The 71,535-nt window shown below is 40.8% G+C and overlaps 5 protein-coding genes across 8 annotated transcripts; 2 read left to right on the forward strand and 3 right to left on the reverse strand.

The window, feature by feature from the left end:
* Positions 1-21,766: 21,766 nt before the first annotated feature.
* On the reverse strand, positions 21,767-25,084 carry LOC122019033 (glutamate receptor 2.9-like). The gene is made up of 5 exons (XM_042576542.1): positions 24,993-25,084; positions 24,726-24,891; positions 23,388-24,646; positions 22,597-23,298; positions 21,767-22,504 (listed from the first exon to the last, which is right to left on the reverse strand). The coding sequence occupies exons 2-5, from the start codon at positions 24,829-24,831 to the stop codon at positions 22,079-22,081; spliced, it is 2,493 nt and encodes an 830-aa protein (XP_042432476.1). The 5' UTR covers positions 24,832-24,891; positions 24,993-25,084; the 3' UTR covers positions 21,767-22,078.
* Positions 25,085-26,830: 1,746 nt separating this feature from the next.
* On the reverse strand, positions 26,831-31,324 carry LOC122018844 (NAC domain-containing protein 82-like). 2 transcript variants are annotated; one of them, XM_042576283.1, is made up of 6 exons: positions 31,267-31,324; positions 29,807-30,274; positions 29,402-29,679; positions 28,040-28,345; positions 27,648-27,956; positions 26,831-27,523 (listed from the first exon to the last, which is right to left on the reverse strand). In XM_042576283.1, exons 2-6 carry the CDS (start codon positions 29,961-29,963, stop codon positions 27,482-27,484), a joined length of 1,092 nt encoding a protein of 363 aa, XP_042432217.1. In that variant the 5' UTR covers positions 29,964-30,274; positions 31,267-31,324; the 3' UTR covers positions 26,831-27,481. The 2 variants fall into 2 exon arrangements, with proteins under 2 accessions (XP_042432217.1, XP_042432218.1); XM_042576284.1 differs by having other exon boundaries at positions 29,807-29,988; positions 31,267-31,281.
* Positions 31,325-32,887: 1,563 nt separating this feature from the next.
* LOC122018842 (probable pectinesterase/pectinesterase inhibitor 51) lies at positions 32,888-35,102 on the forward strand. Its single transcript, XM_042576278.1, has 2 exons — positions 32,888-34,182; positions 34,279-35,102. Exons 1-2 carry the CDS (start codon positions 33,201-33,203, stop codon positions 34,950-34,952), a joined length of 1,656 nt encoding a protein of 551 aa, XP_042432212.1. The 5' UTR covers positions 32,888-33,200; the 3' UTR covers positions 34,953-35,102.
* Positions 35,103-35,107: 5 nt separating this feature from the next.
* LOC122018843 (snRNA-activating protein complex subunit-like) lies at positions 35,108-46,222 on the reverse strand. 3 transcript variants are annotated; one of them, XM_042576280.1, is made up of 12 exons: positions 45,828-46,222; positions 45,684-45,739; positions 45,533-45,599; positions 45,398-45,450; positions 44,390-44,423; positions 44,216-44,284; positions 39,542-39,630; positions 38,743-38,833; positions 37,924-38,019; positions 37,541-37,666; positions 37,195-37,458; positions 35,108-35,408 (listed from the first exon to the last, which is right to left on the reverse strand). In XM_042576280.1, exons 1-12 carry the CDS (start codon positions 45,972-45,974, stop codon positions 35,127-35,129), a joined length of 1,374 nt encoding a protein of 457 aa, XP_042432214.1. In that variant the 5' UTR covers positions 45,975-46,222; the 3' UTR covers positions 35,108-35,126. The 3 variants fall into 3 exon arrangements, with proteins under 3 accessions (XP_042432214.1, XP_042432213.1, XP_042432216.1); XM_042576279.1 differs by having other exon boundaries at positions 44,216-44,423; XM_042576282.1 differs by having other exon boundaries at positions 35,334-35,469; positions 44,216-44,423.
* A 1,620-nt stretch (positions 46,223-47,842) lies between these two features.
* LOC122019034 (uncharacterized protein At2g29880-like) lies at positions 47,843-48,726 on the forward strand. The gene is made up of 3 exons (XM_042576544.1): positions 47,843-47,875; positions 47,959-48,096; positions 48,181-48,726. Exons 1-3 carry the CDS (start codon positions 47,843-47,845, stop codon positions 48,724-48,726), a joined length of 717 nt encoding a protein of 238 aa, XP_042432478.1.
* Positions 48,727-71,535: the final 22,809 nt, after the last annotated feature.

The raw sequence follows: 71,535 nt of genomic DNA on the forward strand, positions 1-71,535 counted from the left end.
GGCTCGTGCTTGTAGGGTGATCCTGTCTGAAATCTACGAAGATGTACGCTAGTTCCGATGAACGTCGATCCCTGATGAAGAGAACCTCCTGTAGATCTAGAAGAAGCTCTCCACGATCCTACGCACCGTGAAATAAATCAACAAAGCGTTAGTGACCTAAGACTGGGGTGGAGATCCCTGGCTAGGCCCTCCGACACTCAAGTCAGTTTCTCTCTCAAAAAGGTGGAAGAAAGGAAGAAGAACAGTAACTAAAGTGAAACAGAGTTTGGATGCTAGAACTTGCGTACTTTGCCAACAGAGAGGATCCCCCTTTTTATACTACCTCACGCGACCTCCGTAGTCATGAAGTGGTCCCCGGTTCATTAGGGTCTACTAGGAGATGAAGTCATCTTCTATATTTCGTGCAATAATCCTTTAAGGAATCTTTTCTGTACCCCAGATGTACCCTTTTTGTTGTTTATGACTTGTATTTATAATGGGGACATGTCACTATGACTGAAGAAACTTCTAGAAGATATTTCTCACCAAATATCATGTTGGACATGTCTTGGTCGATCGTTCAAGTTGGTTGCATATGCTGTTAAGAATACCCCCTGTTGAATATGTCTCGGTCGGTCATATATTAGAAATACCTTCTATTGAATATGTCTCGATTGGTCGTTCAAACTGGTCATATATTAGGAATACCTTCTATTGAATATGTCTTTATGCTCGGGCGGGCTCTTCCTAGCCGAGCATATATGGGCACGTGAGCGCTCGCTCGGCCTGCAGTCGACCGGTGATATGCTGTGAATCATATATAAGACTAAATGTCTTTATACTTGGGCGAGCTTTGGCTAGCGGGGCGTATATGAGCACGTGGGCACTCGCTCGCCTACGATCGGCCGGTAACATGTTGAGAATCATTTATAAGGATAAACGCCTTTATGCTCGGGTAGGCTTTGCCTAGCAGAGCGTATATGAGCACGTGGGCGCTTGCTCGACCTACAGTCGACCAGTAACATGTTGAGAATCATTTATAAGGCTAAAAACCATTATGTTCGGGCGGGCTTTGTCCGACCGAGTGTATATGAGCATGTGGGTGCTCGTTCGTCCTTCGGTTGGTCGGTAACATGTTGAGAATCATTTATAATGTTAAACGCCCTTATGCTCAGACGGGCTTTGCTCGGCCGAGTGTATATGAGCATGTGGGTGGTCGCTCAGCCTTCAATCGGCTGATAACATGTTGAGAATCATTTATAAGGCTAAACGTCATTATGCTTGGGTAGGCTTTACTCAGTTGAGCGTATCTAAGCACGTGAGCGCTCTCTTGGCCTGCGGTCGGCCGGTAATATGCTAAAAGTCATATATAAGGCTAAATGGCTTTATGCTCGGGTGGGCTTTGCCTAACTGAGTGTATATGAGCACGTGGGCGCTTGCTCGACCTGCGGTCGACCGGTAATATACTAGAAGTCATACATCAGGCTAAATGTCTTTATGCTCGGGCGGGCTTTGCCCAACCGAGCATGTATAAGCATGTGGGTGCTCGTTCGGCCTTCGGTCGACCGGTAATATGCTAGAAGTCATACATAAGGCTAAATGCCTTTATGCTTGGGTGGGCTTTGCCCAGCCGAGCATATATAAGTATGTGGGTGCTTGTTAGAACTTCGGTCGGCCGGTAATATGCTAGAAGTTATACATAAGGTCGAATACTTTTATGCTCGGGCGGACTTTGCTTGGCCAAGCGTATATGAGCGTGTGGACGCTCGTTCGGCCTGCGGTCGGTCGATAATATGCTAGAAGTCATACATCTGGCTAAATGCCTTTATGCTCCGCCGACTTTGCCCGGCCGAGTATATATAAGTATGTGGGTGCTCATTCAGCCTTCGGTCGGCCGGTAATATGCTAGAAGTCATACATAAGGCAAAATGTCTTTATGCTCAGGCGGGCTTTGCTCGGTCGAGCATATATAAGCATATGGGTGCTCGCTCGATCTTTGGTCATCCGGTAATATTGTAAAAGTCATACATCAGGCTAAATGTTTTTATGCTCAGGCGAGTTTTGCCCGACCGAGCGTATATGATCGTGTGGGCACTCGATCAGCCTACGGTTGATCGGTTATATACCTTTCCTACCTTTCTCAACCTAGACGTCCCCTTCACTCGACAGGTCGATCCATCATAACCCATATCATAGGGCATTGATATTATATGTAGTATAGTTGTATATTTGTGAGGGTATATATATTAGTGAGATGGTGCTAACCTATACTTAGTGGGAATCACTCCCTAGCAAGGGGGTAGCGTATTCCACTAGGCTTTTCCTTTCAGATCAAACTTTAGAATTACTTGATCTTGACCTTGTTGTTTATTATATATGTGATGATACCATGAAATTAGTTGAGATATTAATACAAAATGACTAGTATTCTTTTGATGAGATTGGTTGACTAATATGTTGAGAACCTGATTATCTATTTTCTGCCTATATATTAGTAGGATTATATCGTATTATAGGATACTAAATATCCAAGTAGACTCTTACTTGTTATATAGGCTCATGCCTATACATTAGTAAGATAATACCACGGTGTAGTATTTCGAGTATCCTACTAGACCCTTGGTTAGTATATCCTACCGGCTCAGAGGTCCTAGTTGCCAGTCCCGCTCGAATTGGATTTATTTTGAGTTGCTTCATTTTATTATTTTCGTTGCTTATAGTTATAGTTCTCTCTGTTCTGGATTTTTTAGTGTTTCACATGTATATGCATACATACACGCATTATCATTTGTGACTTGGTATTGTTATCCTTCATCAGTATTTTTATATGGGCTTGAATTGGTTCAATATCGTATTTCCTATATTGTCACTAGGGGGTACCGTCTGATTTGGCGGATAAGTATATCCTCGGGGCATGATAATTTTATTAGTATTAGAGCATGGTTCGAGTTCAACTGCTAGGTTTTGTATTTTTGGAATTTTGATCTCGTTTCAATTTATGATTTTTCGAGTTTAAGACAAAGCAAGCCGAAGGATATCTCTAAGCTATAGAAAGTAAGGTATACCTCTAATAATTATCTTATCTTTTGTGTTCACTTGTTGGTGTAAGTTATTGTTAGATAAGTTAAATGTCATAGAAATTGAGGTATGGTTGGTTAGACTCTCTTCCATTAAGTTGGATTATGTAACTGTTTTTATACCTTCTATTGGGTATTCACTTATTTAGTTTAACCTGATGACTCTTAGAGAAACAGCGCTATTTGTAATCGTGGTCGAGGTTGACCATGGGCACGATCAGTTAACACTTAGGACCCGAACTTGATGTTGAGGATGTAGATTCTTCTGCGGCACCAACTAAAGCCAGGTTGGAAGGCATGGGTCATGTCCATCAACAATCTATTGGAGATCAAGGAGTACAGTCTTGAGAAATATCAATGATCCCGTCCGGAAGCTGAGTCGGATGGAGGCGAGCCTTGGTGTACTGGAAGTTGACGGAAAGTCGTCGAGGCGTCGGATCTACCTGGTACCCCCTGGAAACGTTTGCACGGGCGGCTGACGAAGGAAGATGACCAAGACGATGATGCTGCTACTCTGCGCACACTCAGACGAACCCACGAGTCGTTAGAGATCATAAACCAGGGAAAAAGTCCCCGGCTCCGGCCCTCCGACGCTCAAGTCAGGTACTTTTTCCACAGAAAACACAGAGAAAGGACGAAAAGTAAAGACTGGTGAGAAATGATGAGTGAACGTACCTGCATAAGGGACAAAGCATCCCTTTTTATACTGCAACTGATACTTCTAGGACCTGGCAGGTGTCAGGGAATGTCGGCTGTCAGGCTTTGTCTAGCGATGAATGACACGTGGCTTCTCCTGATAGGCTGACGACAGAACCAAAGTGGGAATGAGCACCGACTGTTAGTATATTCCCTGACACACTGATGATTCTTTGACATTCTCTGACATTTTCTGACGAGCAGTTGCGATTCCTTGGCTTTTTTGTCTGATAGTGCCTGGACTCTAGGTCTGCATCCTGACCTGCTTCGATCCACTGCTATCCATGGCTTGTACGTTCCGACTTGCCCGACCGGTCTGTTTCCCTACCTACTTTCGTCTACTTATCCATGGTTTGCACGTTCCGACCTGCCCGACCGGTCTGTTTCACGACCTGCTTTCGTCTACTGTTATCTTTGACTTGTATGTCCCGACCTGTACGCCAAGTCTGTTTCCTGACCTGCTTCTGTTTACTGTTATCCTTGGCTTGTATGTCCCAACCTGTACGCTAGGTCTGTGTCCAGACCTGTTTATTGTTTACTGTTATCCATGGCTTGCATGTCCCGACCTATACGCCAGGTCTGTTTCCTGACCTACTTCTGTTTTCTATTATCTTTGGCTTGTATGCCCCGACTTGTACGCTAGGTCTGTGTCCAGACATATTTATTGTTTACTGTTATCCATGGCTTGCACGCCCTGACCTGTACGCCAGATCTGTGTCCAGACCTGTTTACTGTTTACTGTTATCCATGACCTACACGTTCTAACCTGTACGCCAGGTCTGTTTTTCGAGCTACTTCTGTTTACTATTATCCACGGCCTGTACGTCCCAGCCTGTACATCCAGTTTATTCTGCGCCAAGGGCCTTCTTTCCTTTACCTTTACTTGACTTGTGGGCTCAGTCCTCAGCTGTACCTGGCCCGTGGGCTCTGTCCTTGACCGCTATCAGGGCTGGCTCTTGTCTAACTTATACTCCCATCTTTTGACCATCCCATCAGCTGAGACATGGACCTTGACCATGTAAGCTTGACTTCTGACCAGTTATGGAGGCTGGACTTATGACCTCCACGTAAGCCTAACTTCTTACCTCCACGTAAGCTTGACTTATATGATCATCGTGTGGTTTTGACTCCTAACTACATCATCTCACTGACCCCACGAACATACACCATATCAATCAACAACAGATATAGATGTCTTTGCCACTACAAATTGGATAATAGACCAGGCACGCATTCCAATATTGGTCTAGTTAATAGAGGATTGATGTTCTCTACTCCATGGAAGATTTTCAGCGTAGGTAATGATATCCAACCAAGGTTACATTTGGACCTTGGTAGTCGTACCTTCACTACTCAGTGATAAGTTTTGGAAAAATGATGGAATTTAACATCATTATTCTGGCATGGACTGCTATTTCTAACGGGATCTGTTGTACCTTGTGGTCTCAAGGTGATATATTTTCATTGTGCATATGGTAAATGCTCCCATTTCTTCTGCAATTAGGTTGTCTAGTTAACCTTTGATTCTTGCTTTGTATCACGAGAAAGTTTTGATATGGTAGCTAGGTTTAGGTTCGCTGCAGCTTGTAGCTGAAATGCTTTTCTAAATGAGAGGAATCATTAGAGTTCTTGGATCATAAATGTTTGATATAGGGACTTGTGATCTAAGACCACGATGTTTATGCAAGACAAGGAAATTGACAGTAAATGTAATACTTTGTGGAGTAAAGAAAATAGAGCATTTAGACGCTCAGATATGGTAGAGAAGGGTTGGTAAAACTCAGAAGAAAAGGGACATGATTGAGGCCCCTTAGTTGCGTTCATAAACATAGTTGAGGTCCCTTAGTTGATGACAGGAAGTAGCGAACGAGTGTGCATTTTCTTTTTTATGAATGTGTTTCCGAGAGAATGCGTTGTCATACAAGTAGTGATTGCAAACTTCACATCGGCCTGCCACCTGATCTATGCTTTGGAATTCTTCTTAGTAATACTGAGAAGCTTGTTGAAATTATTGTGATGGTTATGTACCATCCTTACATTGAAGAAATTAGAGTGACATGTTGAAAATTAACATTTATTGACTTATGATTAACCAATATAATATGCATGGTTATCATTATGTTGCCCTGCCATAACTGAAAGAGAGTTAATCACATTGTAAACTTAAGAGGTGCCATCATACAAATCTCAAGCATGTGTTCAGGTCTTCTAGTAAGAATAGAAATTAATAATGAAATGTTTCTCACGAGATTGAATCAAAAGACCTTTAGTTGTTCATCAATTTATGCCTTGAACCTCTGGTGCACGCTTGGCCCAGGAACCACACTTGAATCACTAGCAGACTGAGCATAAATTTTCCCATTTAGCTTCTTAGATGTAATTATTCTGGTATCGAGGGGAATCTGATTTGTTTTAAATTAAATTAAAATACTCAACTCTGTGACACTATAATAGGTTGAACATGCTCTAACAAGTAAGCAAATCAAACTGATCACCATCCGTTTGTCATCTGGTATCTTGACATTTGGTGTATCAACCAGTGAAGGCAGTGAAGGCAGAACATCAAAGTGAAGTAGCGGAAGCATAATGAACCCATAACCCACAGGAAAGATCAGAAATCAGTAGGATTACTTTAGAAGATTCAGATACCGGAATGGGAATGAGAATATTACGATGGACTTTGTTGTGGGGTTACCTAGAATATAAAAGGGAATGATTCGATTTGGGTGATCATTGATCGATTAATCAAATTCGTCCGTCTTCCCACTGACTCACTAGACTAACTCTTTGGACCACTAGGCAGAGTTTCCAATGAGTCATGTGTACAAAACTTCATTTTGTACAATTTTAGGCAGACATAAATAAAAAAAAGCACATCATTTAGACACTAGAAAACTTGCTTACAGCATGAGGGATAGACTTTGACAATAGCTGGAAAGATCAGCTATGTCTAGTGGATTCACCAACAGCAATGGATCATATTAGTAGCATAACGGAAGTATAATGGATTCATAACCCACAGAACACTAATTATCTACTTTAGAGATAGATCATGTTGTGTATAAGGGATTCCAAATTGTTATTGATTCTTTGAGATATTATAATGGCCTAGTATATGGGTATGCTATTTAGGGGTTACCCTTAAATGAGAATCCCTTGGTTTGAGCAATAAATTTGTGGATCAATTTTTATTAGTGAAAGAGAATGTAATATACCAAAAATATAGCTAAGGATTTAAAAATAATTAAAATTTGATATAATTAAATTATTTGAATGAAAATAAATATATTTTAGTGGATAATTTATCAAGACATAAATTTATATGAATTTTTAGAATTTATTGGAATTTTTTATAGATTTTATACGAGTCATTTTACATTTTATGGGATAAACGGGTAGAATATAAACCCCCCATTTAAGTTGGGAGTTAATATAATATCAATTAACCTAAGTTTATATTCAAAAACATAAGTACATTCCCTCGTCTCTCATCCTCCGTTCACAACAACGCTACCACTGCTCATCGCGTGGGTATCTGCTATTTCCACCGCCGTCGTCGCCTCCTTAGCCACCGAAGAACATCGAAGATATCCATGTTTGTGTTTCGAGGCAATAACTGCGAGCAAATGACACAAGTGACAAGTACTCTGGTGGTCGTCACTTTCCTCGCCGCGAGCATTCGTCGGCCTTCCTCCTTCCCGCGTACGTGACTTGAGCAAGCTCGGTCCACTGTTCGATCGTTGCTCCTTCCTTCATTGAGATGGCACCACTAGCTTTGCTCTGGCCTCAACCGGCACTGTCGGCTTGATACCTAACTACCAATCGACGCCTGCCCTCCCCTCCATCGTGGGTCGCCGAAGACTGCTCGGTTTCCATTGCAAGCAAGTCAGCCGACACTGCCCTCCTTTCCCCACCTAATGAGGTCACCTATGCCGCCACTCCTTAGCCATTGTTGTTGTCTCCAGCCGTCGTGCCTTCCCTGGTATGAGTCACCACCGGAGATCCATTGCTATTAGGGATTCGGGCTCCATTTGACCTTCAGACTTGAAGACGAGTATAACACTCTACATTTGAGGTGGGTAGATCCTGCTTATCTTCTTGATAACTTTGATTATAGTGCATGATTGTTTACTACTACGTTTGATGAGGTTACAGTTACTCACCTACCTTAAATCTGTCCTATATTACTCTTGAGTTGATATCTTATTGGTTGTCCTTATATGTTGATTTATTGTTGATAGCTATGCAAATATATTTAATAATCATTATTGTGTTTATGGATATGCATGATATTACCATATCGTAGTGTATGACATTGGATATTCTGCTAAACCCCTTAGTAGATGATTTGACTCCGTGTTTATTATTAGGATGATCATACCGTAGTATAAAATATTAAGCATCTTGCTAAATCTTTATTTATTATTTCATACTGTAATGTAGGATATTGAGTATCATAATAGACTCTTGTTGTTATTTAAGTCTATAACTTATGTTCGTGAATTTATATTATAATATAGTTATATACTTAGGCTCATACTTGTAGGCATTGATATTATATATAGTATAGTTGTATTCTTGTGAGAGCATATATATTAGTGAGATGGTGCTAACCTATACTTGGTGGGAATCACTCCCTAGCAGAGGGGTAGCGTATTCCACTAGGCTTTTCCTTTTGGATCAAACTCTAGAATTACTTGATCTTGACCCTATTGTTTATTATATATGTGATGATACTATGGAATTAGTTGAGATATTATTACTAGATGACTAGTATTCTTTTGATGGGATTGGTTGACTAGTATGTTGAGGACCTGATTATCTATTTTCTGCCTATATATTAGTAGGATTATATCGTATTATAGGATACCAAGTATCCAAGTAGACTCTTACTTATTGATCCGGTGATAAGGACGGGGGACCCTCGTTGGTGGAAAGTCAACGACACGTGGAGGTCAAAGGTCAAGAGATGCAACCCTGAGACCCGACCGACCGGACTGAGAGGACCGACCAGCATCGACCGACCGCAATGAGATGGCTGACCGGCGGGAATCCCCCGAGCGAAATGAAAGACAACCCGACTAGGGGTCGAGTTTCCGATGCTCAAGGTAGAAAGGTTTCAGGGCCGAGCGGGATGTCCGTTCGGCCGGGGCATAAGGCAACAAAGAGTCAGGAGCAATCTCATCCGAGCATACGACCGAGGCAGAGTGATATGCCTGCCGAGCGGCCGAACCACTCGGCCCAGAACAGACAAGAAGCGCAAGAAGACAAAGGAGACAAGGGATAACATCATCCTCGAGACGTCTGCCGCCGACAAACAGCAGAGTTGGCGGCCGAGCCGTACATAGGATCATACGGTGGAAGCTTCCACCATCACATCCTGGATATGCTCGGACGATTGCGGAATGGCGCCAGAGGTACTTTTCTGACAGAGGCTCGTTAAGGTATGTTTGGGGAAGCGTGCACACATAGAGAAGCGTGCCCATGCCTCCCCGGGGTCTTATATAAGGACCTCAGACGTCGACAAAGGTATGCGGAAATCTCTACTGTAGTCACAGTTACGCTGCCTCTCTCGTTGCCTGATTTGAGCGTCGGAGGGCCATCGCCGTGAAACCCCTCCCGACTCGGCTTCTTTGCAGGTTCGCCGGAGACCTACATCACCAGTCAGAGACAGCGGAACGTGCCACGTCCCCAGCGTCCGTCGACTCAGCGCTCGGACAGGATCAAATTGGCGCCGTCTGTGGGAACGCACCTGAATCCAAGCCTAGAAGATGGAAGAAGCTGGACGTCAACTTCTGGTAACGCTCTCTCCCGAGGAGCTCGAAGCACTCGTCCAAGCGCGAGCAGCAAAAATGGTGGAGCAGCAGCAGAAAGCTCAAGCCAAGCAGGCAGCGCAGCAGGCGACATCAGCCTCGGGGGGCCGAGTGCCACCCGAAGACATGCAGGAGCAGCTCTCAATATGGGGGCAGAATAAGGGACCGGCCGGCACCCAGAAGGGGGCGCTGCCCGTCCCGATACCTTTTCATCGGGCTCTGTTCCAGACGCCCTCGGAGGTAGCGCAAGTTAATCAAGACAAGGGATCTTCATCGGACGAAGCACCCGTCCGGGACATCAGAAAAGGAAAAGCGCCCCGAATGGACGCGCCACCCGAGCAGATCAATCGACAATTTTCAGATGTCATCCTGCGTGATCCACTGCCGAAGCATTATGCGCCCCCTACGATCGGGGAATACAATGGAACAACCGACCCAGACGACCATCTGGGTAAGTTCGACAGCACTGCCACTCTGCATCAATACACAGATGGTGTGAAATGCCGAGTGTTCCTCACCACGCTTTCGGGATCGGCATCGGTGGTTTCGGAGACTGTCGGACGGATCTATCACAAGTTTCAGGGAATTCTGAACGGCGTTCCTCCATCATTTTGCAAGCAGCAGGCGCCACCAGAAGACAAGCGTCAACCTGTTTGCCATCAAGCAAGGCGCGAGGGAGTCACTCCGAGCGTACATTTAGCGCTTCAACCAGGTGGTCATGGACATTCCAACGGTCACCTCGAAAACAATGATGAACGCGTTCACTCAAGGGCTCGTGGACGGTGACTTCTTCCGCTCGCTCATCCGGAAGCCGCCTCGGGACTACGACCACATGCTGCACAAGGCCAACGAATACATCAATGTGGAGGAAGCCCAGGCGGCGAGAAGGAAAGAAGCCCTGAGTGACCAACCAGCTTCCGCCGAGCGGAAGCAGCCCGTCAGTCACCAGCCACCCAGAGGACCGAGAGCCGAAGTCGCCCGTCCTCATCAGCACACTCGGCCGCACGCCGTCCAACAAGTCGCGGCTGATCGGCCCAAGCCCAAGGGGAAGGTATGGACCCCCGATGTTTTGTTCACTCTATCAGTCGGCTACTCACAACACCCGCGACTGTTGGAGCCTCCCCCCCATCGCTCATCCTGCGCCAAGGAGCTACCGCCGCCGATCGCCTTCACCAGACCGGCGACATCGACAACGGAGCCCCGTTCAAAGGATAAAAAGGAGATCCCCCGAGCGGCAGCATCGTCAGCAGCACGGAGACCACCATCGGACGTCGCATGAACGACCTCGACCATTCGCTCGGAAGGAGGAGAATAGGGGCAACGTATCTCGGGGCGAGATCAACATCATTGCTGGAGGCTCGACCGGAGGAGACTCCAATAGAGCCAGGAAGGCACACGCAAGGCAGCTGAGGATACATGCAGTCGGTTGCATCCAGGAGAGGGCGAGCGGACCTGAGATCAGCTTCGGACCCAGGGACCTCGAAGGAGTCGAAGTCCCACATGATGACGTCCTGATCATTTGAGCGGTAATAGCTAACTATACTATTCACCGCATTTTCATTGACACAGACAGCTCGGTGAACATAATATTCAAGAAGGCCTTCGACCAGCTGCAAAAGACCGAGCTGAACTCCTGCCAATGACGACCCCCCTCTATGGGTTCACTGGGAACGAAGTCTTGCCGGTCGGCCAGGTCCGGCTAGCTATCTCGTTGGGCGAGGAGCCGCTCAGAAGGACAAGGACCACCACCTTCATCGTGGTTGATGCTCCTTCGGCGTACAACGTTATCTTGGGACGACCGGCTCTCAATGAGTTCCGGGCGGTCGTCTCTACCTTCTGCCAGAAGATCAAGTTCCCGGTGGAAGATCAAGTAGGGGCAGTGCGGGGAGATCAACTGGCCGCTCGAAGATGCTATGTGGAGATGGTTCGAACCGAGGCCAAGTCCGCTCGGAAAGTACCGCGGGTCGAGGTAAATACTATAACCGAGAAACCACTTTCTTTGGTTTATGAAGAAAAGGAGGAGGTGCAGATTGATTCTTCCCGACCGGAGGCCACCACCTTTATAGCATCCGACCTGGAGGCGAGGCGGTCATCCCAGTCGAAGTCGGGATAGAGTCCGTCCGGATCCAGAATTACGACGAAAATAATTCCGAGCGGAGACAACTAGAATTGGACTTGATCGACGAGGAGTGAGTCAAAGCGTCAGTTCGGCTGATGGCCTCCAGGCAGAGAATGAAGCAGAACTACAACCGTCGCGTGATTCCCCGAGCATTCTAGGTGGGTGACTTGGTCTGGAAGAAAGTGAAGCCGGTCGGGGACGTAAGCAAGCTGGAGGCTCCCTAGGCAAGACCCTTCAAGGTCGTCGAGAAGCTCCGATCGGGAGCCTACTACTTGGAGGATGAAGATGGACGGCGGTTGGATAGGCCATGGAGTGCAAACCACCTCCAGCCCTATCGGGCCGGATGAAAGGTGCGCCGATGTAATATATTTCATAAATATTCCGTTCGGATGTATCCTTTGGTTGCAGGAATGAAAGTTATAAGAACAAAGCAAAGACATGAGCATTGTGCGCCCATTGGATAGCTGTATGAAGGCATGGTGAAGACCCCGTGCCGTTCGGCTGGGCGTATATTATCCAAGTCATAGGCTCGATGGCGAAGACCCCGTGCCGTTTGGCCGGGCGTATATTATCCGAGCTGTAAGCTCATTATTGAAGGTCGTCGAGCAGCGACGTTAAATCTTAGAGTCGAACCGGCGACTATAAACCCTCCTGCCTAAAGACCGTCGAGCAGCGACGTTAAATCTTAGAGTCGAACCGGCGACTATAAACCCTCCGGCCTGAAGACCGTCGAGCAGCGACGTTAAATCTTAGAGTCGGACTGGCGACTATAAACCCTCCGGCCTGAAGACCGTCGAGCAGCGACGTTAAATCTTAGAGTCGAACCGGCGACTATAAACCCTCTGGCCTGAAGACCGTCGAGCAGCGACGTTAAATCTAAGAGTCGAACCGACGACTATAAACCCTCCAGCCTGAAAACCGTCGAGCAGCGACGTTAAATCTTAGAGTCGGACCGGCGACTATAAACACCTCGGCCGGAAGACCGTCGAACAGCGACGTTCAATCTTAGAGTCGGACCGGCGACTATAAACCCCCCGGCTTGAAGACCGTCGAGCAGCGACGTTAAATCTTAGAGTCGAACCGGCAACTATAAACCCTCCGGCCTGAAGACCGTCGAGCAGCGACGTTAAATCTTAGAGTCGAACCGGCGACTATAAACCCTCCGGCCTGAAGACCGTCGAGTAGCGACGTTAAATCTTAGAGTCGAACCAGCGACTATAAACCCTCCCGCCTGAAGACCGTCGAGCAGCGACGTTAAATCTTAGAGTCGAACCGGCGACTATAAACCCTCCAGAAGCAGCGACGTTAAATCTTAGAGTCGAACCAGCGACTATAAACCCCCCGGCCGGAAGACCGTCGAGCTCCGACATTAAACCCTAGAGTCGAACCGGCGACTATAAACCCCCCGGCTTGAAGACCGTCGAGCAGCGACGTTAAATCTTAGAGTCGAACCGACGACTATAAACCCTCCGGCCTGAAGACCGTCGAGCAACGACGTTAAATCTTAGAGTCAAACTGGCGACTATAAACCCTCCGACCTGAAGATCGTCGAGCAGCGACGTTGAATCTTAGAGTCGAACCGGCGACTATAAACCCCCCGGCAGGAAGACCGTCGAGCAATGACGTTAAATCTCAGAGTCGAACCGGCGACTATAAACCCCCCGGCAGGAAGACCGTCGAGCAATGACGTTAAATCTCAGAGTCGAACCGGCGACTATAAACCCCCCGGTCGGAAGACCGTCGAGCACCGATGTTAAACCCTAGAGTCGATCCGGCGACTATAAACCCCCCGACTTGAAGACCGTCGAGCAGCGACGTTAAATCTTAGAGTCGAACCGGCGACTATAAACCTTCCAGCCTGAAGACCGTCAAGCAACGACGTTAAATCTTAGAGTCAAACCGGCAACTATAAACCCTCCGGCCTGAAGACCGTCGAGTAGCGACGTTAAATCTTAGAGTCGAACCGATGACTATAAACCCTCCGGCCTGAAGACCGTCGAGTAGCGACGTTAAATCTTATTGTCGAACCAGCGACTATAAACCCTCCGGCCTGAAGACTGTCGGGCAGCGACGTTAAATCTTAGAGTAGAACCGGCGACTATAAACCCCCCGGCCGGAAGACCGTCGAGCAGCGACGTTAAATCTTAGAGTCGAACCAGCGACTATAAACCCCCCGGCCGGAAGACCGTCGAGCTCCGACGTTAAACCCTAAAGTCGAACCAGTGACTATAAACCCCCCGGCTTGAAAACCGTCGAGCAGCGACATTAAATCTTAGAGTCGAACCGGTGACTATAAACCCTCCGGCCTGAAGACCGTCGAGCAACGACGTTAAATCTTAGAGTCAAACTGGCGACTATAAACCCTCCGACCTGAAGATCGTCGATCAGCGACGTTGAATCTTAGAGTCGAACCGGCGACTATAAACCCCCCGGCAGGAAGACCGTCGAGCAATAACGTTAAATCTCAGAGTCGAACCGGCGACTATAAACCCCCCGGTCGGAAGACTGTCGAGCACCGATGTTAAACCCTAGAGTCGATCCGGCGACTATAAACCCCCCGGCTTGAAGACCGTCGAGCAACGACGTTGAATCTTAGAGTCGAACCGACGACTATAAACCCCCCGGCAGGAAGACCGTCGAGCAATGACGTTAAATCTCAGAGTCGAACCGGCGACTATAAACCCCCCGGTCGGAAGACCGTCGAGCACCGATGTTAAACCCTAGAGTCGATCCGGCGACTAAAACCCCCCCCCCCCCCCCCCCCCCCCCGTCGAGACAGCGCCTCGCAAGAGCACTTCAACGAGTTGCTAGCGGAAATTCCATGTAAAATGGAAAGTCGTTAGACCGGGCGATGAAGTTGAGAAGTTAAGAGAGACCAGGCATAGTAAGAAGTCGTTCGACCGAGGTAAGAAATTCCATACGGGAAAAAGGTTAACTGGATGACGTAGTCACAAGGAGCACCAAAAGAAAGGCTAACAGAGCAAAAGTTGGCATTCCAAGTTACATTCAACTGTTCGCCGACCGGGAGCACACTAATGAATGTTGCCCGGAAAGTATGGGCTCAAACAGTAGCAACAAAAATAAGTTTTTGATATTGATTAATTATCTAGAAGTGCAAAAAACAAAGCAGATAACAGTAACACGCCGAACGGTAGGTAGACGAAGAAGACCTTGAAACAGACAAAGAACAAAGGAACTCCTCACTCCAGGGGCTCGAAGATGGACTTCGGAACAGCTTCCAGCAGGCCGGCCATGTCTCGAGGAGGAATAGAGGTATCCTCAGGGAGATGGCCCTTGGCCTTCAGGTAGACAGTTGTCGCCCGGATGGCCTCTTCGAAGGACAGAACTAGCCAATCGCTAAACTTGTCACCAAATGTGTCCGATCGAAGGTAGTTCTGTTTCAACACCTTGAAGCGGTCAGGTTCTCCGTCCTGGTATTCCTTTAGCGCCGCTCGGGAGGCGTCGAGAGCTCCTTGGAGATCTTTCTTATCTGCCTGAAGTTTAGCTTCAGTGGTAGATCGGCTCTCTTGCTCAGCAGATAGCAGGTCGGTCAATTCTGTAACACGCTGCTCCAGCGCTCAGACCTGCACCTTCATCGCGTCCAGATCGGCAACGGCCCTATTTTTTCTGTTGGTGGCCACAGTGATCTGGTGGTCATGGGACTTGACTTGGACTTCGAGTCCAGCTACCCTGGTTTCCAGGCCAGAAGACTTGTGCCGCTCGGTCGCTAGCAGTTTTTCTGTCTTGGTCAGCTCGAACCTAAGCGTAGCATACGAGGGCCCCTCAGTCGGCGCCCCTCCGGAAATTTGGAGTTTCTTCAACTCCTCCTCCAGTGCGGCTCGACGATTGCTGACCGCAATGTTCTCCACCCATTGCTGCGTTTGGATGGGATAATGTCAGGAACCTGGTGAAGTCGTCATAATAGCGTGTTAAGAAACATACCCCGGTGGCTTGCTGCATATGGCTGTCCGCTAGCTGACCGGGAGTGATCAGGGCAACTCGAGCCCTCGCATCTTCCCACGTCTTGGCAAGCGGCCCTCGGATGGTAACTTGATGCTCGGGAGCAGTAGGCTGATCCGCCGCCAAAAGGAACTCCTCGGTAGGAAGATGGAGGACAAACTTGATCACTCGACGACCGCTCGGATTGGATTGGGAAGAGACGGCTCGGCTGGGTGACTCGCCAAGTGGCGCAGAAATAATGTCCGAGCGTCTGAGCTGAAGGCGAACCCGGGGCAAAGAACTAACGGGTTGCGCCCCAATTGAAGCTGCTGGCTGGTTGAGCTGGGAGGGAGTCCGATCAGACGAGATGGCCTCATGTGCGGCGGGTAGCGGGTTGATTGCCTCTAAGGGGGCGTCGACTGGCCCAATCACCGGCTCCGCATGCGTAATGGTCGTCCGGCGTCGCTTGCGTATTATCAATGGGGAATCGCCTGCCGACCGCTCCGCGTCCTTTGACGTAGGCTGCTGACCGGCCGAAGAGATAGCATCCCCGGCCGCTCCAGTTGTAGGGACCTGAGCGGCAGACTCTCGGGCCTCAGTTGGAGTTCCTCCGCTTTCGCCCTTATGCAAGTCGACCAGCTCGAAGCCTCGATCGGCCATCTCATTGGCCACCACCGCTTCCATTTTGACAGCTTTCAACTTCAGCCGATCATCAACCTTGGCACGCCACATGATGTCAGCTGCATAACAGAAGAATAAATCAGTTAGACCAAAAGGAAAAAGGACAAGGAAAGTGCTTACCCATGCTGCTCGGAAGCTTCGTTTGGATCGGGCTCAAGCCGAATATGTACAACACCCCCTCGTGAAGTAGATTGTTGATGTTGAACCTCTGGTCGGCTAATAGATTGGCTGTATGAAGATAATCCGGCTAGCTCTTGTATCTACCGAGGTCCGGCGGGCTCGGCACAGTGGTCTGCCATTGGGTGCGAAAGGATGATAGTTCGGGAAAGCGAAGGTAAAAATAACTTTCCTTCCAGTGCTTGTTCGAGGTCGGCATCTTATCGAAGAAGACGAGGCCGATCTGCGATTGGAAGAGGAAAGTACCCCACTCGGACTGTTTGGGATAGTAGAAGTAATGGAAAATTCTGGGGACTAAGGGAATGTCATGCAGCTTGAAAAGGATTACTACGCCGCACAACAACCTAAAAGAGTTGGAGACAAGTTGGCCGAGCGGGATGCGGAAATAATTACAAACCTCACCGATAAAGGGATGTAGAGGGAAGCGCAGACCGGCTACAAATTGATCACGAAAGAAGCAAACGGTGTCGGTCGGCGGATTGTGGGGCCGATCGGAAGAGGTGGCCAAAGCTAGTCTATGGTCAGGAGGAAGTTCGAATTCGTTAAGGAAACGTCCCACGTCAGTCTCATCAAACCGTCTTACCATGGTCATATACCATAGGCCGGGAGAGGGATCCGAAGGCTGCGAGGTGCTAGCCATCGCCGGAACAGTACCAAGGAAGAAAGGACCGAGGAAAGAAGAATGAAAAGGTTGACGAAGGAGATCGAAACTATATTGAATGGATGCAAAGACCACCAGAAGGGAGAAAACGGAAGAAAGTAGAGATGGGAGAAGGCTTACTAGGAACAAAACGTGAAGGAGGAGGTCGAAAGTTCGTCGGAGCACCGAGACAAGCGAGCGTCGGGAAGCTGGGCACGAGAGGAAGCACCAAAAGCACGAAGGCAGGAACGATGGAAGGAAAATCTGCGTCGGCGCTTCATAAACCCCGAGCTCAGTCCACCACAACCGTCCGATCTAGGTCATCGAAACAAACATTAGCATCGGACCGTCAGATTTGAACTGACGCCTATCCAATCGAAGCTGATGCCCTCGCCGTACGATGACGGCGGACTTGCCAAGTGGCGATCAGCGATTGGGCGGCATTTAATGAACGTCATTACTCGCGCGTGGGCAGCTTAATGAGGATTGGCAGGAATTTCGAGGAGACCCAACGACTCCGACCGCCCCCAAAACAGTAGCGCAACAAGCAGCGAATGGAAACTAAAACTACAAGGCCTAGTCATCAACTCGCTGGTCGGCCAAGCGAAGATATACTTCCGGGAGTGGCAAAGCGGTGTTACCCCAGCCGACCGGGTGTCCAGTCAGTCGGACTTAGCGCCTCCTTCGACTAGACTTGAGGGGGAGGCATGTGATCCGGTGATAAGGACGGGGGACCCTCGTTGGCGGAAAGTCAACGACACGTGGAGGTCAAAGGTCAAGAGATGCAACCCTGAGACCCGACCGATCGGACTGAGAGGGTCGACCGACATCGACCGACCACAATGAGATGGTCGACCGGCGGGAATCCCCCGAGCGAAATGAAAGACAACCCGACTAGGGGTCGGGTTTCAGATGCTCAAGGTAGAAAGGTTTCAGGGCCGAGCGGGATGTCCGTTCGGCCGGGGCATAAGGCAACAAAGAGTTAGGAGCAATCTCATCCGAGCATACGACCGAGGCAGAGTGATATGCTTGCCGAGCGGCCGAACCGCTCTGCCCGGAACAGACAAGAAGCGCAAGAGGACAAAGGAGATAGGGGATAATATCATCCTCGAGACGTCTACCGCCGACAAACAGCAGAGTTGGCGGTCGAGTCGTACACAGGATCATACGGTGGAAGCTTCCACCGTCACATCCGGGATATGCTCGGACGATTGCGGAATGACGCCAGAGGTACTTTTCTGACAGGGACTCGTTAAGGTATGTTTGGGGAAGCATGCACGCATAGAGAAGCGTGCCCACGCCTCCCCGAGGTCTTATATAAGGACCCCAGACGTCGACAAAGGTATGCGCAAATCTCTACTGTAGCCATAGTTACGCTGCCTCTCTCGTTACCTGACTTGAGCGTCGGAGGGCCATCGCCCGGAAACCCCTCCCGGCTCGACTTCTTTGCAAATTCGCCGGAGATCTACATCACCAGTCAGAGACAGCGGAGCGTGCCATGCCCCCAGCGTCCGTCGACTCAACGCTCGGACTGGATCACTTATTATACAGGCTCATGCCTATACATTAGTAAGATAACACCACAGTGTAGTATTTTGAGTATCCTACTAGACCCTTGGTTAGTATATCCTGTCGGTTATTGTCTCCCATTCGTGGTTAAGAGAGTCGTTAGTGAAAGTTAACTCCATGTGAAAGTCGACTATTTCAGGCACTGGCAGGAGAATTGATTATTGCCTGGTCAGCCAAGCTATGAGGTAGGAAAACAAAGAAAATAATACTTAGCTTTCCAATTCCTACCCTGAAGAGTCATTTTATCGAAAAAAGGTTGCCCTAGGGTGAGGTTAAAAATAAAAAATCCCATCGGTTTGGCACTGAGGAACAAAGAAGTAGTGGAACACGTAAGGGCTCAGGGGAATTTCATACAAGCGGAATAGAATGGTGATGCCACATAGAATGTGAATGGAGTTGGCGACAAACTAGCAAAAGGGAATATGGAAATACTAACTCACGTCGAGAAAAAATTAGGGATGGGAAAGCGAAGACCTGCTAGGATTTGGTCCTTGAAAAGTGTCGCATAACCAGCAGGTGGCCTGTGAGGACGGTCATTTTCAGTTGGCAAAATTACATGGAGGGAATAGGGGTCATTGTAAGTAAAGCGAAAGACATCTAATTCTACTCTAGTGAAGTCCGAGATTAGTAGGGTATACCACAAAGCGGAAGCATCCATTGCGGATTGAAAAAAGAGGTTGATTCAAGAAGAGGGAACTCAGGAATAGGGGAAGAATAACGGGAAAACCAGGGACAAAAGAGAACGAAGAAGTTGTTACCAAGGTCACCAGAGAAGAAAATGTAGAAGCACGATGAAGATGAAGTGTAGGTATGTGCAAGAAGCCATTAGGTCATTTTACAAGGGGATAATGTGAAAATAAACCATACGATCATATAGAAATATGAGCCAATCATCAAGACTGTCAGATTAGAGGGTAGGTAGATCGTCGGTCATATAGAATGTCGCACATCAAATTTCTAGTCGGGGAAAAAAGTAAGTCTGATAGACACATGACAGTATTCAAAAGGGGACATTTATGTCATCAGAAAAAGACAAAATAATAGCAAGGCATGTCATCCTGGGGTCTTTTCGTGCATTTATGACGCATGCGGTCTATCAATATTCTGGACAGTTTTCCCTGTCCAAGTCCACTCAATTATAGCTGAGTAGATCTTCATAAGGGCAAAACGCCTTATCCTAGCTACCAAGGGAAGACAACGCGACAACAAGCCTAGCAAGTATTTAATAGCTAACCGGCTATAAGCCGCCTAGCTCTTAGATGGACGGCTATGTGTCTCCTGGCTCCTAGTACAACTTGATTGACACGTTGGGATTCCGTGTAACGTACCTATCTTTGAACATTTAGAGAATACAACTACCTGGAGGAGCATAACATCAATCGTGAAGAAGAACTAGGTCTCTTTGCCCGATCGACACTTGGAAGGACGGGGCCTTAACTCCATCCCTCGCAGTGGGCCAATGTTAACAAATATGTAAAAATAAGTAGTACGGATGTAAAAGATGAGCAACACAAGGTAAAAATTATTTATAGGTCGAGGTCTACGCCTGAGCGGGTTTAGAGTACAGGATCAATGAAAAGCTATTTAAAAGTGGGGAAGATTTCATTGGGGAGCTCACTCAGTAGTCATTCACAATCTAGAAAATCCTCAAGAGGTTCGGATGTCATTAATCCAGCCTCCTGTAGTTGTGTGATGGTTCCTTTTGCATCAATAAGGATCATCTAGTTAATAACATTGCTGACTTGTAAGCCGAAGTCGTGGGAAGTAAAGTAGGCGGTCTTCCTAGTTTCAATATGATCATCCTCCCTCGCTCGGTAGGTGGTCAACTCACCTTGGGACTTGGTTAACTCAGAGTTCGCCTTAGCCAGCTCTAACTTAGAAGCTGCCGCCTCAGACTTTGCAGCCTCCAGCTCAGCATGCAGGAATTCCAAGGCGATCCTCTGAGTGTCCATTTGTTATTGCTGGTTGGATACCCGGGGGTATTGACAGCTAACTCAGCATCCTTCGCCACTAGTGTCGCCAGGGTAGAAGCATGGGAAGTTTCCAGCTACTTCAATTTGTCAAAAAGGTTCTGGGGCGTCAAGGTTAGCCACCACTTAGACCCTCCTTGTGCTTTCCGATCGAAGCATGTTGTCGCTAGTTTTTAAGGAGGTTTCTAGTTTCCATGATAATTTGTCTACTTTGGGTCCTCCAAAGTAGACAGAGAGTCGTGCCTTATCACATCAAAATAAAGTTGGTGAGATATATGATAATTTGTGCAAAACGATCCTCCATGGCCCAGTCCCTCACTTTTCATGGGCACGACTCTCTGTCTACTTTGGGTCGGTCCCAGTATCGATCGGTCCTCTAGAGCCAATCTCTCACTTCTCATGAGCACGACTCCCAGTTTATTCCCAATCGGCCCAAGTATCGATCGAACAATCACCATGGAACAATATTGTCAGGGAATCACAACCACTCGTCAGAGAATAACAGTCATTTGTCAGGGAATATTCTGATACTCTACCACATGCATACTGCGAAACCTTCCTTCACTAAATGGAAGTTCATCGTACATCCTCCACCATCCGACATACCCTCACACCCAACATTCTCTGATGTCTCATTATTACGGAGATTATGAGAGATAATATAAAAAGGAAGATCCTCTCCGTTAGCTAGGTACGCTTACACAGATGCATCTACTACAATTTTACTTTTCCTACACTTTTCGTAGAGCATCTTTTTCTGACTTGAGTGTTGGAGGACCTATGTCATGGATCTCTTCTCTGGTTCTCCCTCTAACGCCCCCATGGGATCTCTCTATGGTGTGTGCATGTCCGTGTGTATCATTTTTAACGTCTCCTCCCTACTCCCCTCAAAGATCTAAAAACTTGCAACGCACCTTGGGGTCCAGGAGCTCAATCTTCTCTTTGTTAACTCTCTCACCCTGATTGTTGGTTTCTCATCTGACATAGATTTCGGATAGGATCAATGCACATAATTTTATACTTTCTTACATTTGTGCCATCCTTTTGCTCTGTTCATTTCTAATTTAATCGTCAAAGTAGTTACGTTAGAGACTTTTAGCTCGCTTCATAATAATTTCCTTCCCACTTTATTGATATTTATAGGACATTTCCAGAGTCATTCTGCCTCATCCAGATCACCAGTGGTCCATGGCTCACACAGGATCATATATAATAATAAAAAAAATTCTGTCAGTTTGATATTCAAACTAACTAAAATAATCAGAAAGAGCGAATACGATGGTAAAAAACATCGCCATCAATGTCTGGAATTAATTTTGTCACCTAGATATCAATTGATGATGTCCCTTCTTCTGCAGCGTCACCCTGCGACGCAGCATCTCCATGGTCTTGGCTAGGAATGCTTGAGGGAGCCTTTGCTATCCGTTTTCTTTAGCGCCGGCGTACGGCAAAGCCAGCACAACGGCCGACCTGGTGGATCCTTCTCCAGGTTTGGGATCCTCTGATGCTTGCAGAGAAGAGCCTCTTTGCTTGAAGAGCTGCACTAGCATGGCAACCCGCCGGAGCGGAGACTGATCGTAATTTAGCAGAGAAGGCCTCTGCTGCCGGAGGAAGAAGATTGAATAATGCAGAATCAAGGCTGAGAGAGAAGTGGTTCCGGTGATGAGGGACAACCCCGAGAAGATGCGGAACGTGAGCCTGCTTGATTCTGTGTCAGTATCGTTGTCGGCGCAAACCGTGGGGTACAAGTTCTTCTCCAGCTTATCCATCAGGGTGTTGTTCTGCATCACCTTCAGAATAGCCCTTGACACCTCGCCGACGAACGGTGAGCCTTTTGGAAACGCCTGTCGATATTTTTAGGCCATTATGAAATGAGAAGGTGAATCCAAACATCGAATTATATAGCTAGCTGGAATAAACGGTGAATTGTGCTTACAAATCCAAATCCACTGCTCTTGTAAATCGGCCCGACCATTTTGAAGTTTTTGTGGCAGTATTTGGCCATGAAGACCTTGAGGTAAGGCACCTCGTCGACAATGGCCGCCACGCTCCCGTTGATCAGCGCCTGGTGGTACTCCTCCGCCGACTCGTAGGGAATGATCTTCGATTCGTTGAATTTTAAACTCTGCAGCAGCCCCTGGACGAAGGAGTCCTTTTGGTACCCCACCGCGCTGCCGTCCTTCAACAGCTGGGCGACGTCTTCAACTGTCGGCGTCAGCTGCTCCACCGTGAGCATGGAGGTCAGCCTCGCGGTGTAATTGGCCTGCAGAATGAGCACGACGAAGAACCAGAAGACGGCGACGAGGCGGCCGGAGTTGGTGGCGAGCCGCTCCCGGTGCGCGAACACGAGGGTGGAGAAGGAGAAGTAGAGCACGGGGCCGACGCCGACTCCGTGGAAGTCGTCGTTGTGGCGGTGCTCCAGGAGCCAGATGGTGGCGCCTGTGAAGATGAAGAAGGCGGCGCTGGCGAGCCAGAGGCTGAGGGAGAGCGGCTTCAAGAAGGTCCACGCGCCTTTGCGGCGGGCGTCGCGGGTCGGCACCACCATCGCCAGGCCTGACTCCGTGAACGGCTGCGTGAAGTCAAAGTACCGCGTCCGGTTCTCTCGTATCGTCAGGTCGCCGACAACCGCATCCAATCTCTAAGATCGATATTCTAATTATCCGAACACACATCCAAAATTTTTTTTTAAAAAAAAATTACAGAATTAATCGAAAGATTACAACTGACCTGATGAGAGAGCTGGTAAACCATATCATCGTAAGTTCCATTGCTGCCCCCTTGCTCATTGCTAAACCTCTTGTAACTGAAGTTCACAGAGAGCTCTTTCATCGCCGCTTCAAATAGCTCAATGCAGTAGCCCTTTCGCCCAGAGCTTTCATTAATTTCTACAAATTGTTCGAAGCCAGGCTTCACCGGAATTCCCACCACCAGTTCGATCGGCCACTCCCATCCCTTCGGCTTTCTCCAGCCGCCGCCGGGCCATTCGACGCCATCACCGTCGGTCACATTCACATTACTTAAGGAAATGCCCTTAGTGGGCGACCATAGCCCAATCCTTCTCTTCCCACCATCCACCACATTAACAATCTCGTAACTTCCCGATTCCAACACTTGCCCATCCAGCCGGAATCTGCCACCCACGCCGGCGAAGCTACTGCTCAGTAACAAATCTCTCAGCTCCGGACCTATCAGGGACGCTCCAACTCTTCCTAAGTCGGTGGAATTGGTGGAACCGGACGCCATGAACGAAGAATTCAGAGATCCTCGGACGTCCTCTGCCGCCATGGCTAAAGCCCAAACTGTGTCGTACGCCCACAAACCGAACATTGTAACGTTGAACTTAAACTGACGATCTTCCTTCCATCTCCGATTCAATCGATGCAGCCTCTCGTTTTCTCTCACCGAGGGGGTCAAACCAATCACTCCTTGTATCGAATCCATGGCCGAAGAGCCCATGAGATCGACGATATCGGTTAAACTGTAGGTTACGATCCACACGTAGCCATTTTTCATCATGCCTAGAGATTTCGTGAGATTGAAGAAACCAAAGGCCAGAGAATAAGAGTACATGTGTACAATAAAAACTCTGGTTCTGTTTGCTCTGAGCTTGTCGAGTTCGGACGCAATTTGCTTGCCGGTGGCTCGAGGAGCGATCATGCTCCGGCAGCTGACAGGGACGTCGACTTCTTGCAGAGCATCGGTGAGGAAAGGCGCGAACGCGGCACCGTAGTCTGAATCCTCGAGGACAGTGACTGCTTCTCGCCAGCCGAAAGCGTTGACTAGGGAGGCAACGGCTCTAGCTTGCGAGAACCCGTCCCACGCCGTGTGGAAGAAGTATGGAGAGCTTCGAACTCGTGGCAGCGACGCCGAGAACGAGAGGACCGGGACCCGAGCTCTGCCACCGAGCTCCGCCACGAACTTGGCCTGGGTTGATGCTTGTGGACCGATCACGGCCTCTACTCCGACGTTCTGAAGCAGATCGAGTGCTGAATTCAATTCAATTCGACAGAGTTACAATTGATACAAATTGAAAGAATCTTCAAATCACGAACGGACAGGTATCACCTGCTGATGCTGCAGGGATGGCGCCTTCATCACTTGTGTCCCTCCAGTGAAGAGACAACCTGGTGGAGTAGTTTGGATACTCTGTGTAGAAGTCGTTGGCGGCCATGGCGATGCAGGTCCAGCTTACGTTGCCAATCCATGTGGACCTGTCCAAGATGACACCCACCTGCAAGTTATCATGAGCCGCTGCAGTTGAGGTCGGCAGCAAGCCGAAAAGCGGAAGAAGGAAAGGGAGACTGAGGATGCTCCTCATGCTCTCGATCAAACCAGAAACTGCGAATGCCCTCCTCCCTCTTCTATCTGCTATTGTTTGATCTTGTTTCAATGTCTGATAATTTTTTGCCGTATCCAAAAAAAAGTAGTTCTTGTGGTTCTAATTTCGATTTCGATGCATGATTTTATTTTCCTGTTAAACATGGGGGAAAAAAATCTAATTGGTCAAACCGTGTTGATAAATTCCAAAGACAAAACAAATTTAGTCTGCTACAGTCGACATCGAGAAGAAATTGCATAACGGTAATGGTATAATTTTATCAAGAAATTTACTCAAAATATCCCTAGTAGAATTTATTAACTTTTCAAATTTTAGCATTTTTGAAAGTGGCATTCATGTAAAAAAAATATTTTTAAATTTAATGAGTTATTTTAGACTATTAAATAGCCTTAGTTAAAATTGAATAGTTATTTATTTATTAAGCGTGATCTTTATATATATATATATATATATATAATCATTGACTTGTTACCTCAAATCGTATATGCAGGGGTAAGCCATAAAATAATAAAAAAATATGTTTGAAAACTATAAAATATATTGGACGCTATTACTTTCCCGTTTAAATGTAAAATTCTCAAATTCGCCAGCTAATTTTTATTTTATTTTATTTTATTTCTGTACTTTTCAAGCCATATAAAAATTATATTAAATTTTATTGAGTTTGTTAGACTATCAAATCGGTGTGACTAAAGTGTTTGATAAATATTTTTTTAATGTTTTGTATTCGTAAATGTATTTTCTAATATACTCCCTAGTGTTTAATATCTTTTTTAAAATTCCTTTTAAAATTTTAAAGAATGATATTTAAGTGGCCATTAAAAATAAAATAGATATTTTTATTTTAAATATTAAATATTTTAATAGCAAAATGAAATCTTAATCAGCGTTTTGATATTAATAAAACATATTTAAAATTATTTAAATGTTCAAGGTGTTGGCGTCGAAGATGATTAAACTATATATTTTAATATTTGAATAAAAAATAAGTTGGATTTTATGTGTGCATTCAGTATGATATCAAGAGTGAATGAATTTGTCACTCTGAGACTTGGTGCGATGGTAAATACAAGGATGAGTATACCAAACAAAGAGAGTTTGATTCCAACATAGCGAGCCACTACTTGATGTGATGGTAAATGGAAGGACGAGTATACAAAGTAAAGAGAGTTTGATTCCAACATAACGAACCACTACTTGGTGTAATGGTAAGTGAAAGGATAAGTTTCTGAAACTCTCTCTGAAACAAAGAGAGTTTGATTCTAGCGAACCACTCATGACGTTGAATCATCCCGTGGCTCATCTATATTTCTTGAATTTATTTAATAGTCAATAAAAAAATTTTATAGGATTGAATCGGTCAATCCAAAAATGAATGAAAGGTAGAGAGACACACTGTGGCACGCTCGCCCCCAGCGCAAAGGTAGAGAGACACATGGACTAATAAGAGAGTGAAATGAATGAAAGGTAGAGACACATGGACCTAATAAGAGAGTGAATGATGATTTAAGTTACATTAGCACTTTAGATATTAATAGAATTTAGAGAAACATAAAGTTTGACTTGGCATGACTAAATTAGTTGACTCCTGTGCCATTAGAAGCCTCGAAGAAGTTGGACCAGAGATGCTTCAAAAAAGGCAAACAATGTCTGCTGTTCTTCACTCTTATACGGCTTCAGGTCACCAAAATTAGTAGAGGACTTATGCTATCCAGTGTGATAGCTAAGCATTTTATAAATTAAGAGCATAATAAAGAAATAATGATATGTTTTAATTAAGGTAAATTAAGATTAACAATCACATTGAGAAAGTAGCAATGAAATCTAGAGGTGATTAAGAAGAGATAAATATATTATTTCCGGATTCGAATACAGATCAGGACATAAGTTGACAATTCATCACTTGGTTCTCTTGCCAGGCAAGTGCAAAGAGTAATGGCATAAAGCAGTAGAGAGAACCCCAGGACTCGTCAATTTTGAGAGATGCGTTGTGAATGCTGAGCCACTGAGCCAACAAACACAGCAACAGATAAGATATCTGTTTATGTCCAGCTGTTGATTCGGGTGTACATAGGATACGGTATTTTGAATCGAGAGAGCGGCGGAAGCTTTCTTCAGACGATTGTGTCTTCTGCAAAGGAAGAGCACAAGCAGAATCGTGCAGCAATATCGTGTTGCTTTGCCTGTTGGCCATCATTTATTAGAACAATTGGCATCTCTCATGGATTTTTGCCTGGCTATACAACATAGAAGGAATATGACCAGCATGAAAACTTAAATATTCTTCAAAGAAAAAAGTTGTGCTGTGTTGAGTGCAGAAATTCGAACAGACTCAGGAAAGCCCCAGCTCATATTCAGCAGAGGCATCTGGGTGGGTAATGCTTCAGGAGTTCTCGAAAGTTTTAGGATCATTCATGAAGATTTCTGATGTTGAATGCCTCAAATGAAAGGGTTGCTGAAACTGGCTAGAAGGAATTCAGATTCAAGAACATCTGGGATAGGTAAATCTCCCAACATCTTCATCCTGTAGATACCAAGATAAAGGAAAATAGTCAGATTTACAATCAAACAGGGCTTTCAATTCAGAAAAAAAGATGAATTGATCAAAGAAACCAAACATAAAATAGACTGAAATCGGTTATAAGAACCTGTATACTAATTGGAGGTTGTTCATTGGTAATTTCAGCCACAGGAACCAGATTATTATGCATGGATGTTGATGCATCAGTCAGCAATGTAGATTGATAAGGATCACTATCCTCGGGAAACCAAAAATCAGTGAGCTCCACATACTGCTCATTTTCAAGTTCTCGTAGCATAGAAGACAAGGCAGTTTCATTGAGAAGGTCTGTGGAAGGCGTGTTGCCAGAAATCAGTTCCTGAAAATATGGATTTTCCTCAGGATCTACCCAAGAAGTTTCATTGATATTCACATCAGGAAAGGCTGAATCAGAGATCTGCAAGATAATTGTTACAGATCGTCACACACAATAAGTAAACATGTATTTGATATAAGCACTGGAAGAACAATGTCAGATACCTTGTCATGAGCATCCTCTCTAGGCGGAGAGCTATAAAGAATCTCTAATATTTCATCCAGCAGTATTCCATCAACTTCAAGATCAGGGTCGGAAGATGTCTCACTGACTGTAGAAGTCATAGTTTGCTCAGTGACAGGATTAAACGAAGTAGTCTGAACACCTAAGGATTCTGGACAAAGAGAGAAGAAATCCTCAGTAGTTGTGTCATCATCATAATCCTCTTCATTAAATGGTGCACCATATTGCTCCCCAATTTTAGGACCTGAGCCACTTTTCTGGAAGATTTTGCAGATTACATATGCATCCTGTAGAGAAAAATGAGTGATGAGTTACATAGAAGAATAACTATAATCAGGCAACACTGAAAATGACACTTCAGAGCACAGAGTGTAAATGCAACCAGTATTTTTACACAGATGGTCTGCTTGAAGGTTTATGAAGCTATTTGGCAGATTATGCAGATGTAGGTCCTAGACAAAGGCCTCAACTATGACCAATGCTCAAATTAAGAACAGTTAATGTGTGATGTATTCAGTGCCTAATATCTGAGAAAAGTTGCTGCCTAGGATAGAATAGACATCTATAATTGTCCTGGCATCTATTTCATAGGTCACCATGCACAAGAAAGCTGTTTATGCAGTAAAAATCCAACAAGCAAGACAGATTTTACCAATTTGAAACTAATCTCAATTGATTGGTTTAAACTACTTAATAGGAGCCAACAGCTATAATCAGAAATCATCAATAAGAAATATATCCAAATAGAACAATAATTAAACATAGAAAACCTAAGTCTCGAAATACCTTTACGACAAACAAATCAGCTTCCTAATGTGAAGCATTGCAGTGCATCTGTACATCTTTTGTCTCATGTAGTAAAGTTCCTCCATTTGGCACCTATTCTACTGAACATTCCAATAATCCGAGAAAAACTTATCATCAACGGGAATAGATTCATGGATGAGTGAAAATTACGTGACACATGCCAATATGCACCTTCACGAAAGTCTAGTTCTAGTCTTGATCATTCTAGGATTTTCTACCTGTTCATCCCTTTTGAATTGAAAATTTGGTCTTATTGCTATGCATTGAAAATGTTCCTTTGCAATGCAGATTCGAAGACCCAATAAAAATAACATTTAGCCTATACATTGACCTTCCTAATGGTGGAACAATTGCATGGTAGGCTACAATGCTTACTTGGACACTGACACAAGGTTACTAGACAATACACTAAACAAAGAATGTTAACAGGAGCATATAATAGCAGAGCACTAACATTGTATAGGATACTATCAATTGAGAACATATCAGAAAGAGCATTAAAGATTGTTTAAATAATTTTGAAAATCAAGAACAACCTGAAAGAATCCAGCATCAACCAATTCCTTGCTTTCAAGTCTGTACTCATACATCATCCAGTCAGTCCTGTTGCCTTTAGGAGGCTTTCCTACATGAAAAACTAAAGATTTTCTCATTCCAATGGTAGAAGAGTTGTGAATTATAGCTTTATCCTTTCCAGTAGCTTTCCAGTAACCATTTTCAGTTGTGCGTTTTGCTCTAGAGCCGTTAGGATATTTTCTATCTCGAGGACAGAAGAAGTACCACTCCAGATCTTTGCTACGCAACTGAGATTTGTCTGTATATAAAAATAAGTAGCCTGCTTAGAAACAATGGCAATTTGAAGATAAAGGAAGAAGTATAGAATGGAATACGTATTCATGTATTTGTGTGTGTGATAAAAAACAAAGAAGATATGAGGTTACCTGGGAGATCCCACGGAGCAAATTTGTACAATTCAATTTCAGCAATAGCTTCAAAACGCAAAGGCTTTCCCATTAGTTTCCTTTTTAAGTAGTACCAAACAAGTTCAACATCAGTTGGATGGAAGCGGAAGCCTGGGGGAAGTTTAGTCTTGGCCATGATGATGTGATTCTTCACAGTATTACTAAAATGAGATTTGAAAAGTGATTTAGTAGAACTTATAAGGACCTATCCACAACTTAATGGCAATGACAATCTCAGCAATCTTAGAACTGGATGTTTCACGAGGTCTTTGTATATCTAATAAATCCAGTTTCAAGACAAAATCTCAGTATTTATCAAATCCAGTGGCGAAATATTATTCGATGAGAACACCTCAGCCGCCTACGGCATATAAACCAAAAGTTACACCAAAGAAACCAAGGATATTCCTTTCTGATGTCAAAATACATTGATAAAGAAGCAGAATCCTGCAAGTAAAATCTTAAGTTAGGTAACGTTCAACAATCATCTATGCTTCCAAGATGAAGATAAGTGATAAGAAAGAAAAGAATGAACTGAAAAGATTATTCCCAAGTGAAAGTGAGATGTAAGATTTACCAATAACAATACATTTATCTAAATATTTAAACATATGTACACTAATTATATTGAACAAAGCCTTGTTACATGTTTGTGACCAAGCTGAAAAATAACTTTAAATGAATGTTTGGAACAATGAGTGGAACCATAGCAACATAATATATTAAAGAAAACAGAACAGAACAGAAGAAAAAAAAAATCCTGCGAGACACAACCAAAGAGATGTTAATCACCAAATAAAACTGGAATGTATAAAACAGTAGAAACATTTAACAGGAAATAGAATCAGAGCTCTAACATCAAGAAAATAGAACGAAGTAAATTTCTTATATAGTCGATGATACACTATAAGAGATTGAAAATGAATCATAAATAATCAACTCGTGCTCAAAGAGATCTACTTTTCTGGATTTTGAAAGCATATATCCTGAATTCAGCTGAGAGACATAACTAATAATAAACCAGCAAACCTAAATTCTAATATGAGGTACCTAATCAACCCTCAGGTCAAAGACGTCTATGAATAGAAACTATTTTCCAAAATAGATCCAAACGATTTGGGATAATCATCACAAGCAACTAACGCTCGGAAGACTCAAATTTTACAAGCGTTGACTTCGAACTTAAAGTCAATCGATCAATTACTCGGAGTTAGCATGATTAATCAACAGATCTAAGAACATGCAAACTCTTTAAAGGGTTACCAATCTAAATCATAGCCAAAGCGACGATCGGTTAAGAAACGCCTCATAATAACCAGAAAAAAGGGCAAAACTCCCAATCTTTCAATTAGAATAAAAGGGCCAACAGAGATCTACGATTGGCAGACCAATAACAAATCATGTTCGCAAAATAAGGAATTCAGGAAGAGAAAACTCACTCCTGGGGAACCCGATCGAAGCTTAGTAAACGCGCCGCCCTCGACCCTGTGGGTGAGGCGTGGCAGAGAAGGAAAGGGCTTTATATAGAGAGAAAAAGCCTCAGTTTTTGCATAGGCACCCATGCGATTTCAAGTATTATACATAATTCCTTACTTAATGGGGAAGTTCCGAAGTTCTTTGAAAATTTATATCTAAATCACCTACTTAAATTTAAAAATTATCAAATCACATATATAATTTCATTTTCGCTTCTTGAATCGATTACTTATGTATAACAATTGATTCAAGGCATTATTATGTTGATGAGTGTCTAAATCCATTATTACCTTGTAGTAGTTGATTAAAAAAATTAATTTATATTAAAAAATTATTACTTTTAATATCACGTATGAAAATAATATTTGAGGACATTAAGATAATAAGAAGAACTATACAAGTATATAAAAATTGATTTCATATCATTCCGAACTTAAATCATATTTTCATATGTTATATTAGAGTAATAATTTTTTTAAATATGAATAGAAGTTTTTGAATGCATTCGTGTTCAAAAAAAATTGATATTCTTAATATAACATATGGAAATTATATTTGAGAGTGTAGATATAATCAATAGAATTAGACGAACAAAGATATGATTATATGTCATTTCAAACTTTCTAAATATATAGTCAATTTTAATCAAGTCCTATATATTTAATATATTTATTTAGTTTTCTTGATTATATTTATATTCTTAAATATTAATTTGACACGTTATATTAAGAATAATGATTTTTTTAAACTAATTTCTGATCAAATTAAATTTCATGATTGCTACCTTATAGCAATAAATTGGTGAAATATTACACAATCATATAATCATTCTTAATTAATTTACCAATAAAAGGTAAAATAGATATTGAAAACATGATTTATTAATTTTAAAACTTTAATTTATATATTCCCAAACTGTAGTTACATGTTACTAATTTAGAATAAAAGAACGAAACTTGTAATAAAAATATCACTAGTTTTAAAAAAATCACATATAAAGAAGATAATAATATGGAAATTTGAAGGACGTGGATGCCATTTGATAATTGTGGCAGGTAGGAATAGGAATGCACTCCAGCTCATACTATTCGTCGAAGACACGAGCCCGGGCTGCCGCGTGGCAAGATGTGGTTGGAGGCTGTGTTTTGATTCGTTCAACCAATTACGTTTTGTATTCAGACGTAACTTTTTGTCTACATTTTATATAAAGGTTTTGCTACATTAATTAATTAGTTTTTATTTATTTTACTTATAATTATTTTCTTTTAAATATTGTGCTGGCTTTATGAATTGCTGTCCTACAAGGCTACAAAATTCTCTCCTTTCCATCCAAAAATAAATAAATAAATATGACACGAACCCGTCTATTTTAAGCTGTTGCAATTAAGGAATACTATGACTTCCGATTTAACATATTATAGTAAGCACTAGATATTAAAAAATCATCTTCATACTTTCCGAATTTGGTGATCTGATAATGTGATATGATAAGAGTTTTAACAATGCGAGGGAAAAAAAAAAAAAGTAAAGTTGTGTGGAGCACCAAAGGAACGCTGTTTGATCCGTTGTCAAAAACAGCAGAATAATTGCAAGCAACAAGAAGAAAAGGACGAGCACTGAAAGCTGTGTTTTCCCTTCCTCCTCTGTTTTCCACTTCCGGCCATCCATGACGGCAGTGGAAGGTAGGCATGCCTCCCACTTCCCCTGTTCCTCACGCGATCGCCAGTATTCTTCGTCAATTATGGTAGGTTTCAATTAGTTATCCGAAATTGTTTTCCCATTTTTTTATTATTTTGGGTCTCTAAATCCAATCTTTGGTAAGTGTTCAATCGATCGTCTTCTACAAAAGGATGTCCGTCTTGGTTTACGTCCCATTCCACATTTCCACTTCTCCGCCATGGCTTCCTCTCTCCTTTACTATTTGCTGCTGTTTTTTCTTCTTCTCTCCACCAACGTCAGTGGCCACCGCCACCATTCGCATCATCGGCGAGCGCCAGTTCTCCCCGGCGATGGAGGGGATGTTTCTGCGGCCATCAACCTGGCCTGCCGCGCCTCACGCTTCCCGGATCTCTGCGAGTCCGCCCTCTCCTCTCTCTCTTCGTCCCTTCCTCCCAACCCCGCCCCTGCTGACCTCATTCTCGCCGCCCTCGCCGCTTCCTCGGACGGCACAAAGACCGCCCGCGCCACCGCCGAGGACATCCTCGGAGCCTCTGCCTCCGACCTCAACCGCACCGCCGCCGCCCGAAACTGCCTCGAGTTTCTCTACCTCGCTGACCACCGCGTCGGGGTCGCCTCCTCGGCTCTCTCCGCCGGCGACCTCGCCGGCGCCCGCCTCTTCACGGGCGCCGTCGCGCTTCACCAGTACGACTGCTGGTCGGCCTACAAGTACGTCAGCGACACCCAGCAGGTGGTCGACGCCATGGCTTTCCTCTCCGACCTCGCCAACGTCACCGGCAGCGCCGCCTCCATGATCGCCGCCCTGCAGCGCTACGGCGCCAACACCTCGCTGTGGGCTCCGCCGCAGACGGAGAGGGACGGGTACTGGCCGGACGTCGCGGCAGCTACGCCGCCGCCGGAGGGGTTCGGCGCGGGTGTCGCTGGGAGTTGTTTCTCGGGGAATCCGGACGCGACTGTATGCAAAGAGGGCGGCGAAGGGTGCGACTTCACGACGGTGCAGTCGGCGGTGGACGCTGCGCCGGTGAACTCCCAGCAGCGGCACGTGATCTACATAAAGGAAGGGGTGTACGAGGAAACGGTGAGGGTGCCGCTGGAGAAGCCCAACCTGGCGTTCGTGGGAGACGGCATGGGCAAGACCGTCATCACCGGCTCCCTCAACGCAGACACCCCCGGCGTCTCCACCTACAACACAGCCACCGTCGGTGAGCAAGACGTCAAATATTTTTACAAATTCTATCGTAATGTCAAATATTTCTATCTAAATTTAAAATACCAAATCTATTCTTTATAAATTGCAGGCGTTCTTGGCGATGGCTTCATGGCGCGCTATCTGACATTCGAGAACACGGCCGGGCCGGACGCCCACCAGGCGGTGGCATTCCGGTCCGCCAGCGACCAATCGATCCTGGAATCCGTCGAGTTCCTCGGCCACCAAGACACTCTCTACGCCCACTCCCTCCGCCAGTTCTACAACACCTGCCGCATTGCCGGCACGGTCGACTTCATCTTCGGCAACTCCGCCACCGTCTTCCACGACTGCCTCCTCGTCATCCTCCCCCGGCAGCTCAACCCGGAGAAGGGGGAATCCAACACCGTGACCGCCCACGGCCGGACTGACCCTGCGCAGCCCACCGGGTTCGTGTTTGAGCGGTGCACCGTCAACGGCAGCGAGGAGTACATGAGGCTTTACAGGTCCAAGCCGGCGGTCCACCAGGTCTACTTGGGCAGGCCGTGGAAGGAGTACTCAAGGACAGTGTTCATCAACTCGCACCTGACAGAGATCGTGAGGCCGGAGGGGTGGATGCCATGGAAGAATGACTTCGCGTTGGCAACGCTCTACTACGGGGAGTCCGGCAGCGATGGGCCAGGGGCAAATGTGGCTACGAGAGTGCCGTGGAGCAGCCAGATTCCGGCGGAGCATTTGGGAGTGTACTCTGTTGAGAACTTCATACAGGGGAATCGATGGATTTGAAGCCCGCACAAGTTGCTGTTACTTGAGAATCAAAGAAAGGCGTGATTGGGGTCATAGCCAAAATCTAACAAAATAATGATACCAAGTAGATGAAAGCATGTCTTTGAGCCCCTTTCAAAATTTCAAACCAAATAAAATTGAAAAGGGCGAGGGAATGAACCATCAAGCATATGATTATTCGTGAAAATAATCAAATACAGTGTGAGGGTACAACAAGGAGTTGTCCTCCTTGTAATGAAGTAGAAAATAGCATTTGATGCAGAAATAACAAGGGTTCTTTGGAGCCCACTTATCGTCGACTGTCATCTTTGTTGCGATATATATTTCACAGACTGAGCATTTCCTGTAGCGTGGTCGTAGTGTAGAAGTAAGGAGTGGGTACTCGGCCCGATTCTGAACATCTTCGGGATGGATCAGTCTCATGTCTCTGATCACTATGCTGTGCTTGCAGTTGCCCTGATCAATTCCAAGAAACTAATGAGACTGCAACTATAGAACCAGGAAGGTTATGGTATACCTGGAGCAAGTAACTCAGAATGATATTGCATGTCGATGAAAAATGCCTCTCGTAAATTCGATCATGAACAAAAATGATAACAATAAATAACAAAAACAATATAACTAAATTGTGTAGCAGACCTCATAAACATAAAATGGAGGAAATTAAAGAGAGAGATACAATGTCCAGTTGACGTGTGATAGAAAGTCTAGCTCGTCAGGAATTTGTAGCTATTTATTTTATGGGATTCACTATTCCATTTAAAACAAAAAAAAAACTAAACTAAGATTTTCAGTTTGATTTAGTTCATATTAAGTAGAAGTCCTGTCCTGCTCTAGTTTAAGTTATGTCAAAGTCAAAATTTTTGCATTTCATCACAAGGCTAAGTGCTTGTTATGCAGTGGTTAGATAGGTAGCACAACATGCATATTAAAAGGTGCATATCAAACAATTGGTAGTATAGAATGCAAACCAATTGGATGCATTGAACTGATTACAAGGCAAGAAACAGTTCTGTTTCAGTTGATGCAGGGAAAAATTACCCATCTGCCAATCGACCAAATTGAAACCAAAACCAAATAGGCAAAATCAGAACTTGATAATCATGCATTGCTCCTAAAAGCTTGAGCACCAAGGAGACAGATGCAGCTGCTTGGCACAAGCACTCTCTCTCTCTCTCTCTCTCTCACACACACACACACACACATTGATCTGATCATGCAAAGAACAATCTCTCACTATCTCACGCAAAGGAAGAAGATAGGTGAAGAGGAATCTCAACACTAACCTTCCAGCACTCTTTTCCCGATTAAATATCAAATTGGAGAAAACAAGAAAGACTCAAGTCCAAAGACAAACAAATAAATAAAACTTCAATTACACCAGTGAGCACTCATCTTAAAACCTGATTAATCTTTGCTCATTCAACTTCAAACTAAAACGAATTTAGACTCAGTTACCGACAATAAAATAGGAAATTTGGCTTAGCTTAGACATAGCAATTACAGTATTAAATTGAGGAATAATATAGTTATACAAATTTTTCTATGTATTATTAACTCGATGACTTATGAAATTAATATATTTCAAATTTTGCCAGTAAATAGGTCAAGTGGGAGGAATAAAGGTGGCATTGGTCAAAAACAAAGCAGGCATGACCAATCCAACACTAGGTCAGCACTAACATTGTTATGTTTTAGCAAGAGATTGGAACAAGTAGAAAAACCAAAATGTTGAACCTCAGTATGAAATTGTGAATTTTTAGAAACAAATGAAGGGGCATGAACATCTTACATCTCAATACTAAATAGAGAAAGTTGAAGTTTTGGGTATTGATCCAATATATATAACGTCAATTAAAAATGCAATGTGGCTTGGGCACTGATACTCCTTTCCAAGACGTGGATAAAATAAAGTCCTGATAGATGTTGAACAACTTACTATGGATATCACAATAGATGAACTAAATAGAAATAGTAAAGCAAATTCCATCGTGCATTAGGTTAGAGATAGTACATATACAGAAGTTCGGATCAACAGAATATTGAATCAATTCTTCAAAAGCATGGATTACGCGAATAAAAGATAATTATAAAACCTTTTGTGAGGAGAGTTCCATTGATGAGCTTTTGAGAAAATATTTTTTTACTAACATTATTTTAGTAAGAAGCAATGGAGAAACCCCAAGTTTTGATGCAACTACTTGAGCCTAATTAAACCTGAAAGAAAGAAAGCATTTCGCACCTGGTGGCAATAGAGATAACTAGAACCCAATCTGAATCCTCCGAGATCAGAAAATCTAGTCTTATGCATATCCACAGATCTGAAATTAGGTAAGCTTGAGACTTTCATGTCCCCTAAAAGCTTCTTTTGTTCTTTCTTCAGCCCACCAGACAAGATGTAATCCCATTTTTTAACTGCCTCGTCATTGTTATTCTTAAGCCAATCAAATATAGGTTTGCTATAGTCAATAGAAGAAGGATCCTTCAAATCATTGCAAAAGGTATCCTGCATGAAGGCCAATCTCTATATAGTCAACTACTGTATAAAATCAGGAATAGCACAAATCAGAAATAGGGAAAGCTGTTACTTCAATAAGGAAATATCCAGAATTATCATGCACCCCTGCTGTATCCATCAATTTATTGGTCAAACAATATATGTGATTCTTCAATTCCGAAAGGGTTTGGCTCCCCAAAGCTAAAAATTCTTGGTTCTGCATGACATTTCAGGGTTTATTAGAAGTATTCTAGTGAACCATGGAAGTCCTAAACTATATAAGCAAAGGTTTTTGAAATTGAAATTTTGTGATGAAATTATCTACTACATAAAAAAATGCTTTACAAAAGCATTGATCACAAGTTATTGCAACTGTCATGCCATAAAATCCACATTTCTGAAAATTATACAATTACTGTAGGGAGTGTCATCACTTCTAGTGCTAAGAACCATATAAAAGACACTCATTTTTACCTTTCTCCATTTATATTGATTGTCATATATTTCAAGGCAAAGAACCATCTCAGGAAACTGCACTGGAACATATTCTTGTGATTTGACAGATTTTACCTGTCCAAAACAATGCACAAACAAATTCAGAAAAATGCCTAAACAAAAATATGAAATTGATAATTTATTTAAGAAAAACATTTAACTAATCCATTGGCAACAATAATAGAGCCTTAATCAATGTGTTCACTGACATATTATAACTGTGCCATTGATAGTTTGAGCTTTTCTTTCATGGTTCTATTATAGGAAAAAATTATGCTTAATTTTGATCTAGGCTTATAACTGATATTAAATGGCACTAATCAGGATCATAAACCATTCTGCAATGTTGGGTTGTTTACCATATTGACTGATTACAAGGAACAAAGGATCCTGAATGAAGATTAAGATACTCAACTTTGAAATGTACAATAAACAATAGAACAGAGAATCACGACAGGAACAATAACCCCAATTTGACATGTTGGATTGTGTACCACAGTTTCCAAAGCAAAGAAGGATCAAAAATCAAGAGGGGCTTGGATTATGCTTTCAATTCCAACATAATAAGAAGTCCAGAATCTGCACTACCTCTAGACAATGACTGGCTAACGAAAATGACAATTGTTATATGATCAAAAGAAAATCAAATTAATAAGTATACTTTTGCAGTCAGATGGCTGAAAATACCTCAAACTAAGAAAAGAAAATTTAAGAAAAGGTTTGTCTTTCTTTAAAAAAAGATGCAGTGCCATACATCTTACAAGCTAACACAGTAAGATAAATTGTTTGGAGCCAAACCTTTACAGGGCGGGTTATGAACCTCAAGGACTTCATCTTCTTAAGTTTCTGTGAGGATGAAACTATTCCTTCAGAAAGCTTTGAGTTGCCACTGCATAAACAAAACTCAAGATGAAAAGAATAATGTAAAGCACAGAAAAACTTTGATGTTGTTTTTTTATCTAATCTATACTACCCTACTGTCAACCACTAGAGCTACCATCAAGTGCACAACTCACTGGCAATCCTCTGAGAGCATCCATTCCACATAAAGCGGACAATTTTAGCTTCATTCTCCTTAAACATGAAATATGGTATTAAAATGGATGTCTGTGAAGGAACAATATCATGGAATTTTGAATAAAGTTCATATGAAATTAAATAGCTGATGGCTTATTTTGAGTTACTTAAATATAAGGCTGACTTTTTCCAAACAATTATTACAATACTACCAGTTGTTTCCTATTGGCATTCCTTTCAGATATTACAGAAGATTTAATTTTTTTCTGCAAAACATAAAGAGTATACATGTCACTATATTGGTTAATATGTATAAGTCATCAATCATTACGACTACTTGAAGTGTCTATGCCTATTAGGCAATCTACATACATGTTGAAACACCCTGAAATCCTTCCAAGTTGCAAGTGCATTTCTTCTATAGGAGCATACTCACTGTTCATCTTCATAATTCATATACTTTCTCAACACAAAAGTATTCATGAAAAGGCAGGATGGTAATGAAAGAAATGTGCTTAACTAAACAAAGGTAGTTATTCATCCATTAAAGATCAAGGTGCTAAAATGGTGGCAAGCTTACCTAAATGAGTGCAATCTGGCTGCTAGCTTATCCTCATCCTGCCTTTGCTTTATCTTTGCAAGTTCATCCACTTTTGTAAAAAAAATCCCCTGAGGAAAGTAGCATCCTTTTAAAGGTTCGAAGACAAATAAAATTGAAAACAAACTTAAAATATTCAAGGAAATAAATATTCTGATACCAAAAATGAATCAATCAAAATATGAAATAAACAAAATTACAAACTAGAAAAGAAACCAAATTAGATAAAGTTCTACTAAAATTATCTTACACTCTCAACAACGTAACTCCCAATTTAAAGCAACTTTAAATAACTTAACAAGATCTACCACCACCAACAACAACGGCTATATAGATCCTTATGTGTCATTGGGCTCTATCTCTTACTGTATCATCTCTATACTTAAATAATTTTTAGCTTGTTATATTGTTGCTAACCAAGGTTTGCTTTTTGTCTTGTCATGCAACTCCACCTTTCTAGCCGGGCAGTGGAAAAATTATAGTGAGTGAAGCTAGGTGAAAGTCCTGGTGAGTGAAGCCAGGCAAGTGAAAGTCCTGATGAATGAAGTCAGACAGGTGAAAGTCCTAGTGAGTGAAGCTAGGCAGAAGAAAAATCCTGGTGAGTGAAGCCAGGTGAAAGCCCTAATGAGTAAAGCTAGGCAGTTGAAAAGACCTGGTGAGTGAAGTCATGTACGTGGAAATCCAGGTGGGTCAAGGTTCACCAGACACCTGGTGTTGTGAAGTCCAAGTAGGTCAAAGGAGTGATCGGATACTTGGCACAAGGAAATCCAAATGAATCAAGGATGACCAGACATCTAGTGGAAGAAAGTCCAAGTGGGTCAGGGAGGACCGGACACTTAGCACTAGACAGTAAGTCCAATTAAGTCAAAGGATTGACAGAATACTTGGCACAAAGGGAAAAGTCCAAGTGGGTCATAACCGGACACTTGATGAAGAAGTCCCAACAAGTCAAGGTTGACCAGATGCTAGGCAATGAAGAGTCCCAACAAGTCACGATTGACCGAATTTTGGGTAAAGGAACCCTAGACTTCAGTTTGGAAGTTAAGGTTTGGTAATCGACTAACCTAATTGATTACCATAGCTTAATCGATTAGACCAATCGATTAAGCTATGTTTGCGAAGTCGACAGAAAGTTTGGTAATCGACTAACCTAGTCGATTATCATAGCTTAATCGACTAAGGTAATTGATTAAGCTAGAATTTCGTAATGCGAGTTTGGTAAGCGCTTACAGTTGTTGTCGCGCGAACAAAAAGCCTCCTAATCGACTAAGCTCAAAAACTAGCCGTTGTGCGGCCATTAAGAGGCGTTCGCATGCGTTGTTTCATGATCTCTCCACTCCCTCTTCTCACGATTCTCTCAAGTGATCTCGCCAGCTCTTGAAGGTTTCTTAGAGTAAAGTGTTACTGCACTTCCAAGATCAAGAGGCGTTCCACACAAGAAGAAGAAGCTAGCTAGGGTTTTATTTGTATAAATCTTGTAAGATTTTCTTTGTATTCGCTTCTTCTTTTCTTCTTGTTGTATTGAGAGTTTGTACAAGGCTTCTCCGCCTTCGGTAGTTACCAATAAAGAGTGTTTTTCATAGTGGAGAGTATGTCGTGTGTGGATCCTTGGATTAGTCACCTCTTCTTGAGGTGGATACCAAATAAATCCTTGTGTTAGCATTGTATGTGTTGCTTCGAGTTCTATCCGCTGCATATCATCATCACGAAGCAGGCAAACGAAGAGTGACAAGCTATTTACCCCCCTTTAGCTACAAATCGATCCTAACACCCTTTATGTTTTAGAGGTAATTTACGATCACATAAAACACCTGACTGTATTCTATATAAATCATCTTTTTCAATCCCTACATTGTTTTGCAAAAATGATCCTAAAAGTTCTCATACAACTCATCATCTCATATATTTACAATTGTATAATTACGTCCAATATTGCTAAATTTAAATTCCATATATTTTATCTTTACTCTACTAAGCCTAAACCTTTCACTTCTAGTGTTTCTATGCAAGATTCTAGTTTAACATTTACTCCTTCACGTGTTGTATCTACCAAAACAATATCATCTATAAACAACATGTATTGCCTTGAATGTGGCAATTCATCCATGATTAGTATAAAAAGATAGAGATTTAAAATTGATCTTCGATGTAACCCTATCTTTATTGTAAATGTTTCATCTTTACTAGAAATGTTTCAATTAATTCGCCTAAAGTCTTCATATACATATCCTTAATTAGTTCAATATATGTTACCCTAAACAAGATCTAACACTTTCACAAAATTTAATTTTAAAAAGCAAGTTTCTAAACGCATTAGTTAGATTTTTTTTAAATTGTTAGATCAGAAATAATTTGAATTGATATTCTAGTTTTCTCATGATTATTTAAGTCATCATTTAATAATAAGTTTACAATAGTAATAATATTTCTCATAATTATTTAAACCATCATTTAATAATAAGTTTATAATAGTCATAATATTTTTGTAATCATTTAAATATTATCATTTTTGTAAACTTCTATGGAAAGTGATTGAAAATTATAATTCTGGAACTTATTATAGTTGATGATATTAGATAACTATTGTAGTTACTTTTATTGACCATGTATTTAAATCATTGTTAACCCTCATAATTATTCTTTGACTAAACCTATGAAGGATCATATTAAATAATTACAAGCTCCAACTAATGAGCACAACAATCTAGGATTTGAGCAAGGTTCTTCATAATATTTCTTAAGGGGTGCAAATTTTATGACTGTTTAGTATAATTCTTTCAATATGATTTTACAATTTTTTGTTGGATGATAGCATGGAACTTATATTTATCTTATAATCGTTAATTAGTAGGTATAATTATTGAATCTGAAATTACCATGTTGCATGGTGGATCTAACATCCTATAGTTTATTATTAATTATGTCTATCTCTATTATTGAATCTTAAAAGTTAATATAACATCATAAAAACTTTCTAACATACACTAAATATTATTAAATTCATGATCTGTTCAGATATATAAATATCCTCAGTGGTACATCTACATGGGATCCTCTCCAACCCCCACCCAAAACATCACAACACCTCCACCACAACTCCTCTTTCAATTAGAGATGACGGTGCTTCGCCCCAATTAAGATATGACCTACATTGCTCATAATTTAAATGGTGTCAATGGGACAAAAAATAGCTCGTACTGTCGGGCAAGGCAAGGCAAGGCAAGGCAAGTATGGAATTGAATTTTTATAATCCACCTAATCCTATATAAATTTAGTTATTGTTTATACATTTTATACTAATAATACAAACTATCTTTTAGATTTTATTGACCCAACTCTAATTCGACCCACACAAAAAGTAGGGTGAGGAAGGATAGGATAGGAAAAAAATCCTCATATATGTCCCCTTCATTTCCTACACAGAGCAACAATGGAATTGAAAACCCTACCCTACCTGGTCCCGTTCCATTACCATTTGACACACCTCAAACTCATTGACATCTCCAATTGCCAACTGCCACCCACCCACACCTCATTTCTTGGGCGGAGGACTTTTCCTCTCACCTTCCACATAAGTCGCCAATTTTTATGGATGACACTTCAAGCCCCTTCAATAGTGATATATACATAGTAATTGAAGAAAAATGCCTTGAAACTCACACCCTTCCAGAGAAATGTTTCTCTCCAAATGAATAAATCAAGCATAAAAGACAGCATCTAATGTTTATACTAAAAGTTAAATAATCCACGAACAAAGATAGACATAATAATAACAAATTATAAGATGTTAGATTCAACAATATGCTATCAATATAGCTCAAATTCAATAATTTTACCTTAACAATTTATAAATCAGATATCAATAAATCAAGCTAGATTATCCAACAAAAAAAAAGTAAAAAAACAAAAAGAAATAGTTATATAAACATTAATAAATATGAAAACTTAGAGGTGATAGGGAAGAGCCCACCCCAAATCTTATATTGATTTGTTCTCCAAAAAAATTTCCTAGTTGTAATTAGTTGTATTAGTTGGCAATGAGGTTACATAACCTTTTTCTAGGCAATACTACTTATCAGTGTCACTAATTTGTTGATGATAGATTTACAAATTTTAGCAGATTATATAAAGAGATTTATGTTCAACAGATGCTAGTAGGAAAGGTATAGAATTAGCTGACTTTGAACTCTGTAATGCAATTATTGTTGAGCTTTGTGCGAAAGAAAAAAGATTGTCATATGATGGATGGATTATCAAAACGAAGATATGGATCATAAGTGGTGGGCATTGTCACGTGCTAGTTTAGTGCATGATCACTTGCAGACTAATGAAGGAGATTTATAAACTTAGATGAATGAACCACAATTAATTTCAATTTAAGCATTTTGGATCAAAGTTAGGCCTAGTTAGTTAATAGTTCGCTCCACTCATTTGGCAGGATGTAACAGAAAAACTATGCCAATCGAGATTTATTCTGCGTCAAAATGGATACCTCGTCTGTTGTACACTATTATGCACACAACAGATTTTCACCATAAAATTGTTGATATAGAACAACCAATAGGAACAAAATTTAAAGTTGAAACTTAGTAATGGAAATTTAATGGAAATGATCAAGCACATATATCAAACTACAAAGAGAATCAATCAACAAACCTCTAGATCAGTAGCTCGAGAATCTCTATCAAAGCGCCTTCCTCTTTTTGTTCCTTTCTTCTTTTTAACCTTTTTACCCAAATCATTGGATTCATGTGCCAAAGTATCAGAATCATTTGATATTATAGAGTGATCCAAATTTATGCATTCAGATATAGAGTTTGTCAAACAAACATTTTCCTTCTCTGAGATACAACGATCTACCACTCTACAACACAAGCATAACTCAAGTAAATAACAGTATATGAAACATAATTAAAACAGAGGAAAATTGAGTTCACATTTTCAAAGAATCAACAAAGCTCCTATAGAGTGAATAAGTTAACATTGATGCAACAAAGTTATCCCATTCAGATATGAAACAAATTCAAGGGAAAAAAACACACTAGTTGAAGATCAATCAGGCACCAAGGATCCATCAGATGACAATCAAAGAGGGAGGTGAAGAGAAATGGACCAAATGGTTCTCACTTCTCACTCTTATTTGAAGAAATTTGAGAATGGAGTGGATTGAGTGTCCACTAGTTTGGGTAGGAAAGTTAGGCTCTATTTAAAACTTGAAAAAGAAAATAAAAACATTCTAGGTACACCTAGCCATTTTGTTCAAACTTCAATACATAGGCCAGTCAAACAAATTAGATATTCTGGGCAAAAACTGAAGCCCAACCTTACTGGCTAGGAATGAAACGGAACTGATGCAATCCAAGTAGGATCTTGAATATTTCATCTATTAAAAAAAGAAGAAGAAAAAGGTGGGAAAACTCATCACAGCTAGATGATGCATTGGATTTTTTAGACAACCAGATCTTATATGTATAATTTTCAAATCTCCTCAGTTGTGGATGAGAGAGGGCTAAGTAGAATTTAAGTGCTACTTCTTAAAAAGGGAACTTGTCCTCTTCACTGTCTCTCTCCTTTCCCTTTCATTTCTTTTCTCTTAATTCTATATCTCTCTACCTGGTTTTTCTTTCATTTTATCAAATAATCAAGCCTAATGAAGGGGTATCATTTGGACTAAAGTCCCAAATGTAATTGCAGAATTGAATGGGTTCCGGAGGCTCCAGGATTGCAGAAGAATGATAGTGCAGTTTGTGGATTAAATCTTATTGATTTAATTGCACATGGACCAAAATAGCATGCTTCGTTTTGTGGTAAAAAAAAATGACTTTAACCTAAACTTACATATCATCTGAGCACTCTAGGTACAGTTGTGAATCGTCAAGGCAAGCAACATCCTGCAATCACTCATAAATGACGTCAACCTTTGTTGAAAACAATAACATTAGCTTAGCACTCAAAGAGAACCGGAAGGCGCACCTTCACATCATCCTTAAGAGCATTCTCGACCAATTCTTCCTCCGTAAGAACCTTCAGCTCATCAACCCTAACACAAGAAAGCTATGTCATCGATACCATAAAACAGTCAAACAAGAACCAAGGGTAAAGAAAAATTCAACTTCCATCTTACGAGAGCTCATCCTCAAAATTGCATTCGCCCGTGTTAACCAACTCAGACTGCAAGCTCTGTAGATCGCAGTAATAGATCAGGGAAAAAAAAAGAAGGAACATTAAGGAGCCGGAAGCAAGAAGACCAGCCGAAACCGAGGATAACCTGGAGTTCATTGAGGACGTCGGCCTTGAAAGCAGAGACCGACATTAGCTGGCCAACAACGCCAGGAACAAAGATGGGGCCACCGCGGGCGAAAGGTAGGCGGCTGACATGATCCTGGAACTGCAATTCCTCCTCCGCCGCCTCCATCACGTCCGATTCCTCGTCGTCTTCAACCGGTGTACAATATCTATCTACGTACGGGCGCAGACTGGCTGGCTCAACCACCGGTTGTTTGGTGGATGAAGTGAGCAGCGTAGTGGGCAGGCCACTCCGCCACTGCTACGATGGAAAACCCCGAAGAGCGAAGGGGGCTCGCGTGCAGATGCCTCAGAGAGTCGCAGCGAAGGAAGCCACAATTACAGCCGGCGGCAAAGCGGGGTGTCTATAATTAGGGCAGCTATAGACCAGCAATTGGTGCCGAATATTATATAAAAGTAAATAATTTTTATATATTTAATTTTATTTAAAAACAATTCTCTCGATAAAACAATAAAATTGTCCTTGCATTTAGAAACAGATATATTTAATATTCTATTACATGATAAATTGCTTTAAAAATATTTTGAATTTTAAATTATCAATTTAAGGGGTGTATTAAAATTAGATTTTTAATGATTTTTCTAAAATTTAAAAGTTTAGAGATATTGAAATTAGACTTTTATAAACTCTTTACAAATTTAGTAGTATTCAAAATAAATTTACAAAGAGTTATAAAAATCATTTGGTATTCAAACTTACTTTTAAAGACTCCATAAAAGTTTAAAGTATCCAAAATTAAAATAGATTTCCAATAATTCTTAGAAAATTCTTTAGTATAAATTTTAATATCTTAGGTATTACCATAAAAAGTAAAAAATTGTCTTCTATTTTACCTAGAGATTTTGACATATTTTAATCGCACTAAACTCTCTCAAGACGTCTCTAGGATTTCTCCGATAAAAAAAACCTCCTCTCACGACCAAAAACTTCTCCTTCAAAGGTATGATTGTTACTATTTCAATTGTTCGTCTATAATTTTTCCCTTATTTCATAAGTACTGTTTCAATTGTTCGTCTATATATCTACAATTTTTCCTATCGCGATTGGTACCGTAAATATATCTGTCTACAGCTTCTAACACCGTCTCTAACGATTAGTATATACTTTTTTTCAACTATATGGGTCAACGTAAGTAAATATTAAATTATTATATGAATAGTGGAGTAAAATTTTTTGTTCGATTTTATTTTTTAGTGGGTGTTCGATTTCATTTTTTATTTTATGGAGCATAATTTGTATATGGAAAATTAATCGTAGAATTTATTATACCTCTAACGATTACTATTATATGAATAGTGGAGCAGAATTTTTTATTTTTTATTTTATGGAGCACAATTTGTGTATGGAAAATTAATCGTAGAAACTTCGTGTAAAATATTTTCCTTTTGTGGTTCATAGGTGGTTCTTTTTGCATCATTCTAACTCAAAATCAACTTTGAAATGTTGCTGGTTTTGGATTTATATAATTTGGGAAAAATGGAGCAACTGCTCTATGTTATGCAATTTCCAATATTCATTTTAGCAAAGAACAAAGGATCAAAGAAGATATCAATTATTTGTCAATTTTTAATTATACCATGAAGGTAGAAGTCAACACATATACATGATGACTTGCTTTCATAAACATATGCAAATATGTAATCGAAAATGTATGAACTTTGAGGCATTAGGGAGAGCATATAAATAACATAGTATTTTATTTTCATTAAAGGAGTCAATGAAAACCTCATATAATTTAATAGTAAAATTAATAAATTAAAAAGCATTTGATTGTTGAAGTTTTCTTTTTCGGTTTAATTCGTTGCATAAGGTAAACTTTTATTATGAAACAACAAAGAATATTGTTATATATGTGCTCATACACCATTTTTTCTATCTTATGCATGCTAAAGAAGTACTATCAATGGGAGATTCACAAGCAAAATATAATATATACACTACGGAGGAGAGCAATGAATTATTAAGACTTATAGTTGATGCTGCAATGCGAGGATAGCGTGATAGGAATGGTGTGTTGAACAAAAGAACAGTGGAAATAAAAATACTTCCCACTCTTAATGCAAAACTTGGGTGTGAAAAGACTTTTGCACAGTATCAAAGCCGTTTGAAGTGGTTCAAACAACGATATAACAACTACTGTAAGCTTATACGTCATAGTTCTGGGTTTGGATGGGATTCTATGACAAAGAAATTCACAGCTAGTGATGAAATATGGGAGGATTATTTTAAGGTTAGAATAATAAATTGTATATTTACAAACTGTATATTTACAATTAGGATTTGAATTGCACTTATGATTTTTGTTCTTTGGCAGTCTCACCCTAAGCATGAACATTATCGGACTGATACTTTTGAGGATTATGAAGACTTAAGACTTGTAGTTGGGAATGGAACTGCTACGGGAAAAGACGCAATTGGACTTGGAGATGACACTGATGCGAGAACCTTTGAGACAGAAGAAAATGGGGATACTAACTTATTAGATGATTACGTGTTTGATCACAACAGTGGTGAATTCATACAAAGCAATAGGCAAGAATCTTCATATCAACCTCTATTTTCTGAGGACCTTGCTTCACCATTACCATCTCAACCTATGAGTTCCGAGGTTCCACGAGCAACTAGAAAACGAGATAGGACCGAATTTGAAGCAAAATCAAGCACTTCAAAGAATATAGACCCATATGTTTTAAATAAGCTCTCTTACACCATTGAGAAAGCATCTTCTAAGATTGAATTAGTTGACGTTGCAGATGACAATTGTTGGGATGCTATAAAAGAAGTCCCAAACTTGGATAATCATACTCGTTACAAAGCGCTTGACTGGCTCAATACTAGAGGAAAGAAGGTGGCTTCTTGAAAATGACAATTGAAGAGCGTTTGGAGTGGATAGATTTAAAAATGAGTGAATGACTATTTTTGGGGGCATAAATTAGCAATTAATGTTAGAATTTTTATTTATAGTATTCTGAATTGTTTTCTAATTATTGAACTAGTAGCGAATTATTAGCTCTTGAATTCTTTCTAGTTCTACATGTTTTGGATTGTTTATTGAACACATCTTTATTTTGGTTATGCATAGTATATTTTTTCATGAATTCGTAGATATTCTTTCATTTTAATTCCTTGTTTAATGTCAGGTGTTTAAATGGCAAATATCAATATGCATGAAGTAGATGAACAAATGGAAGAAGAAGAATTGCAAGAGGAGTTGCATGAAACCATTGAGTATTTGTTGATAGAAATTTCCAAAACCCTCTACGTGCTATATCAGTATATAACAAACATACAGGACGAACGTGTTCATCGTCCCTTAAATAGACAACCAATAAGTACAAGTGAATATAATTATATTCATAGAATATTAAAAGAGAATCCAATAAACTTTTGAGAAATTTATAGAATGTACCCAGACATATTTTTAAAATTATGCAAGATCCTAAGAGAAAGAACCTCCTTACAAGATACAAGGCACATCTACGTCGAAGAAATGCTTGCCATGTTTTTACTTGTTGTTGGTCATAATACTCGGTATTGCTTGATTCGTAAAACATTTGGCTGATCACATTACAATACTAGCCAAAACTTCAACAAGGTGTTGAAAGCATTGAAGAGCATTGCAGTAGATATGATGGTCAAATCTGGATCTGCAGTGCCAAAAAAAATAAGAGAGAGTACAAGATTTTACCCTTACTTTAAAGTAAGTATGAAATTCTTTTATTATTATTATTATTATTATTATTATTATTATTATTATTAGTGATGATGGTGATGGTTATGTTATTGTTGTTGTAGGATTGTATTGGAGCTATTGATGACACTCACATTTCAGCTATGGTGTCTGGGCAAGATATTAACAGTTATCATAACCGTCATGGAGAAATTTCTCAAAATGTTTTAGCAGCTTGTAACTTTGATTTAGAATTTATATATGTACTCAGTGGGTGGGAGGGGTCTGCCCATGATTCACTTGTGTTGACAGATGTTTTATCAAGAAATAATGGGCTTAAATTGAAGAAGGTATTTTTTATTCTATATGTTTCTTAACTATTTATATTTTTTGTAATTTTAAAGAATATATATGTTACTCGTTACTCATTGGTTATTTGATACTACATATATATGGTTTGACAGGTAAATATTTTTTAGTGCATGTCGGGTATCCAAATCGACGTCAATTCTTGGCTCCTTTTCGAGGTGTACGTTATCATCTTCAAGAATTCACTGGTCAGGGTCGTCACCCTGAAAATGAAAAAGAGTTGTTCAATCTTCGTCATGCTTATTTGAGGAACGCTATTGAGAGGATATTTGGTATATTTAAATCACGGTTTAAAATATTCAAAATAGCTCTGCCATTTCCATACGCAACACAAGCAGAGCTTGTATTGGCTTGTGCCGGATTGCACAATTTTCTTCACAAGGAATGTCATTCTGATGAATTTTCAATCGAACTAGATAATGAAGTCCCATCATCTTCATCATAACAAGTTTATGAAGATGGCAACTTTGATCAATTATTTACTCAAGAACAACAACAAGCGAATGCTAACTCATGGAGAGAGAGTATAGCCAATCAAATGTGGAGTGATATTGATCATGTTGTCAATAACAATTAGATTTTTTTTTCATATAAGACTAATGAAAAATATTAAATTTTCTCAATATTTCAATAATTGTTTATCTAATTTTGGTATGTATTATTAAAATTATTAATTAATGAATTATATACGTTGAATTGACTTGAAGAATTAAAATTTGATTTTAATAAATTGAATAGTGATTCATTCATCATTTTTTTAAAATTAAAGTTAAGCTAAGAAAAATTCACTTATACAAATAAATAATAAAAAGTTGAAGATGTTATCGTTCAGTTACTAGTTCAAAGAAATCAATAAAAAAGTGACATAATTATACAAGTTACAAAATCCATAGAAATCCACGAAACTCTATGAAAAATATTACAAATGTCTAAAAAATCTTACAAAAAAAGTCAACAAGAGTCTATAAAATTCTGTTTATAAAGTCTGTGAAATTCTATTAAAATCAATAGAAATCTATCAACTCTACAAAAATCTATTATTTTAAAAAATCATTAAAAGTCATTAGAAATCTAGAATGAGCACACCCCTTAATCTCAAACATTGTGAATTCGGATTAATCTATCTATTAACTGAAATGAAAGATTAAGGGTGGTATGTAGAAATTTACTGAAATTTATATCATAAAATTCATGCTTGGTATATAATTTTTAGTATGATTAAATTTATATTGTTTAAGTAAAATTTTAATTTCAATATCATATATCAAAAATTTTAATATAAATATTATGCTCGCGTTGAATATTGCAATATATATGGTAAAAAGGTAATTCGTTCATCCTCATCAATTCATCCCTAGGTTATTAGTATAAATGGTCAAATGATGACGAAAATCATGTTGAAAATTTCAATACGGATCATTACTTTAGTGATAAATGAAACTGATAAATGAATTGATATTGATACGACGATCCTAAAGTAAATAGTGATATGTTGAAAAGCTCGTGATCATGATGATCTTAAAAATAGGATATTAACTTTTGTGGTTTGAATTATATATATATATATTTTTTCTATATGATTAGCCCTCCTCGAGCTTCAGAAATGAATCAATGATTATTCCAATTCTATTTCTGGTTTTTACTGTCCAAAATATTCCTCAAATTAAAGTAATTTAAAATGATAAAGCTTTCTAGGGCAACATAATATAAGTTTCCACTGTAATATGGATTTCCTCGAACATCTGTTAATAGCAATTATGAAAATTTAGATAGAATATTTTCTTCCGTTTTTTTATTCTCTTTCTGTTAATTATATTGTGATTATTAGTAACTCTCTCTTTGTATTATGTTTCTAATCCCATAATTTATTTAAAAGTTTGATGATATATTTCTCTATGTTTTTATAAGATTTTCCTTTCAATTTCTAAGGTTTATTCCCAAATAGAGTGGTTAATAGTCAATCAATTGTTCCATGTTTAAAATGGATAGATACCCAAACCTATTCACAATTTAATACAATAAGTGATTTTTATTTATTCTTTATTTCTATGATGTAACTATCTATCATAAATAAATAATGAATGTGTCTGAAACCATGGATGCACATTGCTAGGTATTTAATATATCAATGTGCTTCTGTATATTTTTATTAGGGGTGAGCAGTCAACCCGTCAAACTGACCAACCCGCTTATACCGACCCGAATCGAACCGAAAAAACAAAATCCGCCGGATATAGGGCCGGATGTAGGGTCATGATATTACATTATCCGATCTAGTAGGGCCGGATAATTTTTTATCCCAATAACCGAACCAACCCGATCCGCGATCACCCCTATTTGTAGCAACTACTGCCGATAAGTTGTTACACGTTATAGTAGCTACTGCGGATAAGCTGCTACACGTTGTAGTAGCTACTGCCGATAAGTTGTTACACGTTGTAGCAGCTATTGACGATTAGCTACTACAACGTGTAATGAGTAATGTCTATTATCATTTTAAAATATTTTATTTTTTATTATTTTATATTTATATTTTATATTTCATTAGATATAGGGTCGGATATCCAAATAACTGACAACCCGTCGGATATTTAATACATAATAACCGCCGGATATAAGGCCGGATGTAGGGTCATGATATTACATTATCCGATCTAGTAGGGCCGGATAGTTTTTTATCCCAATAACAGAACTAACCCGATCCATGATCACCCCTAATTTTTATATGGCAGCTAACCTACTCTCCGGTCTATCCATCTTCATGACCGTCATTCTTCCCATTGAGATTAAGGATTTGATCCCTTGTAGATCAAACGCACTGATCCCCCTACAGATACAAATCATACGGGGCTACCTACCATCAACTACTTCAAACCCGATTCCTCATCCATCGTTTTGTAATATACAATCTTTATAATTTCTACCTTTTAAACATGGACAATATTTTATCATACACCAGACACAAGAGTTAATAATACACTAGAGACAATATTGTACACTGGAGAAGGAGTACCTAGTTGTTATGATAAGAAAAAGAAATCAACGAGTTACCGTAGAGCATCATAAAAAAATATATATATGAAGAACTTGGGGCGATCAATTCAGCCTCACGGAAGTGCCTGTGATAAGCAACTTTTAAATCCAATATCTTATGATTGTATATCCCATTTGAAAAAAAAATATCTATAAATATATTATAATTGGGGATCAAATTATGGATACCTGGATGACAAGTTAACGTCCTACTGTACTGTAGTAAGTAATATGTATTTAATTATTCAAATTTGGTATAAATTAAATAATTTATTATTATTTATTTATAACAATTATTATTATTTTTAAGGTAGAAAAATACAAGATTTGAAGAGGGTGATTTATAGGGATATGCATTGTATTTAGGGATGACGATTTTTATCTGAATTTGATAAAGGATTAGATATCTGACAGTAATATATAAGGATATAGAGAAACACTCGATACTTGATATTCAACCAGAATACCTGTTTATAAATGGTTTATCTCTTAATTTATTTTGTTATGAATCAAGAGATCTAGTCTCAGATATTGACGGTCTACATTTCAAGACATAGTATATAGTTTTTTACTAAAAGGAGCAGGCATGTTTCCATATTTACAAACAAGTACCCTAGTTTCTAAATTACTAAAAGAAGCACCAAAAATAGTGATATTCCCTTCCTCCCCTCCCGCCAACCTCCTAAATCTCCTCCCCCTCCGACACCATTTTTCAATGCATCCCAACCACAATTTAAGATTTATAAATCAAAAGTCGCTCCTTTTGGTCAATCACCTCATCATAGGCCTCACTTTAACTCTCTCTTTCGTCTTTATGTTCTTATATTGACAACTTCAACACGAACCTCTTCATACTTTCCCATATCTCTCCTTACATTTATGCAGCGGATTGCAATAGAGTAAGTAGAGAGCTTGTGTTTTGTTGTAAGGCATTAAGAGTGTTACTTCGAAGGATTACTGCTTTGAAGAAAATCAGTGTGGAAGGTCAAATTTCAAGCAAAACTACATTTGGTAGAAGAAGAGAGATACAGTTTAGTTATTTACGTATGGTATTTCCTAAAAATTTGTCTGTAATATCAAGAAAGACTAGCATGTTATTCTTAAATTAAATCCATAAAGGTATGACATCATAAATACCTTTACCTCGCTCAACCATTCTTATTATTATAAATTGTAATTTTGTTGATATCCAAAAACCTTAGTAGGCCCATCAGTGATTTTCGGTCAAAATCCACTGATGGTCCTAAATAGGTCAGATTGCACTCAAATCAATTCATATGACTTTTTCATGCACTCAGGACTCTAACAGTATCGTCTATTGTTGATTTAGATCTCTCCGAAGCTAATATAATGTTACAATAAATTTCAACAATAACATGGATCTAATATTTTCTATATCAGGCTTAGCATGGGTCTGCTATTTTCCATATCAAGCTCAGCATGGACCTGATACTATCTCATATCAGGTACACAGTGGGTCTGATATTATCTCATATCAGGCCCACAGTGCGCCTTATATGGGAAAATATATCAGACCCTTTTTAACCGTCTCGTTCAACCTTTCCTAATGATTTTTATTTTGCTCAAATCTGAATACCACTGATTCTTACATTGTAACTTTGCTAACTTAGTTTGGAATTGATTTTTCAGGGATGATTATATTACTGAAGAAATTCTCTCTGAAATATAGAATATGTTTGATGCAAATTCTCTTGTGGAACAGGTAGCTAATGCTCAATCTACTTCTGAGTATAGGTGTGGGTAACACAAATAGAAATACAAGCAATTTGACCTTTGATTTAAATGAAGAAAAAAGCCACCTAGAAGATGAGGTTCAAAATCCTAGTATGACACTTGTTGAATACTTTGATTCTACTTGGAGTGAGGATGAAGAGCATCATATTCGAATTTCAGAGGAATTAGAATACACTATAGATAGACAAGAGTTTTTAGCTGATGATATGCAGATTAAACAATATGAATTTCCCCCCAGAGCAATACAGTGACTTAGAGAAAGAGTTCTCCAATTGTTGATGATCCATATATTTTGAATTCTTGATTACTGCAAAGGTCTATTAGAGAGGCAAGAGATGTGGATGAATTTTTTGTTGGACAAATTTTTCCTTCTCGACAAGAGTTCAAGAATGTACTTGTGAAGCATGCCATGAAAAAAAATATGAGATATAACCCAGTTGAAACTTGGATAAATAAAGGGAAAGCAGTCTGCTTTAACCAGCCATGTACATGGAGAGTGGTTGGGCGGGGTGATTTAGAGTTTAGGGTTACAAAATATGTAAAGCAACACTGATGTAGCACTGTAAGGGAAAGTGCTGATCATTAAGCCTGCTCTTCCTCGTTTGTAGCATCTTTTATTGAAGAGCAATTTGTTTCTAACGAACAGTACAAACCAAGTATGATTATGTCACGCCCCAGAGGAGTCCTGCCAGACAAAAATCCGACAACATCTCCCTTATATCGACGACAATATGAAACATATATACATACATCACAACATATAACATAATACAACAGCTCACACGGCTGGATATAAGCACAATAGAAACAACATAATCACGCAGTTTAATATACTCAGCCTACCCGGCTGGACAAAAATGAAATAAACACAACCACGCAGTTAAATAACAGCTCACACGGCTGGAAATAAGCGCAGCGGAAAAATGAAGAGGAAACCCACAATACACAATGAAAGTTTACTAGCCAATTAAGCTTACACAACCACAAGAGCACGAAAGCAAAACACCACAAATCAAACTCCAAACATAGAACCATTCATACAATACCAAAATCGCTGTATACTAAAAACACAAGTAAAACAGAAATAAAACTGATATAGCGCAGGACCCAGGACTAGCAGCCGGCATCCCTCCAAGCATCCATGAATCATCTACTGCTACCTGGCGAAAGGAAACCAGTTTGCAAGGTGGTGAGTATTGGAACTCAGTGGGTAAAGAAAGATAGTGCATGAACATATATAAACAAATAGATAATACCAAAAGAAATACAGTCTCATAAGAAGAATAGCATATACTAAAACAAAACCATAATAAATGCTCATACCTGAAACCATATCCTAGGCTAGTAATAGAAGGTCAGAAGTAGTACTAATCTGCTATAGTACTGCTCATAACTACAGAGGAAATATGTAAGGTATATACAAACTTCCAATAAGTAAATCAAGGACTAAACACCTACAACCAAGGCATATCTCAACATAAGCAAACATAACAATATAAGTGAGCAATAGCCACATAAACTAATACCAGCAGCAGAAGCAAACAACAACAGCATAAGCTAGTAACAGCAGCAAAAGTAGCAACAGCTGCATCAGCAGATATAATGATAACAGTGTATGCACGGATGGTCACCCCACCCACCTCTCTGCATCACGACCCCTGTATGGTCGAGAGGCCGGATCGATGACAATTGTACCACCCAAAGGCCGTCACTCTCTCGAGTGACCGGATGGACAGGTGCTGAGTAGCTAACTAGCTACACAGCGAAGGGGGTCCCTGCTGCTCGCAACTCCAGCTACCACTATCCACGAGTGGTCGAGTGTGGCACGACAGGACAAGCGGCATCTCCTCCAGCTACCACTACCCATGAGTGGTCGAGTGTGCGGCGCGACCTGACGACTCACTCCCCCACCAGGAAGAAGTGGTCGCCTGCATGCATGCAATGACATGATGCGTATCATGCAGCAGTCATTATCTATATATAAACAGAAAACGGGTATGCTACATGAAGTCAACATGCTCAATAAGGTATATAAACATACATCATTCAAAGCAAATAAACATGGTATCTATTACCTATATATCCATTATCTAATATCTAGTATCTGGTGTCTGGTATCTGCTAAATATCTTATAGACAACAACGTGAGACTGTATAGATATAGAAATGAATATCTCAAAAGTTTTGAGTGGAAGTATCAAGCACAGGAAAAGTTATGAGTGGAGTCAAGGTAAAGCAACCCTTATTAAAAATAGCCCATGCACCAAGTTCAAGTAACTAAAGAATCAAGATAAGAAGTACCCGCCTTAATATATAGATCGTGCCGACACAACTCCCATGTCGAGACGCTCGTATCGAATTGACGTTCTGCAAATCACATACTAAACAATTTAACTATTCACATATGCAACGACTAGCTAAACTAAATCTCATTCTAATTAGGGAAAACCTTAATCGAACATAACATTCGATTAACCTCCCCTACTCAATGTTTAGGTTTTACTAATACGATTCATCACTTAGACTAGAGTTAAATCAGCTCAACACTAATCGATCTATCATCCATTGATAACAATTCCCATTTCTAGAACTAAAATTAACCCAATGCAACCAAACCAAATTCTTCCCTGCATTAAACCAAAATTTTGCATATTACCCCCCATCAAACCACCTTCCAAATTTCAGATCCTAATTCGACTTAGTAATATAACCTAGTTAGTTAGCTTGAACGACAAACTTAGGTAAGCTGAAGTTATTACCTTATGACCTCTCCTTCGATGGTAGCTCACGGTGGCCGGTGGTGAAGTTAGGATTTGCTCAGGTTGCAATGCGGCAGGAGCACAACTATGTTCCATAGCCATAGCAGATGCGATCGGCAAAGAGGGCAACACTAATGTCTGACCAGCGAGGAAAGGACACTATGGGAGGGCGGCTGGTTGTACGTGGGTAGAGAAAATATAGTGGTCAGTGCAGAGGTGAGAAGCTGAGGCAAAGGGATCCAATGACCGAGGAGTATGGAGGAAATCAGCGAGATGGCAGTGCGGTGGGTCGGTTGCATCGTACCTTGCGAAGACGCTAGGAGGAGAGGGTGGTCGCAACTCCGACAATGGCGTCGGGGTCACGGCAGCAGCGGGTTTTGAAGCTGCGAGAGGAAGTGGCGACGGTCATCATTGGCGAGAAGTTGTGGGGGGTTAGGGCACGACAAAGAGGGGAAGAGTATTGCGGTTGTGGCTTGGCGGCTAGAGGCGAGGGGATCGTGAGAGGGGAAGCCGCGTGAAGGAGAGATCACCGGTACTGGTGTGGGATTTCGCGAGAGGGAGAGGGGAAGGACGACGGTGTCGGCGATGGGTTTGGGGAAGGAGTTCGGTAGGGGTTTTGGAAGTTAGGACACGAAAATTAAACTTTATAACTTAGGACTTGTAAATTAAACCTTAGATTTGTTTCTCAATCAACCTCCACGTCCGGGTATTCCAAACAGACTTTTTCTCAAGCCCATAAGTGCACACCCTCTAAATACGTCATACGAGCTCCAATTAAATCCCAGAAAATTTCTAAAAATCCCTAAAAATTTCGTTAAGGCTATTAGCCTATTAAACCTTATTATTTAATTATTAATTTGGGCACTGTATTTTACAGATTATATCTAATATAAAGTTAGGTATAACGTGACCATATCGTACAGAAAAGCATACATAGCCCGGGAGAAAGCGATGAAAAAGGTGTTTGGAGATTATGATCAAGCATATAGAGATCTTCCACTATATATGCATGAGTTGAGAGTTAGGAATCCTGAAACTTATGTGGCACTACACAAGAATGGTAACAATCAGTTCCAGCGATATTTTTGAACTTTTGGCGCTTGTCGAAGAGTATTCAGGTCGTATCTACGTAAATTGATCAAAATTGATGCCACACATCTAAGAGGTAAGTATCCGAGTGTGTTGATGGCTATAGCAATCGATGGTAATGGGAATGTCCTCTCAGTTACCTTTGGAATCATTGAAGTTGAATGTACGTATGCATGGAAGTGGTTTTTGGATCATACAAAGATATTCTTAGCTGTCGCGTGATGCATAGTCAATGAGCATAGTATCAGATAGACATCGTGGCATTATATCATCAGTTAGAAAAGTCTACCCGACCACCCATCATGCTTTTAGTTGCTACCACATGTCTTGCAACATGGTAGCAGATACTGGTAGTAGGTCATCTTTAGGCTTATTTTAGACAACAGCACGGGCAAACACAATACTCCAGTATGATCTCATAATATAGTCTATGCTTGAAAAATATTCAGATGCTCATAAGTGGCTACAGAACATTGACCCTAAAAGATGGGCTAATGCATACTTTAGTGGGAGAAAGTATACAATGCTAACCACTAACTGTGTAGAAATTTTAAATGCTTTGTTCAAGTATACACGTGAACTTTTCATAAACATGTTAATCGATAATACCAGAAGAAAAGTATCTCAACGGTTCTATAATCGGAGGGAAGAAGGCTCGAAATGGAAGGGTGCTTTGACACCTAATGCTACTATAGAAATGGATTCAATGAGAGAGAAAGCTAAACCCACTACAAGAAAATTGAGATTTTACAACACATAAAAAACAACGCTTTTTTAAAAAAGTGTTGTCTTTATTTTTTTAACAACACTTTTAGTGAAAAACGTTGTCTATCTCTTTATTTTCTAACTAATAGACAACGGTTTTTTTTTAAACTGTTGTCTATTAGTGATTTTTGTGAGTCAAAGACAACGCTTTTTGAAAAGCATTGTCTATTATCAATTTTTTAGTGTCTACGACAACGATTTTTAAAAAGCGTTGTCTATTGTCAAGTTATCATCTCAATCTGGGATGTTATGAACCGTTGGATCTAGATTTGGAGAAGTCTTGTTCCTTCACTCAGATCTAGTCATCCAACCCTCCATCAAGATTTGAAGCTATGTGGACCGTCAGATCTAAAGATAGAATCAATCTCAAGTTAATCTTAAGTGATCTGGACCGCTTATCTCAAGATATGACGGTTGGATCTTCATCTATCTTCATCACAATATGGACGACCCAGATTAAAGGAGGAGAAAACTTCGTTTCCTTTTACCCACACGATGACACAGTGCCGACGATTCCTCTTCTGTTCGTGAGATCTCCTCTAGCGTGGACCCCGTGGGTCATCCGAGATGGCATGGGGCGGAAGTTGCTGCAATGAGACCACCGGGTCGAAATTCAGTGGCAACGGGGGAATAAATCCCCTATCCCTGTATCCCACCCGGTCCGTCCCATGTTAGCTCTGGTGCTGCGATTTACCTCCCTCACAATGACCGTGGGTCCGGTCGGTGGGGGCCCTGGGGGTGAGGGTTTCACCTTTTTGCTGCAGTGAGATCTCCTCTAGCGCGGCTAGGGCACGCGACCTCCCACCGCCGGCCGTCTCTTCTTCTTTACCACCGGCCAGGGGCTCTTTCTTCTCTTCATTGCTGCCTGCCGGACCTCCACAACACACCCTTCTTCTTGATTCTAGCGGCGACAGCAGCAGCATTCTGGGCGGGGGCAACAAGCAGCGACGACGACTCCGAGCATCCACCTCGCCGGAGAGGGTTTCTCCGGTGTGACCTCCATCTTCCGGCAACCTTCTGAAGTTCCACCACTTGGGGTTCCAGCGGAAGAGCAGAGAGAGGTCCAGCTGTTAGAGACAAATTAATTCATTCAGTAACAGTGATACACCCAACATCATTGTTCTTCAGAGAAATACTTCCTTTCTTTATAGTGTTTTTAAAATATCAAGCAACATTTCCCTTTTGTGAGTGCTGTTGTCTTTCTAAGTGTTAATTGGCTTCATTCTCATGTAGAATATTTGATGTTGTATCTGTAGAGAATCAACTTCGACTGCTCCTGTTAAAGAAAAATCTGTCAGGTTCACTAATTCAAGGAATCAGGTTCTTTTCCTTGCCAACTTCATTTGGAGAGGGTTTATTCAAGTGAAGAGTCATTCATCATCGTCGTGTCGAAGTGTGCAATCCACTTCAAATAGCACACAACTTTTCAATACAGGATTTTTGTCCTAAACTTAGATCTATTTGCTAAGTTGATTTAATGATTTTAATGATATAATGATTTTAATGTACAATTTGGTTGGAGTTTTCAAGTTATAAATTAGGGAAGAAGGCTCGAAATGGAAGGGTGCTTTGACACCTAATGTTACTATAGAAATGGATTCAATGAGAGAGAAAGCTAAACCCACTACAAGAAAATTGAGATTTTACAACACCTAAAAGACAACACTTTTTTAAAAAAGTGTTGTCTTTATTTTTTTAACAACACTTTTAGTGAAAAACGTTGTCTATCTCTTTATTTTCTAACTAATAGACAACGTTTTTTTTAAAAACTGTTGTCTATTAGTGATTTTTGTGAGTCAAAGACAACGTTTTTTGAAAAGCATTGTCTATTATCAATTTTTTAGTGTCTACGACAACGATTTTTAAAAAACGTTGTCTATTGTCAAGTTATCATCTCAATCTGGGATGTTATGAACCGTTGGATCCAGATTTGGAGAAGTCTTGTTCCTTCACTCAGATCTAGTCATCCAACCCTCCATCAAGATTTGAAGCTATGTGGACCGTCAGATCTAAAGATAGAATCAATCTCAAGTTAATCTTAAGTGATCTGGACCGCTTATCTCAAGATATGACGGTTGGATCTTCATTTATCTTCATCACAATATGGACGACCCAGATTAAAGGAGGAGAAAACTTCATTTCCTTTTACCCACGCGATGACACAGTGCCGGCGATTCCTCTTCTGTTCGTGAGATCTCCTCTAGCGTGGACCCCGTGGGTCATCCGAGATGGCGTGGGGCGGAAGTTGCTGCAATGAGACCACCAGGTCGAAACTCAGTGGCAACGGGGGAATAAATCCCCTATCCCTGTATCCCACCCTGTCCGTCCCATGTTAGCTCTGGTGCTGCGATTTACCTCCCTCACAATGACCGTGGGTCCGGTCGGTGGGGGCCCGGGGGTGAGGGTTTCGCCTTTTTGCTACAGTGAGATCTCCTCTAGCGCGGCTAGGGCACGCGACCTCCCACCACCGGCCGTCTCTTTCTTCCTTACCACCGGCCAGGGGCTCTTTCTTCTCTTCATTGCTGCTTGCCGGACCTCCACAACACACCCTTCTTCTTGATTCCAACGGCGACAGCAGCATCATTCTGGGCGGGGGCAACAAGCAGCGACGACGACTCCGAGCATCCACCTCGCCGGAGAGGGTTTCTCCGGTGTGACCTCCATCTTCCGGCAACCTTCTGAAGTTCCACCACTTGGGGTTCAAGCGGAAGAGCAGAGAGAGGTCCAGCTGTTAGAGACAAATTAAGTCATTCAGTAACAGTGATACACCCAACATCATTGTTCTTCAGAGAAATACTTCCTTTCTTTGTAGTGTTTTTAAAATATCAAGCAACATTTCCCTTTTGTGAGTGCTGTTGTCTTTCTAAGTGTTAATTGGCTTCATTCTCATGTAGAATATTTGATGTTGTATCTGTAGAGAATCAACTTCGACTGCTCCTGTCAAAGAAAAATCTGTCAGGTTCACTAATTCAAGGAATCAGGTTCTTTTCCTTGCCAACTTCATTTGGAGAGGGTTTATTCAAGTGAAGAGTCATTCATCATCGTCGTGTCGAAGTGTGCAATCCACTTCAAATAGCACACAACTTTTAAATATAGGATTTTTGTCCTAAACTTAGATCTATTTTCTAAGTTGATTTAATGATTTTAATGATATAATGATTTTAATGTACAATTTGGTTGGAGTTTTCAAGTTATGAATTAGTTCTGATTGTTAAAGACAGATTAATTCACTTAGTAATAGTGATACATCCAACATCATTGTTCTTCAGAGAAATACTCCCTTTCTTTGTAGTGTTTTTAAAATATCAAACAACATTTCCCTTTTGTGAGTACTATTGTCTTTCTAAGGGTTAATTGGCTTCATTCTCATGTGGAATATTTGATGTTGTATCTGCAGAGAATCAACTTCGACTGCTCCTGTCAAAGAAAAATCTGTCAGGTTCACTGATTCAAAGAATCAAGTTCTTTTCCTTGCTAATTTTATAGGGGAAAAAATCAATTTCCATTCTTCTCTTCCATGTATCTGTAGTTGACATCAATTCCATTAATAATCTATACTGAAGGAGGTCCCTGCTCGAGTTCTCTCACTGCCACCTCAGCCATTGCCATCTAGACGAAACTATGATGAAACTGATGTGGCATCTAGATCTAGCAAAGCATTCATTAGAAAGAATAATGATGCTTTCTCTAAAAGCTTGAAATTGATAAATGAAGTCAAAGGTCAGCACAGAAACTTTAGTTCAAGCTCAGAGGTTCATACGCCATGCAGAAAAAGGAGGCCAAAGAAGAAAAAACAGTGATCCGGCAGTAAAAACAGAGGACCCTAGTTAGGAGAAGTCAACGTCACATGGAGGTCAAAGGGTTGAATGGCTGACCGGAAAAGGGTGGACCGACCGGCCGACCGGGGTCTCAGGTGAATCAAGACCCGACGGGACTTGGGGTTCCGACGTTCAGGGGAACAGAGTCGCCTAGCCGAGCGGGAAGCTCGCTCAGCCGAAGGCATAAAGTAGCAATACTGCGAACAGTCTCCACATAGCACACTACCGGGAATATCCTAAGTGGACCAGCACATATGACTGGACGGACGTAAGCGGACTGCCGACTGGCCGGACACTCAGCATGGAGTAAGAAGAGAAAAGGACAAGAGAACATCTTTTTCTGACAGCGGGCATGTTCTACGTCCAGGCCATACTCAAAATCTTACGACAGAGGGATCCGCTGTCCCATCAGAGACGTGCTCGGACTGTAGTAGTATGGTGTCAGGTAAGCTTTTCTGACAAGCCCATATTGAGGTATGGGCTGAGGACACGTATTCGTCTCGGTATGTGTGCATGAGCCCCTTCCCAGCCCTATATAAGGAACCTCACACTTCGCCAGAGGTACGCATTCTACGATATTCAGAGCACCTCTTTGTTGTCCACTTGCCTGACTTGAGCGTCGGAGGGTCGTCATCGGAAACCTCTTCCCGGCCCGACTTCTTTGCAGGTTCGCCGGAGGTCCGTACGACCGGGCGAAGATCCATGTCAGCAGTTCGAAGAGCGCCACATGCCCAGCGTCCGTTGATTCAGCGTTCGGACAGGATCAAACATGTTTACAATTATTTATATTTGCATTGTCACTTTCACATGATCTTTTATATAAGCTTGCTAAATTTGCATAAAATTTTTAATCAAATGAAATGGGAAGCTATACAAATGAACTGCTTTAGGAACTTTTCATCTGCTTCTTTTGAAGAAAGCAAAGGCAACTATCTCTATAACTGTTTAGTTTTCTGTATAGTGGACCATGAACATACTAAATGTTTATCCGATTGTGCATCAGACTGCTTGTGGCAAGATACTGATTCATAGTTGTTGCATTTTGATTACCAAAATCATTACTGGTATCAATTTTTTCAAGAACACGAGTCTTTGATAATTAACCACCTAGTAACTGTGCCAATGTAAATCTTGTCCATTCCTGAGATATTATCTTTGAACAATCAACAAGTTTGAATAGCTGTCAGCTAAAATTCTTATCACTTTTAGCTACAAGGCAAAACTCTATTTCTGCTTTATTTCAAAAGTGCATTTTATTTGTACTTCTTGGATGATAAAAGTTGAGATTGCGAAAATTTCACATGTCATTTGCTTATTCCCGTGGACTTTCATTAAATATTGAGATTTTGGAAATTTTACATGCAGTGTATTTTCAGATATTTTGAATGGAGAATGGAGGTATTCAGAAACTCCAGCTAAACAGCTCGGATATGGATGATTATAAGAGCAACAACTACATGCTATGTGGAATTGCATCCAAACCTCATGACTGTGACTGGAAAGTACTTTGACGAAAAACTATTAAGAAGACTTTGGGATTTAAACAAGAAGATGGTTAAAGCCAATGACTAAAGAACATTCAAGTCAAGAGGATAAGTAGCATCTATCAAGATTTTTTAAGTTCATGCAATAAGATAGTCGATAGGAGTAGTTTTGAGTGTCTCCTAATTAAAATTTCTTTGTATGCAAGTAATTATGTTTGTTATAGAAGTGTAAGGATGATAATTTCTATATTGATCTTAGTTGTTTATTTAATAATATGTTATTGATTGAAATATATTTATTTTCATTTATCTTTTATTTGTCTTTGCTATTAAAAAATAATAGTTTAAACTTCTTATCTTTTACTAAACAACAACGCTTTTTTACGTATTGTGAAAACTGTTGTCTTTACTAAAAAAGATAACGCTTTTTATGCATTATCTTTAACAAAGACAACGCTTTTTATGTATTGTCTTTAACAAAGACAACATTTTTTATGCGTTGTCTTTGTAAAAAATGACAACGCTTTTAAAGCGTTACAAAAACGTTGTCTTTGCTACAAACGACAACGCTTTTAAAGCGTTGTCTTTGAGCATACTTTTAACAACGGTGCTTTTAACAACGCTTTTTCAACCACATAGACAACACTTTTAAAGCGTTGTCTATTAGCTTTTTTCTTGTAGTGACCATATAGAGTTCATCCCTACTCTCAATCTGAAATGGAAGTAGAGACACGTGGTGCTTCATACATTGTTGATTTGGAAAGAAAATATTGCAACTACAGAGAGTTTCAAAATTTTGGATTGTCTTGCTCACATTTTATTGATGTAATCATTCATCGGAACATAGATAAACTCCCGTATTGTGAGCATTATTTTCATTTGCAAAATTGGAAGGCCACTTACACGGATCATATTTATCCTTGTCGAAGCAAGGAATTTGGCCTTATGGTGTAAACAACTTTATAGTTCTATATTCCCGTAGCCTTGTGCATCCCGGTAGGCGAAAGAAGACATGGATTGAGTTGAAACATAATGGGAAGGTAAAAATCAAATGCAACCGCTACAAACAACTTGATCATAATCGAAAGACTTGTAGAATGTTGCCAACCCCTGCTAATTGACTTATTGGTGTATGTGTGCAGGAATATTTTGTAAGCAAGAATATTCTGGTTGATTTATATATTTTGTATAAAGGAAGAATGGATCCATAGCTTTTGTATGTAGGTGATCCTGGAAAGTGTTGTATGTAATACATCCGTAGATTTTCTTTACTGGTATATGTTTGCATGAATTTGAAGAAAATTAGTTGTGTTGAGTTTTGTAAATTTTATATATCTAATATGAGAATTGTCAATTGTCTAAATATTTCAAAGTGGGTGCTTGTAAACTGGGTTTCATCTGTATGTTCCGACTAAATTAAGATAAGTTGAATTGGGTTTCATCTGTATTTTTCCAATGATGAGCCTGATATAGTACCATATCAAGCCCACCAGTGGACCTGATATTTGTTGGATCGTAGGGTTCGCTAGAGGAGGGGGGGGGGGGGGGGGAATAGCGATTGCCGAGAATTCAAAAATCAAATTGAGTACACAGCGGAAATAACAATCACAACGCTAACACAACCAATTTTACTTGGTTCGGAGCCTTCGTCGACTCATACTCCAAGGCTCGCTCGTGAGAGTGCTTTCATTGGGCAATCACTAATAGTTCGCAAAAGGATTATAGATTAAGTATAAGACCTTGTAAAATGAAATTACCGACAACAAGAAAATAAAGACTGAATCGTTGGTTGTCGGAGAAGCTTTGCAGCATAGCAAGAGCGTCTTGGAAGCAGTGCGCACGAGAGCAATTGCAGAGAGAAGGTGTGTTTTGAAGCTCTGGTGGAAGGCTCCTTTTATAGGAGTGCTCTGGGCGCCTGGATCCCTTTCGGGCGCCTGGACCGTTACGTCGGCCAACCAATCAGCGCGCTCCAAGCTATCGAGATAAAATTTGCCTTTTGGGCGTCCAGACCTTCTTTTCTAGCAGGCTGCTTTCTTACAAGACAATGTTAGTCCGAGGTAAAATACAACTTATACTACCCTGCAAAATAAAGTGTTAGCACAATTATAGTCAAACAAAGTAGTAATTAGATTCTGTTTCACCGAAATCAGAATCTAGTCACGATCTCAACTTAGATTCCCAAAATGGTTCTAAGTTGGATCGACGCCTAAGTTCCCTGACTGGGAACGCATCCTCACCAAGTCACTCCCCTCTAGTGACTTACCTTAACTTACCTACCAAACATCCGGTCAGCCCGTCGACCTATCTGGACTTCGTGCCAGCTATCCGGTCAGCCCGTTGACCTAGCTGGACTTTATGCCAGCTATCCGATCGACCCGTCGATCTAGATGGGCTTCGTGCTAGCTATCCGATCGACCCGTCGACCTAGCTAAGCTTCATGCTAGATATCCGGTCAGCCCGTCGACCTATTTGGACTTCACACCAGCTATCTGGTCGGCCCGTTGACCTAGCTAAATTTCTTTTGCACACTCAGTCAAAAGTGTTTGATCACAGGAAACCTAGCTTAACCTACTTTATCATTCACAAAACCTGAGTTGGACTGTTAGTGCTAACTGCACCAACAATATTTTTCATATCAGGCCCAATTTGAGCCTGATATATTTCCATATCAGGCCCACTATGATTCCTGGTGTGAGAATTGTATAGGTGAATAATATATAGGGTTGTAAATTGAGTTTTAACTCTAAGATATGACATAAAAATAAAGAATCTCGTTGTGCTTGTAAGTTAAAACTCGAAAGTGTGCAGTGTTCATTGAATTCCAACTAGTGCAATGTTCCATGTCAAATGGCACGACACAATAACTTCAATGACAGTGGTTAGAACCTAGGTTTTACATCATATCTATCTTCTCCTCACTCAACCCTTCCCATTCATTCATAGTTTAATGAAATCAGATCTCTCTATGTCCATTAGTGGATTTTGATCAAAATCCACTGATGGACCTAGAGAGGTCAGATTGCACCCAAATCAATTCCTGTGACTTTTGCATACATCAAGGACTCCAACAGTGTCGTCTATTGTTGATTTTGATCTCTCTAGAGGCGATCTAATCTTATGATAATTTTTAGCCAGAGGTGGGTCTAATATGGTGTCATATCAGGCCTACCAGTGGGCCTGATATATTTCCATATCAAGCCCAACGGTGGGCCTAATATATTTACATATCAGGCCCGACTCTATTGCTGATTTTGATCTCTTTGGAGGCGATCAAATCTTACGATAATTTGGAGCGTGGGCCTAATCTGGGAAAATATCATATCCAACGTGGGCTTGATATATTTCCATATCAGGCCCACAGTGGACTTGATATAGAAAATATCATACCCAACTTCGGCCTCGTATGGAAAATATGATATCACAATTAGATACAAATTAAACTATTTTTTTAACACAACATCAAACTTTTTAACATAACAACAATTTTTTACTTATATATATTAAATTATGCATATAGACAAGAATCACACTTGCTAGATCCGGTTTTTATCTGTCATAATTTTATGTTCAACTCTAAATCTATAAGATTTAATTTGAGTTTGCCTAAATGCGGTTGATCTCTTAAACATCAAACTCTCCGTATAGCGCATTACAAAAAATACACAATCTAACCTGCAAGATAAATTTTTTAAGTAGGTAAGAATCATTTATATTCAAGAAATTTACAGGTGGTAGACAATTACTTATTAATTGCTTTGGGTTGGGTCATCTACTTGAATCATTTTAAACTCTCTAGATGAAATAGGTTGTATTCTTTGATGGCACATTTCAAAGTATAAGTTGTCCATACCTTTAAAAAACTCCACCTACACGTAAATGACATTACTAATCAATACATATCATTTTTTAAATATATATATATAACTTAATACTTACAATTGTTTCAAATACAGCAGTGTAATTATCTGTATGTCTGAGTTATTGAGAGAACAAAAGATATATTTAACGACTTCATATTCATTAGTTTGACAAGTTTATTGCAACACTTCTTCTTTCATCATCTCAAACATATTCTATGTAAACAAGATCCTCATTTAAAGATTAAAGTTAAGAAATAATAAATTAGATGATATACGGTACTCAAATACTTACAACAAAGGAAACCTTACAAAAGATGGATGGCAAGTATGATTTTCCACAAGCTTTGGCTTCATGTGCGATAATTGAAAAATATGCATTGATGTAATCATCATGTGTCCACTGAGTCCAATCAAATAATGTAAATAAATCTTCCATATCTAGTGAAAAAATTGAGTTAGACCAGACTGGAAGCGTCGTAACCCTTCATAAACAATAAATACATAGTAACAATTTTCCACTATTAATATTATTAAACTACATAATTCATTAATGTTTTACATAATGATGCAACTACGCTACCAACATACTTTAATTGACTAATATTCAATAATGCATCTGCTATAAATACACTTTTATTCTTCTTGAAAGCTGTCTTCGCTTGTTGACCAAATTCGTAGACAAAAATGTCATTGAGGATTAAAAGATGAGTATGCTTTTCACACCCTTTTTATTCATCCTTATTATATCTTAATATGTCTTGAAACCCTACCTTCAATATTTGATTTTTGACTTCCTAAAGATGAGTACATTTGATTTGTTGACTTGATGAAACGGTGGAACTTACAGTTGATATGACATTAGCTACTAGATCTACATATTGAACAATCTCTTTGCATGTTCCCTTACCTTTAGATATAACTTTTCTATCAGTTCTCTTTCCTTTGGGCCCTTGGTCAAATGTTGATGGTAGGGGCCTCACACCCTTTGTGGCTAGCCTCTTTATTCTTATATATGTTGGTGGTATGACCTCTTTATTCGTGATAGGGGCTGCTTGTGCGTCTTTAGATTCCTTCAACTGCAGCTTAGTTTGAAGCTCTTTGATTTTCCTTTCGGCATAAACAATTATCTTATCTTTTGTTGATAAGAGCTTCTCTTTTGTTAATAAGAGATTATCCTTTTCCTTTATGGTCGTGGCCATCTCCCTTTTAACATCCTTCATACTTTGAATAGCAGCATTTAGTTGTTGCTTTAACTTTTCAATATGTTCTACCTTCCATGCACTCACTCAATTGAAACTCTCTAGGCAATGCAATATACCTTCTTAACCCTGATGTGAAGAACCTTGGCCTAATATATCAGGTCCTTGAGTTGGAGGAGACCAGTCTGGTACCAAAATTAGTTTAGTCTTTGTCGAAATTAAATCTACAACAATTTTCTCACCAGTCACACGATCTATCTATTAGGACCCTTGGCGGCTGGCTAGAGGGGGATGAATATGTTGGAACCCCAAGGTTATTTTGGTGTGATCAACAAGTTAAGTTAGGTCCTGCGTTGTTTCTAACCTTGTGTCTAAGTGTGTAGGAGCTTAGGAGCACAGGTACTCGAGCGGAAGACGCAGCTAGCGAGAAGGATGGCACGCGGTGCGTCCGAGGGACGAGGCGCTGCGGAAGAGTACACCGGCGGACGAGAAGGAAGTGCGCGCGATGGTTCCGAGGTACGAAAGCCGGAGCGGAAGATTGCTCGGGGAGCAAGAGACGCAGCTAGCGCGAAGGTCGGCACGGGGTGCGATCGAGGGACGAAGTCTGCGGATGAGTACGCTGGTGGACGAGAAGGGACACGCGGCAATTCCGAGGGACGAGAAGCCGGAGGGAAGCACGCTCGAGAAGACCGGAAGATGGGTTCGGGTGAGCCCTATTCCGGATGTCAGAGATCACCCAATCAAGCGGATCCGGAGCAGAAGACCCGGACCGAGACGGGGACTTAACGGAGAAGTGGTCCCGGACAAAAAGTCAACCGCAGTTGACTTTTTGCTCCGGGGCGCCGGGGCGCCCGGACCCTGATTTTGACCAAGATCGCGATTTACGCGATCTGAACGTTGGGGGATAAAACTTTATCCCCCTGTCCGAACCCTTCCAGCGCCCCACCAAGGCTATAAATATAGCCTTGGTCCGAAGCTCTTCATCAGTTCTAAATTGTAAACAACACTTGTGTGCTTCCACCGCTTAGATTAGCTTCTTTCTTTCTGTAAGGCTTCGAGGCTTCTCCCCTGAAGGAGCTCTTAGTGCGATCTTCATCCTTGGATTAACAACCTCCCGGTTGTAACCAAGTCAAATTCTGTCCTCATTTTATGCTTTATTTTCGCTTAATCTATTTTTATGTGTTAGCTTAATCGCGAGAAAGGGTTGTGTTTGATTTTTCAGGCTATTCAACCCCCTTTTAGCCATCTAACGGGTCCGACAAGTGGTATCAGAGCGAGGGCCGAACGAAGCAACAAGATGGCCGGATCCAACATCCACGCACCAAAATTCGAAGGGGACTTCGCTAGCTGGAAAAATCGAATGGAGGTATTTCTTAAAACAGATTATGATTTATTACTAACAATGGAATTTGGCTATGAAGCACCAGAGGGCAAAGCAAGAAATCAATGGTCAAAGAAGGAGCAGGCTGACCACGTGGCAAACAAGAAAGCAGAATTCCATTTGCTAAGTGTACTTCCAACACAAGAAGTCAATCGAGTCGGTACCTACAACTCGGCAAAGGAGCTTTGGGAGAAATTCCTTGAGTTACACGAAGGAACATCCGAACCAAACTTGCAAGACGGGATTTACTTCGTAACCAGCTTACAAACCTCCGATTTGAAGAAGGTGAAACAATTGCACATCTACACTCGAGGATTCAGGAACTCATCACTAGACTTACAAATCTCGGAGAAGAGGTAAGTAACCGAGATTCGCTAAGGTATGCCCTAAATTCCTTTCCTAGAAACTCAAAATGGGCATCACTAGTAGATGCCTTTTACATTTCAAAAGATCTAGAAAAAATTTCATTAGACGAATTCTTTTCAAC

Source organism: Zingiber officinale, chromosome 9A (assembly GCF_018446385.1).
Source record: "Zingiber officinale cultivar Zhangliang chromosome 9A, Zo_v1.1, whole genome shotgun sequence".
Lineage (NCBI taxonomy): Eukaryota > Viridiplantae > Streptophyta > Magnoliopsida > Zingiberales > Zingiberaceae > Zingiber > Zingiber officinale.

Excerpts from the sequence above, each read along its gene's own strand:
- LOC122019033 (XM_042576542.1), bottom strand. The coding sequence starts at position 24,831 with ATGGCCGCCAACGACTTCTACACAGAGTATCCAAACTACTCCACCAGG. Across the intron at positions 23,299-23,387 it reads TTTACCAGCTCTCTCATCAG|AGATTGGATGCGGTTGTCGG; the intron begins GTCAGTTGTAAT and ends TATCGATCTTAG. Across the intron at positions 22,505-22,596 it reads AGAGCAGTGGATTTGGATTT|GCGTTTCCAAAAGGCTCACC; the intron begins GTAAGCACAATT and ends AAATATCGACAG.
- LOC122018844 (XM_042576283.1), bottom strand. The coding sequence starts at position 29,963 with ATGGCCAAGACTAAACTTCCCCCAGGCTTCCGCTTCCATCCAACTGAT. Across the intron at positions 29,680-29,806 it reads TGCTCCGTGGGATCTCCCAG|ACAAATCTCAGTTGCGTAGC; the intron begins GTAACCTCATAT and ends TTTTATATACAG. Across the intron at positions 27,957-28,039 it reads GAGAGGATGCTCATGACAAG|ATCTCTGATTCAGCCTTTCC; the intron begins GTATCTGACATT and ends ATTATCTTGCAG.
- LOC122018842 (XM_042576278.1), top strand. The coding sequence starts at position 33,201 with ATGGCTTCCTCTCTCCTTTACTATTTGCTGCTGTTTTTTCTTCTTCTC. Across the intron at positions 34,183-34,278 it reads CTACAACACAGCCACCGTCG|GCGTTCTTGGCGATGGCTTC; the intron begins GTGAGCAAGACG and ends TATAAATTGCAG.
- LOC122018843 (XM_042576279.1), bottom strand. The coding sequence starts at position 45,974 with ATGGAGGCGGCGGAGGAGGAATTGCAGTTCCAGGATCATGTCAGCCGC. Across the intron at positions 44,424-45,397 it reads CTAGAGTGCTCAGATGATAT|AGTGGTAGATCGTTGTATCT; the intron begins GTAAGTTTAGGT and ends CTTGTGTTGTAG. Across the intron at positions 35,409-37,194 it reads GTTATCTCTATTGCCACCAG|GGCAACTGCAAGCACAGCAT; the intron begins GTGCGAAATGCT and ends GGAATTGATCAG.
- LOC122019034 (XM_042576544.1), top strand. The coding sequence starts at position 47,843 with ATGCTGCAATGCGAGGATAGCGTGATAGGAATG. Across the intron at positions 47,876-47,958 it reads AGGATAGCGTGATAGGAATG|TATCAAAGCCGTTTGAAGTG; the intron begins GTGTGTTGAACA and ends ACTTTTGCACAG. Across the intron at positions 48,097-48,180 it reads TATGGGAGGATTATTTTAAG|TCTCACCCTAAGCATGAACA; the intron begins GTTAGAATAATA and ends GTTCTTTGGCAG.